This window comes from Cryptomeria japonica, chromosome 3 (genome assembly GCF_030272615.1).
Source record: "Cryptomeria japonica chromosome 3, Sugi_1.0, whole genome shotgun sequence".
NCBI classification, from domain to species: domain Eukaryota; kingdom Viridiplantae; phylum Streptophyta; class Pinopsida; order Cupressales; family Cupressaceae; genus Cryptomeria; species Cryptomeria japonica.
In genome coordinates this window covers 470,201,868-470,273,956 of record NC_081407.1, presented here as the reverse complement: position 1 = coordinate 470,273,956, position 72,089 = coordinate 470,201,868, and the positions used below count along the sequence as shown (strand labels likewise).

Genomic DNA, 72,089 nt, shown 5'->3' with positions numbered 1-72,089 from the left:
GCTTTTATCACCAGTCATATGCTACGAGCATCCACTATCTATAATCCATTCATCCTTTTCTTCAATTTTTGTTTCCAGTGTCTGCTCTACCGGTTTGACGATAGGTGTCGGTTGATCTTCTTTTATTACAACAAAAGCCCATCCATTATCTGATCTATCTTCGTCCAAATCATCTGTAACACCTGCATCTGCATAGTAACATGACTTATCTTTGTTTTTCTTAAATTTGTATCTCTAATATTCAGGGTTAGGCTTATATGTTGTTTTTTTGTCCTCCCTTAGTCTTGCATGTCTATCAGGACACCTAGAAGCCATATGACCAACTTTATTGCAATTAAAACATTTGAAAGGTTCTTTACCTTCATACTTACTTCCTGTTGGACCTTTAGGCATCTTCCTTGCAAATAGTGCTTCAAGTTCTTCATTTTCTCTTCTCATATCTTCAAGTTGTTTTGCATAAAGTGCTTTCCAATCAATTTTGTCTGATGATGATGATGTTGTTGATGATGATGATGCTTTGAAAGCTATATCAGTTTTGACTGTAGCAACATGAGCAAACTCTTCAAGCTCAAATGCAGAAAGTTTTCCAACCAAAGTATCTCTAGAAACTGATGTGTTAGGCATTGTTCTCAATTCATTGATAGTAGTCACTTTCATTTTGTAAGACGGTGGCAAAGCTCTTAAAACTTTAGACACAATTTCATCTTCACTTAAAGATCCTCCACAACATTGTATTCCTAAAATAATTTCATTAAATCTTTCCATAAATGCAGAAATTATTTCGTCTTCTTCCATTTTTAAATTTTCATACTTGACCCGGTAACATTCCAATTTTGCAATTTTGGCAGTGATATCTCCTTCATTCAATGTTTCCAATTTATCCCAAATAGCTTTAGCAGTAGATCGGTCTGATAATCCCATGATTTTCTAATCTAATAATACGCTCAGAAGTGCTTCTCTTGCTTTGCAATCATTCTCCAAGTCCTTAGCCAATGTCGGTGGATGAGGTTGATTCAGAGTAGGACCAACATATCCATTCTTAGTAACATCCCATATATCTCTTCCAGTGCAGTTCAGATGTGTTTCCATTTTGATCTTTCATATACCATAGTTAGTTTCATCAAGTTTCAGACTGTCCTTCCTAAAAATATTTGTTGCCATACGATCTACTCAAGCTCTTAGGCTTCTGCAAAAAGAGGACTCTTCTCTGATACCAATTGTTAGGAACCGGGAAGGACAACTAAGAGGGGCGGTGAATCAGTTGTGAACTAGTTGTCAATAAATTACAACTCAAAACCAATTAATCCAACTTGAACTTAGTGCTGGTAAAACAAACTTTAATGTTGGTAAAACAGTTGAATAGTTATAGCAGTATCGGTATAACTTAATGCATGAAACAGAAAGAGAAACAAAATCCACAACACATGACACAAAGATTTTGACGTGGAAACCCTGTAAGGGGAAAAACCACGGTGGGAAACCTTACCCACAATCAAATGATACTACTGCAGATAGTAAGTGTATGCAAATGGGGTCTGCACATGCAGAATGGCCAACCACCTAAAGCTCACTACTCAATCACAAAATAGGAGTCACACTGACTACAATTAGATGGTTAAATCCAATAACAATGTACAGCTTCATAATAGCATCTGCAATGCTGGATTCAGTATCGGTTTAAGCTCTAACCAAGAGTGTCAAACACCTTCATAACCTTTCTTTCAACCTTCAGCTAATGTCTACGTGATTCACACAAGGATCTACTTATTTTCGCTCTTCAATATTCGCACACACTCATAATAATCAATCTGCAATAAGATCTTACAATCATTTATACAAAACCTAAGACCTTATGTTAAGGTCGGCTCACTAAAGATATAACAATTAAATCAATTACAAATAAGTCTTGATGTGATACAATATGTCGGCTCAATACATTTACACATTATCCAATCAATAAATTATTTCCAAAACGTGTCATGTTTATATGGAATAGATATCATGTACCGGTCCATAACCTAGACTTATCTGTCGGTAAAGGCAAATCTGTCAACTCGATTAGACCAATAAGGAAAACACCAAGTCCAAACATCCAATCCATATCTTCAACATAACCAAATGATCTCCAAATGATACTAAGTTATCATCACTGTCGGTGAACAATATAACCTGTTGGTGAAGCATATATCGGTGACTGTGCATAAGCCACTAACCATGCAATGTGTCAGTTCAACAGTAAACCAATATAACCATAGTGCCAAATCAACAATGTGGAACTCTAAAAGATAAGTGTTGACATCAATGACAAAACCAATGCAACACATGATGAAGTCATCCATAATACCAACAGATTTCAATAAATTTTTCAGAAAATGACCTAGAGTAGACAAAATGATTTTAAACTTAAAATTTAATAGAATCTTAACAAATGACATAGATAATTTTGTAGTCCTTAAAATACCTTTCCAACACCTATAAAAAGTCTGATAACGAATATTATGAACAGTAAAAAAAATAAACAAATTTGACTTTCAAACTAAATTACAAACATCTATAGAAATTCTATAAAAAATGCATTTACCATTAAAAAGTGCTTACAACTAGCTTGTGGATACCTATAAGAATGCAAAACAATGATAACCTAGCCAAAAGTTGTCTCTCAAAAAAATTAGCTCCCTAAGTAGAAACATAGACCACCTACACTATTTGGGCATTGAGAGGAGGACATTTTGGTGGTAAAATCAAGGAATTCAAAGTAGCATTAAAGAATGGATTGGGTAGCCCACGAGAGGCACCATCATAGTTGAGGTTGAGTCAATGCACTAGCACTATCGGCATAAAATTGTTGTGTTGGTAGAACTAGGTGAAGAACTTGGCTCTTATAACTAAGCCCATCAAACCTACCAAATTGTACCAACACAACATTGTTATGTCGATATTCCTAGAAGAGCTTAAATTGAAGATGTTTGATTTCTTTCAAAAAGCTTATAATAGGAAGTGAAGATGTTTTGAGAATACATATTATCTAAATGATCTCTTTCATACCACTAAAGGAATGAGAAGTTAAATATGTTATTTAAATTTTTAAAGGAAATAAGATAGAGAAGAATTTCAGTTGTAAATTACAAAAGATTATAGAAGTCATTTATTAACATCTCTAATATAGTAAGTAATTAAATTTGAAAATAATTGAAAGATGTGATTATTTTCAAAAAGGATTTTTTCTAAAGATTTTATTTAGTAATATATTAAGAGACAGACAAAGATATTATAGAATAAATATGAAATTTATTTTTAATTTTTAAGGTATTTTTTAATAAAATTTATAATTACAAAAGTGAAAAATATTATTTGTATGAACATTGTAGAGTTTGTAAACTCTTATTTATCCACTTAAAGTTTCAATGGTAATTTTTATCACTTGGTGCATATTTTATAGTTTAATTTGAAGTGTCTTGTGTGTTAAATGATGAGAACTATTTTGTTCAATGTGATTTTATGTGTTTCAAAGCATGTTTTAACATTTTTTTAGTAAACCTTGTAAATTGAATGTGCCTAATAATAAAAGTAGTGTTTGTACTACGATTATGAATTTTAAAAAAATTGGATTTATAACTTGTTATTCAAGTAATTGAATTGTGGAGTTATATGAACATTGTATGTAATATTCAAATGTATATTATTTGAAACTTATTTTTTCAGATTTTGAAATCTTCCTAGAAGTACATGTACATGCAATGCCCATTTCTCCCTATAGATCACAAAGAAAAATCTATGCATGTGACTATAAAGAATGTATTGTCTTGTGTCCATACCATAGAACCAAAAATATTCATTTGCATGTAATTTTGCATAAAATCTCGCATCAAAAGTTATACATGTGAATTTTGTTTATAGTTTGATGATCCCTTGTTTTTTATTAGGGGAAAAACGGGTTTTGAAGGGACTTGAAACCCTTTACAACCAGAAAAAGATAGGATCTAGAAACCTCAACCAGAAAGTTGTCTGAATAAAAGGAACAGGAAAGCACCAGACAACCATGGGTAAAAAGGACACCCATCACCAAAAACAACAAATCTGCAGAAAGAACAACCTACAGCCAACCAAAAACCATCCCCTACCCAAGAACCATCAAGGTTTACATTTAGAATTTCTCTAATGGGATCAGAGAGTCATATCAAAAGAAGACTTAAAGGACTTAGCTTTTTTGCCTTTAATAGAAATCCATCCCTCTTCCACATGTGTTGCCTTAACAGGCCAATCTTGCGCACCAAAATCTTGAGAGAGAGAGCCAACAGTCGTTGTCTCAGCCTCACCAGAACCAACGGACAACAAAGAAGAAACCCTAGTATCACTAGTCTGCCACAGTCCCACAGACACAGCCTCACCAAAACCAACAGACGACAAAACCCCAACATCAGCAGGCAAGTCGGCAGATTTGGTATAAACCAGAGTAATAGCCAAATCATTATCACCAGAAGAAGCCTCTTGAGTCTCCTTCACAAAGGAGACATCAGGAGACACATTCACAGTTTCAGCAGCCCCACCAAGAGAGACAACCAGAGGGGATGCCTCAAGATCTTGTGGTTCCAAAGCAACCACCTTAGAAAAACTCCTAGGTTGATTGGGTAACTTTGACACCGTATAATGTTGTGTCGATGCACCTTTCCACCATGTAGTCTTAGTTGCCATTTTCTCAAACCCACAATGCTCAGCAACATGCCCAATTTTAAAACATCTTCTGCAGCAAAAGGGAATCCCTTCATAGTCCAAAGATTGGACCCAAGAACCCTTTGAAAAATTAAGTAAAATTTCAGCAAGCAACCCATTTGAGATATCTAGGTCAACAAGTATGTGGGAAAATGTGGAGTGGAAAATATCAGAGGATTCAACATCCACCATCAGAAAATCACCAAGGGCATCTCCCACTTCCTCTAAAAGAGAATCATTTCATAAATGAAGTGGGAGATTAGGAAGTCGAACCTAGGTCGGAATCTTATTAAACATTTCAGTAGAAGGGTTAAAATCATAGTGCCAAGGCTTAATCATCAACAAAAATTTATCCTCTCAGCTAAAAAAGTGATTACATAAAATTTTGTCTTTGTCCTGGGCATTATCAAACTTTGCAATGAAAAACCTCTTAGCCATGGGGAAAATATGAACTTTACCTGTGATAAGAGGCTCCTAGTGTTCAGATATCCAAGCGTGCAATTGAGGAAGAGAAGGCCAAAACCCCCTAAAGCAGCATATTGCGCCATGTAAAGAGAGGATATAAGCATTATAAACATTTTCCTCTATCGTATCATCTTTCAGATTGACAAATATGACCTCAGTAACCGGAACAACCCACCAAATGGTCTAGGTCGTGGCTTTCAAGTCACACCAGGCCGCACACCAGCAACACTGGGATGGGAGGACACGGGGGAAGAGCCCATCACACCCAAAACCCCAACAGGAGAATCCAAGGGCCAAGAGGCATCAGACTCCCCATGGACATGAGGATCCACACTAGGTGTTGTCTAAGCATCGCCCTGCACAACCAACACAACAGTAGAGGAAGAGGAGTTTGAAATTTTTTGGGCGGGAGACATCGCAAACCTTCTCTTCAAAAAATGGTTTGAGGATCCCTTTTTAAGAAGGAGCTTCCCCTTCTGATTTGAATAAGGATTTTACCTTAACGATGTTTTTTCACTGATGCCTCAAGCTTTTGCCCTAGATAATAATTCAAATAAGATGAACATTTTTTTTGCAATACAAAAGTGGCATCGAGTAAAACACATTAAACATCTTCATACCCAAGGTGTCATAACATCATTTATTGACACGGTTGACATAAAAACCAATGCACAACGCAAGGTGACACAAGAAGGTCTAAAAACATGACACAATCAAAATAAACTCAACACCCAAGAAGTCATACAACCACCAAAATTAAGAAAAAAGTTGGCAATAACCTCACATTCAAATAAGAATCTCAAGGACATGTTGAACACCAAAAACCAAAAAAAATAGGAAGAGGACTACTAAGCATTAGACATAGAATGCCATCGAATCTTACACAATTACATATAGATATTCAACAAATGATATTACTACTAACTTACACAATTCTACGTTGATTTTTTATTCAAGCTATGATCATAGAAATCTTACATGATTCAATATCGATTTTCAATTCAAGCAAAGTTTACAGGTTTATAATTTAGTTGGTTTTAAATTTTTAAACTTCAAAAATTCATTTTATCTCATTAGATTTCTCATATGGCACATTGTATCAAGGCATCCCCTATTCTATGAGTACATGGTTCTATTTTACTCCAAACCTTAATATCCAATCCTAGGTCCAAATGTTGACCTTAGCCCAAAAATTTAAGGCATAGGACCATCCCATGCATTTATCCTTATCCCAAAATGTTGACCTTAGTGCAAAAATTCTTTTAGATTTATTAAATATATTTTAAACTATCACAATATTAAATGCATAGGACCATCCCAAGATAACAATTAATAACTTTCATATTTACACATATAAGAAAAGACAAACACCAATTAAAAATAATATAAGCTAGGAGAGCAAATAAACACAAGTAATAAGAACACGCATTACTAGTTTATTCAAACATATGAATCCAAAATCAACCTTGATTTAAATCTTGGTTTCATAGAAATCACAAGAAACGCCCACAACTCAATTGAGTGAGACTATGGAAATATGCAATGTATTTTCTCAAATTGAACCATCTCCAATAACCACTATTAGGGCTAAACATGTGCTTGCACACTCAACAAAACATGAGGCATGCCTACTCCATACAAGATAGTTAAAAACACAATATAAACACCCAATATGATATAAAAGACATGTAGCAATCTATAAAGACATGTAGCAATAAACTCTTGATAATTGTTCTAAGCCATATGATCCAAAACATTAATTAAAATATGGATAATCAATTATACACACATTATGTTGAACTAGATAACATAATCGAATCATATATATTTGATACGGTGAAAACAATCAAACAAAAGCATTAGAATGGTCCATACACACAGTCACAATATATGATTTGTAAGTACATTATTAAACAACAAATTATACCAAAATAGCCTTTTAATGGGCTGAAAAGGGTTCATCCTTCAAGTCAAGAGACTAGCCAGGTATCATGGTTGCCACCAGAACAAGGTTGGATCAAGGTAAATTTTGACGATGCTACAAGCGGAAATCCTGGCCCATCAAGTGTTGGATGTATGGCAAGAGATCATCAAGACCAATTTATTGCTACATGTAGTCAATGTTTAGGTGTGGGCACTAATAATGAAGTTGATTTTAATGCTACTCTATTAGCAGTTCAATTGGCGAGCAGGTTGGGGGTGGTGAATCTACACCTTGAGGGAGATTCACAAATTATAGTGCATGCTATTCTAAGAGGGAAGGATGAGAATTGGAAACTTGACAAAGATATTCAAACTATTAAACGACTATTATACCTATTCTAGAGATATAAGGTATCACATATGAAGAGGGCTAGCAATAGTGAGGCTGATTTGGAAGCGAACTTGGCTTTCAACCTCCAAGAAGGAGAAACCAAATGGTTTGATATCCACCCAAACGGCCAGAATGCTAGAGAGGTTTGATGGACACGGTGGAGGGGACTCTATCATTTGGAGAGTGAGATGCATCATTGTAGGGTGATGAGGTGGCAGGATTCAAATGCAAGATAAATCGATGGAGTACAAGATATGTTGTCATGATGGCTATTAAATTGGAGGTGCCTGATTCGACATCAAATAAGACATATCTAAATAGGGTGATCTCTTCATACAGAATATATAAGAAGGAGAATTGGTTTGTTTGGGTTGGCGGCAGATAGTCCACATCTCGTACATGTCTCATTTTTTAAATTGACAAGGGAGTGGGTGAATTAATGGCTTATTTCCTTATACGTCAGTATAATTTAAGGGAAACATCTCAAAATTGGTGTTTTTGGCTACAAATTACCTGACAGTTGGTGCTCAAAGGCTTTTTATTGCTCCAATTTTTAAATTATCTAGCGTAATGAGGTTTGTGGTGTTTAGTTATTCAAAGAGTACTCGAATATACTGCTTTCTTGTCCTGGTAAAGAAAAAGCTTCAGAAATCCATTGCGGGGGAGCCACAAACGAGAAGGTAATGGAGGCAAATTTCTCCTTACAAGCTTCCAAGCCTATGGTTGCTTTTTGGGGGCGCATTTCAGATGAACGATTGTCACATGTATTCAAGTATGAGGATCAGGATTTCCTCACTAGAGTCAAGATAGTTTTGATGGATGAATATTTGAGTGCACAACTTTTCTACAGAACGAATGTGGGCATTGCCACGATGTTTTTGGCATGGTGCTTTGAATTGGAATCGAAGGATACGATGAACTGGCTAATGAACAATTGCCTAAGGATGGAGTGGTGTTGAGGTTTGGAGAGGTTTGTTGGGATGGTGAGGAATGGGGAAGGCTTTGTATGCCCTGGCAAAGATTGGCTCCACATGAGCGAGTTTTCTCCTATGTTGAGGCCTTTCCTCCTTAGGAGTGCTAATTGCAACAAGGAGGTGTGTCGGGCCTCTACACAAATTGAGATTGTCATCGACGATTGATGCTTCCCCTCCCAGGTGCAAACGTTGAAGGTCAATGGGCTAGAAGAAGACAAAACATGTTCACTCCCTGTAGATTGGAGAGTCTTTCTGTCGTAGAGATGCTCTATTGTAATGTCCCCTCTTCTTTAGTTGCCATTAAGTTGCCAGATTCACCTGTCATCTATCTCCTCAGGTGAAGTTCGATTGCGAGCGGACCTAGACTTAGTCATTTTATGACTTTGGTGGGAACAATAAAGTAACTTTATAACATAAAGTTACATAAATTACTTTTTCTTAAAATACAAAAATTTAATAAAGTAATTTATAAGTTACTATTTAAACTTAATAAATGACTATTAAAAATTCCTTTACACACTTCCCTAGGCGAACTTCACTAACTTAAAAGTGGTTCTTGATTCATGTGGAGAAACCCCCCCTCAAGTGGGCACCAAGTTTGAGGAAAAATATTCTCATGAAATCTTTATTTGATGCTTTTGGTGATACGTTTAGGGTGAAAGGAGATAAAGAAAGGAATCGTGGGTTTTGGAGATTCATTCTCTATTTTTATTTTTATGATTTATTGTTTGATTTGCACGACTTGTAGCAGAGGTTCTGATATTGGAGCAATTGAGGACGAAAACCATCCAAACTGCTGAAATGTGGACGACTTCTCACTTACCCAACTTCACCACGGCAACATCAATTGTTAGAAATTGACCACAAAGGGTTGTAGACAGCAGGAGATCAATTTCTCAGGGTATTGGCAGGTCTGATCCATCAAATCTAGGTTGTTACAGTTAGCTGCCAAAAGTCACAAGAATAATTAATGCAAGCCATATTATTTCCAGCTTAGTCGTACCATTCCCCATGCTTGGGTGAGCCAATAAAATAAATGTGGGGGTTTGGCATTGAAGTGTGTGCTCAGAATTCATTGGCAGGGATTAATAAAGGCAGATATATAGTTAACTTGGAGATTTTCCAGTGTATGTGAGCTGCACCAGCATTTATGTGAGGATTTGTCTGGCAACCATTGGAATTTCTATCTAGATCTTCATATTTCTGCTCAATTTATTTTTGATAATTCATTTCAGGGTCAAATAAGTGGTGTGGAGCTACTATTCCAGTAGGCCAATTCTAGCTTTGAACGTTATTAATAATGATTTCTTTTGATTTGTTAATTGTTGCTAATAAAACATAGATGTTGATTGTTTATTTCAATCGATTACTATATTTGTTTGAATTAGTTTTCTCGTGTCTTAGTATAAATCTCAAGCAAAAACCATATTAAACACCACAAACTGCAAACAACTCATCCAAACTTAAACTACAATCGTTGGCCAAAGAAATTAGACTCGGAAAAAGAAAAAAAAGTCAGATTGTGGGGAAAATTTGGTCGGCATCTTACATCTAGAAACAATTGAACCCATGGATGCTCGAGCAAAGATAGTGGATATCAAAGGCAAAGCTGTGAGGGAGGCAAGTTAATATGATTATCAGATTTTAGTAGTTGTAATTTTTTTCTATAGGGGCAAATCCATTTTGTAACTTGTAATGTCGATGAGTTGGGCAATGGAAGGGTAGACTGTTTTTGGTTGTTGGTATAGCAAGGTTGGGGGTGGTTCCGGTATGGTTTTATGATAATTTGAAAACATTGTACTATTTTTCCCAAATTCAATATAAAGCTCTATTTATCGATAAAAAAAATTCCAATATTAAATATCATTAATAAAATTTTGATGGCAACACAAAATATCATTGATAAGCATAATATCAAAATAATGTGTGTGCAGTCCTATAAGACATATACACATGAGGTACTATAGTTTAGCTTGACCCTTAAAACGACAAATTTAAGCACCAAAACTTTTATATTTTCCTTAAATTTCAATCTCTTAACAATTATTCTCACACTTACATTTTTAAATCTTATTTAATGTTATTTTATTGTTGAAATTAATTAATATGAATATACTATTTTTATTCTGATTGTTCACCTTAATTATATTTCTCTTAAAGTTGTAGTTTCTACCTTTATTATGCTTATTCCTAACCATTTCCAATCTGAAAAAATTAACATTTCTATAATGTTTAACTTCTTAAATTTCATATGTTAATTGAATTACATTACTAATTTCTCATTATTTTTTCCCTATAGTTTATTGTGTGATTCAATATTAAGGCAAACAAAAAACCAATTTTCCTATAAACATCTCAATCATTACTATTGACTATGAAAACCTCATTTTTATCAATAATATAACTATTAAGAAAAAAGACATTGTGTGAAATATAAAAGTATGTTCATAATTAATAAAAAAGAATGAATTAAATTCTCCAACATTTGATATACCAATCTATCAACTGTCCATAAAAAAATTAGTAACAATGATATTTTAGAGATTAGGAGGAGATTTGTGAATCATGGTATCTCAAATAAATTTTATTAGATTAAAGTATACTATCCAAAACCACTTACTAATAAATAGGAAAATTAAACATTGACATCTTAGAAGATCAAGTCTTGATATGAGAGTTTGGCTTCTTACCTACACTTAAAATTGAGATATTGGAAAGAGATGCAGATGATGATATCTCATATATATTCTAGGAAGGGGTCATTGAAGTATACAAAAGCTTCATTTAAGTAGGTTTTTAAGAATAGTGTTATTGAAGAATAGTGTTACGAGAAAGAAGTCTGTAGTGGACATAGCTAACTTTGTGCATCTTAAGCTCCTAAACGATTCATCCGATTTCGACGATTTTTTTTTGTTCTCTCTGTATGCGACTTAACTGCTTAAAGCTATTGTTTTGGCTTGTGAGTAGTAACGATGCATGTTGTGGAATTTGTTGTGTGCACAAAGGTCAAAAAATACAAATTTAAAAGTGTGGTCCAATACATAATCACCTTTGCGCCAATAGTAGATAACTCAAAATAGCCAGTCGTAGTGGACAAATGCCCTAGTAGTTAAGCACAAATGACCCAGTAGTGGTGCACAAATGTTCCAGTAATGGGCTAATTATGGTCAAAAAAGATAAAAGTTTATCCACTATTGGTATATGTGATATTTATTAATGGACCTTTCATTACCATTTTTTTTTGGCTCCTACTATGTCTACTAACGGGGGGTGAGGTTGACACAAAGATGACGGTTATTGGTCCTATGTCCACTACTTGCTCCTTTCCCCTATATATTCATTTTTATAATGTGGTCCTTTGAATTGAATGTATACGATATTATTAAGAGAATCAATCATGCTTTTGTCTCATGTTTATGTTGGGATTTTATAAAAGATGAATGGAAATAATATTAAATTTAATTATATTTAGCTTTCAATATTTTTTCTTACAGTCGCGATATTGTTCAATATTTTTTGAAAATTCACCATGTTGATGCAAAGATAGAGTGGGTTGATAAGGAAACCATAAGGTTTCAAAGGCACAAATTTTATTGATCTAGTGGATAGTATTTTGGTGTTTGAAACTCGTATGGAACATGGTAGACGTATTGTGAACATATTGTCATTTGAGCTTAGTAACCTTGCTTTTTGTGTACGATGCAACATACACAAAGGAATTCATAAATGGATATCAAGGAAATCCCCTTGAAATGAAAATGTTGTTACAGTCATGGAAGTTTAAGGTAATGTAAAGGGTAGAAGCTACATAGTGATGGGGTCCCCAAGTTGAGAAAGAATTGCTTGCACTAGTAAAAGTGGAATCACCAATATAAAATTTCTAGTGACACTCAAAATTCTTGTAGACTGTAATAGTTTTAAGAGTGATTTTTTTTGTGTAGTGTGGAAAATTAATAGAGTGAATGTAGTTTGACTTTGGTTCTTGTCTACTTGAAAGAGTGAGGTTGGTCATAAGGTAATGAGGATTTGTATGTGAAAGATTTTGATTCAATGGAATTAAGGTAATCTTTATGACATTGACATCATAAAACTTGGTGTGTTTCCAAAACTTATGGAAATAATATGTATGGATTCTTCTTTTTTATTCCAACCAATAAAGAGGCTCTCTATGAATTATATCCATGTGGTAAGGTATTAAGGATGAAGTACAATTAGGTTCACCATCATTGATGATGGTCCCATGTTATTGAGAGACACTTCTATATATTTGTGACCAACTAGAGTATTTAAGTTTCATGGGATGAAAGGAAAGTGTGTTTAGGTAATAAGTAATAAAGAGGTAAATGGAAGGTTATTGTGAAATAAAATATTTCTTGGAGGAGGTGGACTCGGTGCTCATTATATAGAATATTGATTTCTTGAAAAACAGTTAGTGGCTTACTTATCTTTATCAAGTCTGCTGTTTTTTAAATAAATGACTAGACTGTAGAATTTTATGGATGATGAGTTTGGATGAAATTATTTGATCTTTTTTCCTTACTAATGATCATGAAAAATTAGGTGGATTTAGGGAAACCTGCAATGGAATTTTAATCCTCTACCTGGTAGTCATCTCGACGTATTCATCCATCAAATAATTTGATATAAAAAATAGGAAAAACATGGAAATCAGTGCAAATAAATGTATTTATCATGAACCTAATAAAAAAATTTGCATTTAATTTTTTTATAATAACAAGTATTAGTTTAGAACTTTTCTAATTGAGGAATATAACTCAAAAATTTATGATAATAAATGAAATAACAATTATTATAAGCTGAAACCCTGTAGTATTTTTTTTTAAATGATCACATACTGACAAAAATATGAAGTTAGGGAGCCCCTTTTTTATAATTAAAAAATAAAAATTATTTCAAAGCAAACTATGTAATTCTATATTCAAAATAGAGGACATGGAAAATCAGAAACCACAAGTTGCATAAAATAAACAAGAGATGCAATGCGTCAAGTCCTTGCCAATGGTGTGGTTAGTTTATTGTAGAAAACAAAAAAGCAAGCTTCAAATCAACTATGCATTCACATATATGGGTCCAAGCATGATTGCAATAAAACCTCTAAATTAGGAAGCTAACTAGACTCGACTACCAATAGGCTATGTTTCTAATAAGGAGGGAGGGATAGAGAGGGAGGGATAAAGATAGAGGGAGAGATAAAGGGGGGGGAGAGAGGGGGGGGGGGAGAGAGAGTTTCATATAGGGGATATACAGATAGTGAAGAAGATGGAGATGGAGATGGAGATGGAGATGGAGAGAAGGAGATGGAGAGATAAAGAGAGAGCAAAGATAGAAGAGATAAATATATATAGAGAGAGAGAAGTGGGAGAGCATAAGAGAGGGAGAGATAGAAACATAAAGATAGATATAAGAAGTGATATATAGCGATAAGTAGAGAGAGGGATAGATAGAAACATAAAGATGGATATAGGAAGTGATAAATAGAGATGGAGAGAGGGATAGAGATATAGGGGAAGAGAGATAGAGAAGAAACATGGAGAGAGGAAGACAGGGGTAGAGATGAGGATATAGGGTGAGAGAAAGGAGGAGAAAATTAGATAGTGGTAGAAATAGAGGGAGAGATAAAGATACATAGATAGGGGGAGAAGAAGAGAGAGAAAAATAGAGATGGAGAGAGGGAGAGTTAGAAAGAGAGATAAATAGGGATAGATAGAAAGAGGGAGAGAAATAGGAGAGATAAAGATATATGGGAAAAGAGGGAGTGAGGGAGAGAGATATGTGGAGAGAGGGAGGGGGGGGATAATAAATTAATTTATTCTTATATTTAAAATCTGATCTTTATATTTATTATATAAATTAAAATTGTATGTATACGTTTCATATCATTTATTTTGTAGATATTGGTGTGATCTAATGGAAACATTGATATAAGACTTTGTTACTACCAATAGAGCATTTCTTCTGTCACATATAAGTTTGGGTGTAGATGAAATTTTCTTCATGTGCATCACCACTTGTTTCATTCCTTTCGTCAATACGTAGTTTACAATTACCCTAAAATTATTAATTATAATTGCTAGCCTAATGGAAAATTATTTAATTAAAACAATTGAAATAATTATTAATTAGGATTGCAATCATAATATAATTGATTAAAATATTTATAGACGTTTTATAACTATTTTAAATTTTAAAATAATAATTAATAACTTATAAAAATATATTATATATATTGAAACCCTTTGAATTAAATAATTATAAAATAAAAATAGTCTCTATAATATAAATGTTAATTCTAATATTAACTTAATTTTAACTCTTTTTTACAAAATAAAATTTTGCTTAGATTAATTAAACATATTCTAATTTAATTAAAAATATATATAATAATAACTTAATGTACATAATTAAAATTTTAGTAATAAATGGTTCGTTAATGGGCCTCTCTGGGTTAGTCGGGAAATTAGAGAGCCCGATATGGTTGTTTAGCAAGCTCCGAAGGCTGGGTGGATCAAAGTGAACTTTGATGGAGCCTTGAAGGGTAATCCAAGCCCTAGTGCACGATGGGTGTCTCATGATTAGAGGGGTTATCTAGTGGTGTTTGGGGCACAAACGTTAGTAGATGGTACCAATAACGAGGCAGAGGCTCAGACTGCTTTGGGGGTATCCAATAGGCTAGAAAATTGGTGGTGGATTGCTTGCACCTAGAAGGTGATTCGCGAGTTATTATTAATGCCATTTCCAAAGGTGAGGCCCCCCCTTGGAAATTAAATAAATTTATTCAGGCCATTCGAGGGGAGTTGACAAAATTTACAAAATTTTATATTTCCCATGTTAGTTATGAAGGAAACTCCACTACCAATATTGTTTCTAATGTGGAAATATCATTGGAAGGTGTCGGTGGCGAAGGGATGTACAAGGACTACCGGGAAATGAGTTGGATGTTAGGGGGCGGGTACAATATCATGCACGAGCAATTAAAGATGACATGACGGAGGAAGCGGTTGTGATTTTTAAGGCAAGATTTCTTGCCATTTTCTATGCTTACTCCAACGAAATTTTTAATGGTGTGCTGTGAGTAAGGTGAGAATTGAAAAATGGAAGTGAACTTTTCTCTGCAGTCCACAAAGCAGCAACTCGCCTTCTTTCGAAAGGTTACAGAAAAGCGTTTGGGCGGTGTAGTCAATTCAACGACCCAATGTTCATGCAAATTTTAGATGTCCTCCTTGGTGAAGAATATATGTTGTATGAATTTCGCTACCGAACAAACGTGGATTTTGTGTCAATGCTAGTAGTGTGGGGGCTGGAGTTGGGCTCGAAAGAGGACCTGTTGTGGTTTTTTATTTTTTATTTTATATTTAATTTCTTATATGATTAGAATTATAATTAATAAATTAGAATTTTTTGTATATAGATATACTACAAGCTATAATTATAGTGTTTTAAAATATTGCTCATATTTATATACTGTTTAAGCAATATTTTTAAAAACCTAATTAATACCTGTAAATATTGCACTGGGAGCATCGAAATTTGTACATGAATCGTCTTGGTTAAAGGAAAAACCAGTAGTGGGAAAACCCATATAAAAAATGTAAAAAATAGTGAAATGATGGAGGTAAATTGTATGACATGCATTTAATATGATTTGACATTCATGTAATATTGAAAAAGAGAATATTAAATTATACACCCACTGTTTACAATGTAGACCACTAAAAAGCATGGAAAATAATATTTGTATGGTTATTTAAAATAAAAAATAAATATAGACAAGAAATTTCCTTACAAATTTTTAATTTTGTGATGTGATTGGTTAATCTAATAGAAAAAATGAATTGATAAATATTCTGCCTTTTGGCAGGTAGTAACAATGCTTTAAATATTTAATCTTTAAAAGAATCTAATCTCTCATTTTAACATGAATTGATAAATATTCTGCCTTTTGGCAGGTAGTAACAATGCTTTAAATATTTAATCTTTAAAAGAATCTAATCTCTCATTTTAACATGAAATAAATCTTAAAGAATATGAAAAATTAAAATTGAATCTAAACATTAAAGATCAATGATCCTTCTTCTCATGGAAGGAAGGATGAATATCTGGTAGATTCAATCCATCGTATTGAATATGTTGTATTTCGTTTGATTTAAGGTAACTAAATTACTTTCTAGTTGTTGGGTATATGAAGCCCAACAGTCATATGGCTATTTGTCTTCCCCAGAAGACTCTTCATTTCATATTTGATATGTTTATATAAATGGCTGTGTGCAGCCCATACATGATGTACGGTGTAATTGGATATTAGTTAATAAGAATTCTCCCTGCGTTTCTGGTGGACATAGCCACTTAGTGGTGAACCACGTTAATCTTGTGTCTTGAATTCTTGGTGTGTCTATTATTTTTTCTGTTGTTTTCTGTTCATTATTATGTGTTTTCTCGTCATGGAAGGATGATCCTTCTCGTCATGAAAGGAAGGATGAATATCTGCTAGATTCAATCCATCGTATTGAATATGTTGTATTTCGCTTGATTTAAGGTAACTAAATTACTCTCTAGTTCCCTTCCGTGAAGACCACCCAATCTACTTACAAAATAGTAAGAGGGAAAGAAGTTTAATAAATTTTAAAAAGGTGTTAAATTGACTTAACGATGAAATCGCAATAAAGTTTAATAAGTATTAAAAAGGTCACATAAAAATGAGAGGTGTGAAATAGTGAGGAGGCCGATATCGGTGCATGTGCTAGTTTTTTAGAAGTACCAAACGTAAGCTAGAAGATGATGTACATCACAAATTAGTGCAAAGGGGAAAATGTCGCTCAACAAAGAAAGAAAAAGACAAGCAAAGGGCGGTACAAGGAAAAAAGGTACATCAGTTAATGTATGATCATAAATGCTCGTGGAAATTTTGATTCATCATCAAAAGTTTGCATGTCAACATGTAACATTTAAATGGTCCATTTCAAAGAGTAGAAAGCTTAGTGGATGGTGAAAATATTGTTTTGTTTGAAAATAATATTGTTTTGTGTTTGAAAATAATGTTGTTGTTTAGAGGTATCTAAATTGTTGTTTTATAAGGCCCAATGGTTTGTTTGGGGGTGAATTTTTCCATGATATGAGGATGTGTGCATGAGTGCCATAAAAGGAATTTTTCAATGAATGGTATTAATTTCTTCAAAAAAGTTCAAATGTGGAGATTTTTGTGGAAGGATAATTCTATTTTGGTTGACACGCGAAATTTTTGGTATTAGGTTTTGCGTTTGTGGTGTTTTTGAGTAGATTAAGGTCATAATTGGATGTTTAAAGAAAAAAGATACTTGGATATTTTGTGGCTTTCTTGAGGAGTTTTTCCTATGAAAAATGCTTTCTAGCGTGAGGAGGGTGATGGGGTCTTTATGAGATGTGAATTTTTCTAAAGTTTACCTAGGAAGAATTGACATATTGGTTATCCTTCAACTGCAGCGAAAACTTTGTTATATGTTGGACAAATATTGTTTTTTAGTGAAACGTACATTTCTAAATACATTAGACATTTTGGATAAGATATGATCATACATATTCTATTTAGCTTTGTTTGAAAGGGTTTTGATAAAAGTATGCCACACAGGCTTTTGGCTGGAGCCTAGGTGTTGCTAGAGACGAGCTTGTGAAAAAGCCAGATCAACATGGCCCTACGTCTAGACTAGAGGCAGTTGCTAGCCCATAAATTCTAGTGTGAACTAGATTTCTGCCAACATGTCCTCAATTTTGTGATTTTTTGTGAAGGAGGATTGTACTATTATACCATCCATATTTCTATTGCCGGATGCCTATTTTGATTAATTAATGGAAATCCAAAAGCTATTTAGTATCTTCCAAAAAGAAAAGCAAAAATACACCATCTTTTATATTCCTACATAAAAAAATATGAAGCCAACATAAGCTCATGTTCCAAAAGCTATTAAGTATTTTCCAATTGAAGAAGGAATAGAAATAAGAAACTATCTTTTAAAATCCTACATTAAAAATTATGAAGCTAATACAAGATCATGATGTACTGCCATATCTCAACAATCTCTATTACTGTTTATGCATGTTCCATTCTGGGCTTTATTCCACATAGGAGTTTCGCTTTTCACTTTCATTATCTTTCAAAAGGCCAAGAAATGCCAGAAAACCAAAGAAGAAGAAACCCCCAAACCATCCACCACCACCTCCACCCCCTCCACCTCCACCATCACCACCTGGCCCACCTCCATCCCCTCCATCATCCAGTTCAGGTGTCTTCTCTTTTTCTACCATATCAAAATAAATCAATATGTTAGTCCAGATATACATAAAGGAAACCTCGGAAGTAATTAATTAACAGAGCCTCAGACTTAAGTGAAAAATCAAGGAAATCCACAAGGAAGCATTTCAGCATCAAACAATTCATATTACATACCATGACTAATCAAGGTAATGTCATAAAATGTCAGAAATACTAAAGTCGTAGCAAACATCATGATGGAAAAAAAAGATAAATGTAAAAACTGAATAAATGCATTGATATCTTGATTAATTAAAAAGTTATCATATTGAATGAACCAGCATAGTTCTTAGCAAAAAATTGCAGGCCTTGTTTGGTATCTTATTTTGACACAACATACGAAATACATGTCCAAGAAAACCTTGTCTAAATTTAATCAGCTGCAACAACGGAAATATATTGATGGAATAAAAAATAACGTCAATCCACAAGACAGACACAAATGATGCGTGGAAAAATTTGTGCAGTGCAAAAATAATAAATCTAACACTAACAAAATATATTAATAACAGAACATTCTACAACAGAAATTACCAAAATATGTTCATTGTGTAGCCACCAACACTGTGATTCCCTTAGGATGGAAATATATTTGTATCTCAAACATTTGAACCCTCTCCATTGCACCAAAATATACATGTATTTCGATGTGATTCTTTTTCCCCCTTCCAAGGAGTACGGGACAGTAACACAAAGCTACCAGACAGTTTATTAGTTACCATGTCATGGAAACAAGCTTGAAATTGTTAAAAACAATGCTAAGACTCTACTTGCAACAACAGTTTGTGTTCTAGCAATGGTAACTTGGTCATTGAGATCTCATCTCATCACATGGTACTAGAGTGTTCCGACTAAATGAAAATGGCAAGAACCAAGATGGCAGAGTTCCCTACTGCTCCATGCTACTTTCCTTGTTGATTCACTATGCTATGCGCTTGACATGCCCCAATGGGGATGACAGCAGAGAAGAACCTACCAAAATTTACTGAGTTCCACTCTCTAGCATCAATTCTCCAATATTTCACTTGAGTGGCAACATTTAGCACATTGCATTAAATGGCTCATATTTCAGTCGAACAGGGGAGCATGCAAAGACCTCCTTACAGTTTCAACCAACATCACTGTTCAATGTGTTCATTACACTAGGTAATAAATCTCAAATTCTTAATGCATCAAAGAAAGGCAAGATCACTCATGAGCCTGAGTTTAGATACCAACCATTTACAACAAATCATATATTGGAGAAAGATATTATGAACCCTCCCATTCAATGTCTAAATGATAGATCCCAATCCCGAACACAGAGAAAAGAAAGTGAGGAGTATCCCTGATAAAGTAACGATTTGGAAATAGACTATTTATTGAAATATGGACGAGAAAATTGAACCAGAAGCTAATCTGATTCCTATGAGCTCAAATTTAGAAAATTTAGATGCTGGAGACAGCGCCTTTGGAGCAGACATCATAACCTTATTTTAACAAAGGACGAGTCTGTTCAACCACTAGTGTCAAAAATGATAAATCAAGTATCCAGATGCTTTTACGGACTTTTTGGAAGAAGGAACAAGAATCATTAGCAAAAGGCACTATAGAAATTATCTTATGATGTGACAAAAAACAATCATCAAAAAGAGTGTTTTCAAGATAAATTCTTCAGGCTCATGAATGTAGGTTCCATAGTTTAAAAAATAACCTTACAAGTCTCACCTGAAAACTCACCACCCAGTTCAAAGCATCACAGTTACTGGCAATAAAGGCCTTAAATTGGTTCATTTTCACACTTTCACTCTTCTAGCTCTCACTCGTTAATGTATTGACAACATTCCTTGCAATTTCTGGTGACGAACGAATTTTTAGTGATTTTGAACTGACTGGACAAGTTTTTTGGCATTGATTGAAAGGTATGTCCTAATATTTTAATTTTTCTTCAGAGTTTTGTTTTGTTTTTCCCTCACAATCTAGGGTTTTATTATTCAGTTTTCTGTTTCTGTTTTGTTTTTTGGTTTAGTTAGCTGCTAGGGTTTGCATTTGATTATCTTTGATTTTTTATTTTATTTTTTTTATGATAGCATTTGAAACTTTGTAATCCATTTTTTTGTTTGAGATACGGTAACAACAAGCAGAGTTTATGGCAAGGGTATGAACCCTACTTGAAAGCATGAAATCTCAAGGCAGAAAGTTGGACTGGTTATTTGTAATTATTGTAGACAAAATGCAATAACCACCCCTAGTTTTTAACTTTTTTGACAATAGAATATTAAAACATGAAACATACAAGATTGAGGCACTTTGCTGTTATACAGTTCTGATATTGAATTGTCAAGCATAAACACTGCTATTAAAAGCTTCTTGAAGGATACACATGCAAATTGATACTTCAACACACACAATAGAAAAATGCGTCAACCCAACAAGAAATACCTTAAAACAAAGATGAGATTATCTGCTGCAAGTATGACGGTAACCACGAAAAGGACTGCTATATGCAGTGGAGCAAGTATTTGTCACCAAGCACTCTTCTAACTCACAATCCACACTCACAATGGGCTAAACTGAAGTTACACCTTTGAAACAACACTTCCAGCACCCTGTAACTGATTCCTATAAATGTGAACAGATCCGCTATACAATTCTGAGCACAAATCAGATCTGGAACAGCAAGATGACACCCCAATGCACCCCCAAGGCTTCCACAAAAGACACAAGTCAATCCAGTATCAACTCAGCACTGCTGTATAACCACAAGTTGACAGAGAATTGCAAGTTTCAGGTCTGCTGTACATCTGCGGACATACCTAGCATGAAATAGCACTAGAAATCAGGGACATGCAGCAAGGAGTAAATCACCAAAACCCCAAACTCCTGAAGTTCACCTCCAAAAGGCTTGGAAAGGATGCTCAGACCCTAGATGCCTCCCACGAACTCTGAAATCACTCAGAAACAGCACCGCTTGGCCCTAGATACCTCACACCAAGCCCCAGGTAGCTCTGCAATTGTACCGCCCTCCCTAGGAATTATTAAACCTGCAGACAACTTCGATAACACACCCAAAACAGTCACCCAGCTGTACGAAATCCTTGCACACAAGATTCAATTGTTTTTCGACACCATTACCCAGCATATGAAGGTGGTACAGCCTCCCCTAGGCAACGAGTTAATCAACTACACCCCAAACTCCTGAAGTTCACTTCCAAAAGGCTTGGAAAGGATGCTCAGACCTAGACAACTCCCACCAATCACTCAGAAAGGGCAGTGCTTGGCCCTAGATACCTCACGCCAGGTCCCAGGTAGCTTGGCAATTATGCAGCCCCCCTCCCTAGGAGTTGTTAAACCTGCAAACAACTTCAATAACACACCCAAAACAGTCACCCAGCTGCCGGAAATCCTTGCCCACAAGATTCAATTGTTTTTTGACCCTTTCAACACCATCACCCAGCATACCAAGGTGCTACATCCTACACTAGGCAAACTGTACGGCCAGACTTGAATCCATTCTAAAGCTTAGCCAAACTCACCAAAAGTTCTAGAATCATTCACCAAAAATCAAACCCAAAACATGCAAAAACAAAATTGAAAATCTTCATTTGTTTTGAAACCCCAAAAGTGCAACAATATGAAAACAATGGTGACTCCTATGTAGAATCACTACAACCAGCTAGGAAACATCTCTCAAATCCAAAACCAATAACCAAAACAGGGTTTTCATCCTTAATCAATTCTTAAAATAAATCGCAGGTTCAATCCAACAGCATCCTTTTATGTGTACCCTTTTGCATAAACCAAATGAGAGCCCAAGACCTCCTTTTATAGCTTTGGAGGGAAATTTATCCAAATTTGAAATTTCAAATAATATATTTCCCAATCAAAACACTTTTCAAAACATTAAAATGTCTCGTGCTAATCCCATTCCCTAGGCATCCACTTTAGGGGGGCATAACGTAACTCCATAAAAATATAAAACCAAAGTAATATAATATAAAATTAACATTGGAACTTTAGTGTGAACATGTAAATACTACCCTACAAGTTGCAGAAAGTACTGTTGAGCTTTGGAAACCCAAACTGATCATGCCATGATAATACTAAGATAGTAGGACGATGATAGGTGTCAACTCGAAGACTTGCTAAAAATAGCATTCTCACCAAAAACTTTGGAAAATGTCTTGGGTGTCCAAAAATGCTTCTAAATGCATCACTGCAATCCAAAACACCAATTGTGCTCAATGTCATAAACAGATGCCAAATAAAGTATCCTCCAAGAAGTTTGGAGCTCTCCCAAGCACACCTAGAAGCTTACAGAAGAACTCAAACTGGCCAAAAGCTCACGAACAATATGGCGTAAAATTGGGACATTACAATTATCCCTCCCAAAAATTGCTTGCCCTCAAGCAATTGCCAGTCTCAATCACCCAATCAATCCTGCATCAACAATGAGATTCCTAGATCCCAAACCAACCTCCTGCTTGGAGCATTGTACAGCAATGCACCTACCAATAAAACCTCCTTAAGTCTTCTTGTAAAAAGAGCAACCAAACTTTTCAAGATTTCAGTCAACTCCTTGGAAGTTTGCTCTCCATCATGATGATTCCATGGCACCATTGGGGTAAATTTAAGAAAGCTAATGTTAACTTCCTCATTTTTAACTTCCTGCACTCCAACATAATGGTTGTAATTGTATAGTGATCTGTCCCAACCACATCTGCAAGCTGAAGGTAAAAAACAACAACAGTTTGGTGCATGAATTCCCATCCAACATAGAACCTGGTTAGCTGAAATAGTCATTCCCTTCATCTGAAACATAAACTACCCCTTACAAGTGACTGAATGATCTGAAAATGTGTGAACTTGCAGCTATTCAAGTCTGAAATCAACAACTTACAGTCTGATTTTTTTTAAATCAGCACAGTAAAAACGAAACAACTGCTGCAACACTGTAAATCCTCAACTAAAATGAGTAATCTGGTCACTACCTCAGCTGAAAACACCTTTCCAAGAGTCACCAACTTAGTAGAACTCCGAATCTCGCTCAAAACCTCCCTCCAATCCACTTGTACGAACACAAATGGACTCATAACATGGCTGTATGAAAAGGTAACAGCAGCATTATTTTTGCATTTTTGATCCATTATCTCTTATGGTATACTTCTCCCATCATTAATTGTTTCCAATTACCCATGTTGATTAACCTTGGCATAGATACTCACCCCAAAAGTAGCTCCAGCATGTCGATGCTGCGCTACAATGATCATCATATGAACTTTTTCTAGAGGGCATTTGGTGATGCTTGAGATCTCAACACTAAGGCTCTCCACCCATCATCCTCTAAATCACAGTAGTACTCATCTCCTTGTGGTGAACGCACAAGGTCAACCATCATGCCATCAATGATCTTCCGTGGTCCCTTAAAAAAATCATTTGGTAACACCTTATGACTGCACACCAACCTAGGTCCCATTTCTTATTATTGTCATCACTTGTGAAATCAAAATTAGTAAGTGCCCAATCATCCATCTCAAAGAGTGGATTACCAAAAGATGATTCTGCATCCATCTCAAACAATGAGTTATCAACAAGTTGAAGATTATTGTTATCCTCTCTCTCAAACCAATCCTCCTGCTGATCTAAATCTTTATTTTCTGATTTCTTTGAAAAATGTTCTAGATCAAAATCCTCCTAGAGGCTATCAAGATCTTCAATCACTTGTCTGATTTCTTCAACCCTTTCTATATTCTCTTGCTACTTGAATTGTTTGGCAACGTAAAGCTGATTTTTCACTTCTACAAGTGTCTTTTGGACACTTTCTAATGAGAGCTTTGTAGATTTAAGCTCAATGGAGAGCTCACTAACTTCCTTCACTTTTCTTCCCAATGCACCAAGACTCTCTTCTGCAAACTCGAATATATGATCCCTATCTAAAAGTGACAATAATCTGATTCCATTGTTTCCAAAGCCTTTTTAATTGTTCGCAGTTCTACAGGAGTGACTCCTCCTTCCATGCCTTCTTGTCTCTTCTTAACTTGCGCCAATGAGGTATTCGACAAATCTGCGTGTGCCATCAACTTTTGACAAAACCTGAACCACTTCCTCTTCTATGACCAATAATTAATTCTTCAATTCTTGCATTTCTTTAGGCCTTGGGTCTAAATCAGCAAATTCACTTGGCTCATCACACAATATGGGCTCATCAGTTTCATCTTCAATTTCAGAGTAGGCTTCACTTTCAAATTGTTTTGAATCAAACAAACTTGAGCTAAAGCCAAAATCATATCTCTCATCAAGAACAATCCTCTCCATTGATTGTGTTGGGAAGTCAACATGGTACTAATCTAGCATAGGTGTTGTTAGCAAGTAAGAGGGCCACAAACCAGAGGTGGAATCCTATCACAGGCTACCGCAAAGGATTTGCAGAACAGGGAGGAGTCACTAGGTGTCCTTAGGAGTCATGTCCCTTCATGGGAAAACATATATGTAATGGATGTAAATCATATGCGGAAGATATAGATAAGAGATAAGATAAGATGAGCAAGAACAGAGCACAGACTTGGACTCGCCTTTTATATGATAATATAATATAAGGAGATACAAGGATTTATATGCATGTGTTGTGGATGTTTTTCCTGTTGATAGAATAGTATGTGTTATATGTTCACTTAATCTATTTACCACAAATGTTCATTTCTCTTGTTGTATCCTCTAGGGTATAAATTGACTACATTGGAGATCTTGGGGTACAGATCTCCAAACTGTACAGCCCCATTTCTCTTGCCAACATTGGTTTTGAAGCTGGGACCCTAGAGAGAACAGCAAGAAATTATAAAGCATAATAAAAGAAAGATAGTGGCAGAAAATTGATAGCAGAAGACCTAAGTGCCACCTCTGTGAGAGATGGGTAGGCAATTAGGGGATGAAAAATGGAAAACAGGGACGGATCTAAAAGAATCCTTGAAAAGATGTAACTGTTCAAATTTTTAAACAACCATGGGCTATATAAGGACTGATGGAATTCCAGATCAAAAATGCCATGGGCAAAGGAGATAGCAAAAGTGCAAGAGAAACCACAGAATTATTAAAACAAAAATGGATAATAGTACCAGAGAAAGAAAAGCAAAATAAAATCAGGATAGAGAGGAAAGATACCGCAACAAGACAAAGGAGATAGAAAAGAAAGGGAACAAACTAGAAAGATGGTGGAAGAAAACCTGAAGAAGAGAGATAAGCATGCGAAAGAGGGTGCAACAAGGAAATAAAGGAGAGAATGAAGGAGTCAAAAGGCAAAGATGCCACAAAGGAGTAAAACAAAGAAGCACCAGAAAATTATCTTAATCCTGAGAAAATGCTAATTAAGTATGAACCAGTATCTTTTGCTAGTGAAAACCCACCTCTGGAATTGAAACGGTACCATGAATAGACATCACCCCTGGATTGAGTCACCCCTAAAGCCATTTATAACGGAAATGTTGTCTCAATTTTTGTATTTTCCAAAATAGATGACAACTACAAATTTTTACTAAAAATCTGTAGTTTTCTTCTCTAAGACACGTTTTACGAGGTTTAAAACTCATATTTGTTAATGTCAAATCATTAGTTGATGGTTTGTCGTCTTTGTCCAAGTTTTGGTTGGTTTTTGTTCTTGTTTCCTTTGCCTTTTGTACAAAATCGGGTTTTGAGTCAGTCATTGCAAGTAGGAACTTTTTACTCAAATTGCAAGTTAATTTTACTTGCAATCAGGTCTCAGAAACCCGATTACAAGTTACTTGCAAGGTCGAGTTTCTGAAACACCATTACAAGTTGTATTGCATTATTACTTGCAAGTCGGGTCTTAAGACCCAAAATGCAAGTTCGAACCTATAAAATTGCAATCGGGTCTTTAGGACCCGACTGCAACTAAAGCCCCTTTGGTTGAGCATTTTTGTCAAAGTAAAATCAGGTTTTAAGTCCAACATAGCAAGTGTCTTGGTATTCTATATGTAGTTCGGGCCTTAAGACCCTAATTACATGAGTTTTGTTGTTTGCTATTTGAGATCGGATCTCTAGACCTGCATTGCAAGTACCTATAATTGCAAGTTACATGCAGATCGGGTCTTAAGACCTGACCTGCATACCAAGTACCTATAATTGCAAGTTACATATAGGTCAGGTCTTGTTGTGACCATTTCACACATCGCCCCATTAGAATGGGGACCCCCTCTTTTTCTTGGGTTTTGCTTTCCCCTAGTTAGGTTTTCTCTGCTTGCTAGGTGTTTTGAGTGAGTGAGTGGTCGCCTAGGCTGGGTAGATTAGGGTTTCTCTCCAAGAGCTCGTCTTAGGGTTTCTTTCAAAGTTGAGTAAAGTCTGGATTTGGGAAGTCAGATGTTGTCTGTCTTGAACCCTAGGGTTGTTCTAGAGTTTCTACCTTTCAGGGGAATGAAGATGGATGGATTGTGCTACAGAGATGATAGGTCTCAAGTCAGGGTAGGTCTGGAATGTTGGTTTTCTTGTCAGAGTCTTGTTTTCCTCCAGGACAGAGCCATTTAAGCAGAGTCAGTGGCCAAGGGGAGATTCAGGAGGTGATTTCAGGAATTGATGAGCAAATGCACTTGATGATGATTGAAGGAGTTTTGGAAAGTTATATCCAAGGCAAGGAAAGGAGTTTTGAGGTATAAAATGAGCCAAAACCATGAAATTCGCTCCTGACCCTTCCAAAGGGTCCAGGGCGAAATTCATATTCCTCTGCCCTGCTCCTTGTCTTGACCAAGTTTGAAACTTCTACTGCATGGTGTCGAAGACTGGGATGCATATTTGCCTTAGGAAGAAGGTTTGAAGTGACAAAATGATGAAAGTTAGCCTGAAAGAGGAAATTCGCTCCTAACCCTTCCAAAGGGTCCAGAGCGAAATCCTCAATCTGACCCTCAATTTTGGTCCAAGGCATTGAAAATGAAGATTTTTTGACTCAAGTGGATGGCAAGTAGACATGATGGTGCTAGGGAGAGTGAATTTGATCAAGTCTGAAGTGAGTTGAGTAGGAAAGAGGTGTGAAATCAACCCAAAACATGAATTTCGCTCCTGACCCTTCCAGAGGGTCCAGAGCGAAATTCCAAGAAGACACCTTTTTGCTCCTAGTTTACACTAAAAGTCTTGTCCCTTAGACATGTGGTGAAGGTTTGGATATGTTCTTGCCTTAGGGAATGTTTGAAACCAACTAAACCACCTTTTTTTCCCAATTTTATGCCAAGGCAAGTATGGATCAAGATGAATTGAGATGGGAGAGGTCCCTAGGAATGACTTTAAGTTGCTAAGAAATCATTGAAATTGAGGGAATTGAGCTAAACCAAGATTTTCGCTCCTGACCCTTCCAAAGGGTCCAGAGCAAAATTTCTAAAATCATCTATTTTCCTTACAAGTCAAGTCAAACTTTGGGTTTTTATAGCTTGGATGGGTGTGAAGAAGTGTTTTCTTGCCTTTTGGACTAGATTTAGGTTGAAAGGATGGAGAAAGAAGCCTAAAACAATATTTTTGCTCCTCACCCTTCCAAAGGGTCCAAAGCGAAAAACCCTAAAACCATCTTTTTCTCCAAATTTTGTGTTAAGTTAGGCCTAGACCTAGGTGAGATAAACCCTTTGGAATGCCTTTGAATGATTTTTGATCATCAAGAATACAAATTTTGAGCTAAAACATGAATTTCGCTCCTGACCCTTCCAAAGGGTCCAGAGTGAAATTCTGGATAGGTCCTGTCCCTGGCTAGATTTTTGAGCGAATTTTCCTTTTTAAGCCTTTTGAGGATCAAGCACATGCTGCCAAGTTGAGCAATGAATTCAAATGAGGAAGTTTAGAGGAAATAAAGTGAAAGGAATGGAGTTGAGTCAGGATAAACAAGCAAAAGATGAATTTCGTGCTTGACCCTTCCAAAGGGTCCAAAGCAAAATTCTTCAAATCCACTATTTCCTCCTTGTGTCAAGTTAGGATTTTGATTCCTAGGGTGTGGTTGAGATTGGAGTGAGGTTATTTAGCCTTGCAAGATGAGTTGAAGTGAAGGAGATGGAGAATTAAGCCTAAGACTTGAATTTCGCTTCTGACCCTTCCAAAGGGTCCAGAGCGAAATTCATAAAATGTCATGTCTCCTCCAAGATTGTGTTGAGCCAAGTCAGTGATCAAGCCTTAGAGATTGCCTTAAAAGAGATTGTGCATGAAAAAGGGGTGAATTTTGACCTAAAAGGTGAATTTTGCTGCTGACCCTTCCAAAGGGTCCAGAGCGAAATTCTCATCATCACCTAATCTGCCCATGTTAGAAGCTAAAGAATTGAATCCCTAGGCTTTGTTGAGCTAAAACTAGCATATGCTCACCTTTAAGAGGATTTTGGAGTGAAAAAATGAGGCAATTAAGACAAATTCAAGGAAATTGCTCCTGACCCTTCCAAAGGGTCTAGGGCGAAATCCTTGGAAAAGCCTATTCTTCACCTTGTTTGGGCTAGGCAAAGGCATGATGACAAGAGCATGATGTCATGACAAATCAAGGTTGTGAAGGTGTTGATAGATGGAGTAAATGAACCTAGGTTAGAAGTTCACGCAAGCCTCCTTGGGGTGTTTTAAGCCTTCCTCATACTTTGAGCATTCTAGTGCCTATGGAGAAAATGTGCCTTCATCAAACCTTGAACAAACTCTAGCATCCACTAGGCTTACCTATATCTTCTCACTAAATTGCTAATCAAACCTCATTTAGGGGATTAAGACAAATTCGCATGAGCTAAGGCACTTATAAAATTGATTAATTAATTTCTTCTAAGCCTTAAAATAAAAAATTTCATACTTTAGCGCTCAATATTTTTTTGTGTGTGTTTTATCACCAAGTCGGCCAGCTTGTAGAAGGTTTTATTTTATTTTATTCACACATTAACCAAGTTGGCCTATTAGACAAATGGTCAAAGCGCTCTATAAAGGAAAGGTGTATATTTGAATTTTTTAATCATTCATTCATTCTTTCTTATGCGAGTTGGAGAGCTAAACTAGAGGTGCGAATTCCAGCAGACTTAGGCGAATTTCTTGCTTGAAGGCTGATTGAAGGCTAAGTCACCAAGGGAAGAATCTGAAATTCAGATCAAAGACCTTTCATCCAGCAAATCTCCATTTTCCTTTATTCATTTTTTCAAGGTTGATAGCTAAAAATCAAGGAAAAGGTATGTACAATCAGATTTTTGAAAGCATGTTGAAGATTTGATTTAATTTCCTATATCAATCCTTTGTGAGGTTAAGTCTTTCATAATCTGATTTAATTCATAAATAATATCAATTTGAAAATTCACAATTCTAAGGGTTTATCACATTATTTTCAAATTGTAATCTATTTATTTCCTTGAAAGGTCTCAAATCTCCTACCTTAAGATATTATGCTCAAACCTAACTTAAGCCTTCTGTGTAGGTATCAAATGACGACCCCCAAGGCCAGTGGATCCACTACCCGGCAGGCTCTCATCAAAGAAGATTAGAAGAACGATGACTTGGAGACCAAGATCGTGTCCAAGTGGAGTAATATCGGAGACACCAATCTAGGAAACTTCAATGTGAAGAAGTTTCGAGAAGCACCCTACATCGGCAAGCCGTCACCTGTTGCCAGGAGGATAATTGAGAGCGGCATCATCAAGGCCGCAGGCTTTCCTCCTGCAGTCAAATGTCACGAGCTGATGATTGAATGTGCTCGGCACTATGATTCACATTCGAGAACGATCGTAGCCAAGGATGGAACTATCTTAGCCTATCTCTCGGAAGAAGCTATAAGTGAAGCTTTTCATCTCCCGGAGCCAAGAGATATGATCTACAAAAGCTTAGAAGGAGCTAGGTCTATCTACGAGGATGATCCTGATACCTGTCTGAACTTCATCAATAAGAATTGGTTACTAAAGAGTAGGCCTCGCTTGAACAAGATACCTAATACACCACACAGAATTGATTTCCAGGAAGAATTCAAGGACTTGATAACCATGCTCAATCGGGTTACTGGTGCCTCTCAAGCCTTCTTCTTCGACAAGTGGATGTTCTTCTTCATACAAGTGATCGTCCAAGGAAAAGGAATGCTCAATTGGGCTAGAATCATTAGTAATAACCTGGACGTGCAGTTGAGGAGGCTAGCCCCTACCAAGTCATTTCACATGAGTTCATATGTTATATATTCCTTAGTCAGAAGTTTTGAGTATGCAGGGCTACCACACCGAGGAGTTGTTGGGAGAGGACCCGGAGAAATAAGAGTTTGTGATTCTTATGTTCAACTACATCATCCACCTAAGAATTGCTACAAGCTAGTCAATGACACCTTCACGATGTATATCACCAGAACATTGTAAGGAGGGATTCACCATCGACTATCTCCGGAGGCACAAGAACTCGTGAAGAAGCATGGTGCATGGTTCATTCAGTTTCCAAAATTCACCTACATCAGGGTCCATGGATGTCCTTCACCCCCCTATATGTTGCCAAGGTATCCTAAGGACAGAATAATATTACTTGAGGTGACTAGACAGTTGGCAGCTTATGCTAGAGCATCAAGACATAAGCATGGAAATGGAATTCCCGTACCCATTCTACTAGGGAATTCAATTGAAGTGTGTCCTAATTCTCAAGCCGCGGAGGATGCAGAGGAGTTATCTCTATATTCATTCACATCCTTTGCCTCTAGGGAGAATTTCGACCCTCATGGTCACATGGAAGAGACAGTTGGGAAGAAATACAAGCATGAGTTTCAAGTAGAGGACTTCTAGATGAATATTCAAGATGATATAGAAGTGAAAAGAAAGATGCATTCTAGATTACCCTTGGATCTCATCAGGAAATGTAAGGTTTATAGAGTAGCCGATCAAGCCCAGGACAGTGGTAGATATCTCCAATCATCCTATGAGAAGGAAGATAAAGAAGTGAAGGTAGATTGGAATGAGCCAGAAGTTGCAGACCTAAGAGCATTGATGGATCCCGTTTTAGCTTGCACTCGCAGATGGGTGGACGTACAGCATCAAAAGTTGAAAGAGCAGAATGTATCCATGACATTCACCCTGGAAACAAGAACGGAAGAAGGAGAAGCAAGTGTGAGTGAGAATGCTTCTCATTCCAGAGGATCGAAGAGAAAGGAAGGACCTAAGAAGAGAGAACCTTCCAAGAAAAAGCAAAAAGTAAATCCTGATCGTCCACCGAGTACGTCTTCTAGAGGCATGAAAAAGAAACAAGTCAAAGAGAAGATCAAAGACAGATAGTGTATGAGATTGATGAGTCTATGGAATCCATGGTGCAGAATGATAAACAAGGTAAAGGACAAACACCTCAACATTCATCAAGTCAACCTCTCCAAGTTGGTGCTAATGAACAACAAGAAGGAAGGAATGATGATGAAGCAACATCTCCTTTCAGAGAAGATAGAGCCCTGCCTAAGGAAATACAAGAGAAAGAAAGTCTTCTATTCCCGATTGGCTAAAAGAAAGACTGACAAGGGTAGTTGTGGTCGAAGAAGAAGAACAAGTGTTCGACTTAGAAAGTCTCATAGGAAATTCCCATGAAGAGATAGAAAAGAAGAAGGCCACAAAGATGTCAAATGTAATTAGAGATGAAGCAAGATCCAGAAAGGTACAGATAGCTACACCAGTGGTGGACAAGTATGAAGATGAGATTCTAGCAAATGAATATGATCTAGAAACATTTGATCTTGGTCCACTTACCTCTGAGCAAGCCATGGAAGAAGCAACTAATTCAATGAGAGCACTTAATGACAAACTCAAAGAAGAAATAGAAAAGAATAAGAAGCTAGAAAGAGAGGTTAGTGCTTGGAGAAATTACTTTAGTCATCTTAGTCAGCCATTGAGACGACAAGATCCAGCAGTATCACCTTTGCATGCACTTCCTCCCAAATCAGTAAATGAGGCAGAAAAGATGAAGAACTTAGCCCAACTCATGAGTTCTTGGATTGATGAATCTTACAAGGTAGCCATTGAATTTGCAACAAGAATGATGAAGACAGTCCATCGGGCTATCCAGGTCCTTGAGATCATTCATAATCTATTGATAACTGTAGATCCATTCACTCACACTAGAGATGTTATCATCCGGGTCTTGAAAGTGATAAGGACACCGAGACAGATTTTAGCACAAGAGAAGATAATGGATGGAGAAGCCCATAGCCTTCTGCAGTGGTCAACTTTGCTCCAGATGAAGGAAGTTCTTTTCCAAGACATCAATACCAGATGCAGCCGAGTTGAAGACACCATCCACCCTATTCAAGACAAGGTATTTGATATATTGTGTACGATCCTTGACAGAAGGATTGAAATCGAGACAGATGTAGATGTCCAAGAGTTGGAAGACAGGATCAAGATCATTTTTTGCAAGGAAGAGAACATGGTCACAGAGGAGCAGCGAGGTCAGATGTATGCTACTATGTTCCTGATCGAGAAAAGGAAAGAGCTAGAGCTTGGATGGGAGACGACCCTTCTCATAGCTTTTGATCAAGTCCTCCACTTGGAAGAACGAATGAAGAATCTTCATGAGATTCCCATTGCTGAAATTGAGGGAATTATGTCCAGATTCATTGAATATGCTAGAAAAGAGCATAGGAAAGGGAACAAAATTCTAGATGAAAAGTTGTTATAAAATGATGTGACAACTTTATTCCCATTGGGCTATGTTTGCTCGTTATTGTGCCAATTCTTATTGGCTATGGATTGATAATGTTTATCTAAATGGGGACTTTTTTGTAACAAACCCTAATTAGGGTTTAGGTGTCAAAATCTCAGCCATTGATCTTCTTTTGATCCAGGCCATTCATTGTATTTGAGAGTGCTATATAAGCCCTCACTCATTTCATTTTAAAGAGTTAGAGAGTTAGAATCAAAAAAGAGAAATAAGTTTAATATTGTCAGAAGAGGAGAAATAAGTAGTGAAGATAGAAAGTTGAACAATTGTTGTTTTATTTGGCTATGAGATCAATGAAATATTGAAGTTATGGTGTTTTATTGCAATCCTTGTAGCTATTTTCATGGTTGTTTATCTTCTTGAATCACTCATAGTAGAGATAGCATTTAAGTTTTAAGATTGAAGGACAAATGTTGTGCTTGATCTTTGGTAAAACTCAGAATCCAAACCACCAGCTCCTTACTGATTGTAAGTATGCCCTGTGTGGTCAACTAGAAACATTAAGATTGTTTAAGAGTTCAATCATTGTTGGAGGTATTGATATGTATCCTACTGATAGTATCTATCCCATTGATGACTTGAAAACCATTGAATCCCCTTAGAAGATCACACCAATTCCGACACAGTTGTAATCTTTTGACAATACTGAAATTGGTAGAGTTCTATCAAGACCAATCATCACTAAGTCATTCTTAGGATTAGTTTAGTCTCATCTCCTTAAAACCTTTATCTTTTGATCTTTTTGAAACATCAGTTAGTATTAAGAGAATCTTGTTTCCTCATTTGAAAAGTAGTTGCGCGAACAAGCTTTCCTTGAAAGTACGTAAGGCCCCTTGTAAAACAGCAAACACGACCACTGGTGCTTATCCACAAGTAGAGATCCTACATAACAGAACCTTGAAGTTCCTCCGATTGATCCTTTTGCGATATCTTCAGCATTCAGGAACTTTACTCAAGAGAGGATAAGATACCTCTGGGTATTTTATTCTGTGTTTGGTCGTGTACAAAAGACACATCAACAGGTCTTAAGACCCGACCTGCATTCTCTTATTCCCGCATTGTTCCTTTGCAAGATCGATACTTGTCGTCAGGTATCTAGGACCCGACTACAAGGAGACACACTTTGTTCACTTGCAATCGAATCCTAGAGACCCAATTGCAAGGGGTCTCAATGCATGTAAGGACATTGACAAAAGCAAAGCTATGGTAAAAAGTAGTGACTTTCACTGTCACAGTGACCAACAAAGAATGCTAATTATCTTCAAGTTTAGTGGTTGATCTTCATGAGGTCACTGTCATTACCATTCATGGTCAAATGAGCAAGAAGATGAAGTTGGAGTTCATTGGCAAAGGACATAAGAACAAAGATACAAGTTGATGTTCCTGGACAAGTACCCTCACCGGTCTTGAATACTTCAAGTGCCAGCAGCACGAAGACCTCTTAGACAGAGGATGATGTAAATAGAGTCATGTCTCAAACACTTAGATTAGTTTCAATTATGCATTTGTAATTTCCCTTTGACAAATTACATGCAATGTCAAAAATTGTAAATTGAAAATAATCACATTACTTGTATTCTTGTAACTTGTAATTACATGTAAACAAATTACAAGTCAAAAGACAATAGGACTGTAATTTGGAATAAGTCATAGTTAGTTTTGGAATAAGTCTCAGTTAGTTGGACTTATCCCACTAACTGCTCTTAGCCCCTCTCCTATATATATTGGAGGGTGCTCTATGTATGTAATATCTATCTTTTTGGCAAGCAAGAAAACTCTACAGAAATTTACAGCGATAAAAACTTTGTGTTTTATAGTTGTAAATTGGACTCTCAAGCAATACAAGTGATATATTGGAGGACATTTGAGTTTCAAAATTTGTGTTGAGACTTTGTTCATATATCTATTGTATTCTTATGTTGCAGTGATATATTTTTCTGTGTATACTTGAGATTCTAGTAAGGTTGTTGGAAAAGAGCTTTAATCTAATTTCTTGCAGACTTTGTGCTGCAAATATTGAGGGTTAAACTAGCATAGTTGAGTGTCAAGATAGGAGGAAATTACAAGACTTTGTGCTTGTAATTGTTCTTATTCAATAGCAGTCTAGAGGTGCATCGTATTGACAGACTTTGAGCTGTTGTATGTTGTATATTGTTATTATACTAATCATTTCGGGAGGTTGATAGGACAGTAGAAGAGTGAAGACTTTGAGAATTTGTTTCTACATTCCCGTCTCGGGGAAGCGACGGAAGACTTTCCGCTTTCATGGAAACTTTGCTTCCTTTTGTATAAGCATCTTTGTAATTGTTGGGATCTCTTGAAATTTTTTGTATTTGTTACTATAAGTCATATGTTTCTTTTCTGAAATAAGAGAAAAGAATATTGTCTTTTTGAAAAGAAGAAAAGGATGTTGTTCCACCCTATATTAAATTAGTGTTTATAATTTATAATTAGTTTGTACAACTTTGTAGTAGTTAAAAGAAGTAGAAAAGGGGGAGCCTTCCCTTAGAATTAGAAGAGTTTTAAACTCACATGCTGTGGCTGAAACTATAATTATGCACGCCTTCCCAGGTGTCCAAAATTTTCAACCAACAGGGAATAAGTTCAACAAGTGAGAAAGAATATGAAAAGGAAATTACTAAACCAGAATTGTGGACAACCTATACTTTTGATTGGCGAAAACAAGGAAGCAATAACACATACCACAAAACAAGACAAGATGAGCAACATGAGGAAGATGCCCATATTTAAGAAAGATACAAATGATGCACCTGAACACAGATTTTTGTTGGAATCAATTTGGCAAAGTAAGAACAAAACGTGTGACAATACCAAACTGTATGACTTTATTGGTTACCTAAGAGGAGAACCCCTTAAGTGGTACCGCAAAGCATATCCATCAAATGACAAAGAGTGGGATGAGATGAACAAGTAATTTCTAGAAAATTTTGACTCTCTAGAACTCCCCACCGCGAGTGTAAGTAAATTAAGAGGATTGACCCAACATGAAGATGAGTCCATCACAAAATTTAACAAGCCATTTAGAGAAGTAACACGGAGTCTAGAAGAGCCTCTAAGTGATAAAAAAAAGATGGAATGGTTTATCTCTGCACTAACACCAGAGATAAGGATGGTTGTGGAAAACATACTTCAAGACATACTCAAAATTGGTGACGCTGACCTATCACATAGAAAACCAATCATGGCACCAAATGGAAAAAGAGAAGGAAAATAAAAATGTAGAACGGCTAGAACTCAAAATTGAACAATTGCGACTAAGACAAAATATTATGAAGTAAGAGTTGGGACCACAGAATCCCAAAATATGGTGTCTCTACTACTCCAAGGAAGGACACATGCGAAATAAATGCCCAAAGGAGATTGGGGAAAAGAAGGCTAACACACTATGAGTAGACCTCGGAGCAGTTAAGAAACCAATAAACTCACTATACTATGGAACTTTCAGAGAGTGGGGCAACCATGAAACAAAAGACTGCCCATCTCAATTGTTCCAAGTAAAAGAAGAGAAAAATTATGAAAGAGATATGGCATACATCAAGGGGCTAGCGGAAAGACCCCTATATGCTCAAGACCATGAGTATACAGTATTGCAATGACGAAACCAAAGGAATGCAATCTTCATACAAAATCCTTGGGAATCAAAGCCATACAATGACAAAGGCCAGCCCAGAGGAGGAAGCGATTGAGGCAGAGGGCGAAGGACAAAAGTTGCTTGCTTCAATTGTGGTAAGTCAGGGCATTTCGCAACTAAGTGTTGGGGTGACAAAAAGAAACAATGTGAATTCTATTGTAGTAAGGATCACGATGTATATAGTTGTGATAAGGCACAACAATATTATAAAAATGCAGCACCATAGTCTAAGAGTGATGAATTACAAAACTTGAACTTGAACTAGGGAAGCAAGACTCCTCACAAAGGAATTCCACCCTAACAAAAAGAAACGTGACCAAATCTTAGTACAAACTAAGAAAGTGATTAACTATGAACAAGGAAAAGAAAAAGAACAAAGCATCTATTTCTCAAAATAAGAGGTAAGCATATTAAACAATTGGTGCAAATGGTAGACAAGCATGACCTGTTAACCAAATTAAAGCAAATTGGTAAGTACTAGAATAATAAAAACCTTCCACAAGTCAATACATTAGGAAAAAGTGGCAAACATCAGAAGACTAAGCCAATTACAATTGACCTTAGAATTGATCACAGAGAAATCACCAAAGTCATGGTGAATCTAGGAGCGGATATCAATATAATCGCCAAAAGAATATGGAAAATAGTTAGGAAGACCAAAACTTGAACCTACCCCATATAATATCAGTTTGACGGATGGGACCAGTATGAAAACTTTAACAACTTGGAGACATGTAGAGGTCAGTGTAAAAGGAGTGAAGCAAATTGTTCACTTTGAAGTGGTAACAATCAAGGAGACGTTTGCTTCTTTAATGCACTGCAATGTCCCCTTTTGGAATTGCTCTAAATCTTTCCCTAAGGCTAAAATCACAAGTTCCATTAAAATAAGAAATATAAAATAGTTAGTGTTGTAACTTTACCAATTAAAATGCTTTAAGCAATATAAACCCCAGTTTAGTTCCTGCAATCATATTGGACAAGATTGCACATATAATTCATAAGATCAATTATTTCTACAAGGTTTAGGGATCAAACATATATAAACATATATAGAGAGAGAGGGGTGGGGGAAGAGAGGTAGAAAGAGAAAGATTGGTAGAGAGAGACGATAAAGCTAAGTAGAGAGATAGAGAGAGGGGGATAGGGTAGATGGATAATGGAGAGTGAAGGGTGAGAGAAAGGTCTAGAGTTTGGGGAGAGATGAGAGAGTGAAACAGAGAGAGGTAGAGAGGGGGAGAGGCGAGTGATGAGGAGATATAGGGAGAGATCTTCAAGGAGACAAAAAGAGTGAGATAGAGAAAGAATGATGATAGAACATATATATATATATATATATATGATAGAATATACATACTGTTAAGTCCCGGAGACAACTGAGAAGGGGGGGGGGTGAATCAGTTGTCCAATAAATTCAACCAAAATCAACTTAACCAAAACTTAATGCTTAATATCGATAAACCAAACTTTATGCTGGTAGACAGTTTTAACAGTTAATTGCAGTACCGGTAAAGATTAATGCATGAAACAAAAAGACAATAACATCCACAACACAAATATTTGTACGTGGAAACCCTGTAAGGGGAAAAAACACGGTGGGAAGCCTTACCCACAATCAAATGATACTACTACAGATAGTATGTGTTTACAATATGGATTTTGCACATGCAGAAAGGCCAGTTGCCTAGAGCTCACTGCTCAATCACAAAATGAGAGTCACACTAACTACAATTGGATGGTTAAATCCAATGATAATGTACTGCACCAAATAGCATCTTCATATGCTGGATTCAATACTGGTTTAGTTCTGATTGCCTTCACAAAAACCTTCCTTCAACCTTCAAATGATGTCTGTGTGTATAGCTCTGCTTATTTTCACATATACCTTATTGCAATCCTTTTCGCATTCATCTTGTCTCATAAATGAGATCTTACATTTATACCATAACCTAAGACTAATTTGAATAGGTCGGCTCACTAAAAGATATTACAATAAAATCAATATCTGATGCATGATGTCGGCTCAATGTATTTACAATAATAATAAACCATCTCCATGACGTGTCGTGCTGATCTGGAAAAGATATACCTGCCGGTGCATATCCTTGGACCAATTTGCCGATAACAGCAAATATGCAAACCCGAATAACCAGTTAACCAAATTGCCAAAACCAAGTGATCGAATAATGTCTTCGACATAACCAAGTAGTTTCCAAGTCATTCCAAGTGTCGGTGAACAATATAATCTGTCGGTGAACCAAATACTGATGACTGTGCATAAGTCTGTAACTTGCCAGTGAACATAACCAAAATCTCCAAGTGCTGATAAGTGTTGACAAGTGATGACAGGTGTTGACATCAATGACAAAACCATATCAACATATCCAAAATACCAACAATCTCCCCCTTTGGCATTGATGGCAACACAAGATGGAAAAACCAACAAAGTGCCAAAACAGAAATGCCAAAAAACAAAAACCAACAATCTCAGAAATGAAAATATAGATACAGAGAGTAATCAATCTCTCCAACAATCTCCCCAAAGTAACAATCTCTCCCCCTAGGAATAAGATGTGTTTTCCATGTGTTTTTCCATATCAATCTCTCCCCCTTTGACATCAAATGCCAAAGCAATACAAAACCAAATACTTCAAGGAGACAAAAAGAGTGAGATAGAGAAAGAATGATGATAGAACATATATATATATATATATATGATAGAATATACATACATACACACACACACATATATATATATGCACATATATATAGACATGCATACATATATATACATGTATACATATGTGTGTGTGTGTATATATATCATAATCCATTAGATAAATCATGTACTATCTATGTCCATTTTTAGTATTCAACCATAATAGGGATTGAATGAGGGAACACAATAGGGTGACCAAAGCAACCCTCACACTAAGCCCAAGAGCAGATCTAATAACCCCTTGGTCCACAGGTGGTAGACACATCAGCCATCCACCAAAGGGGTAGCCTACCTAGTATGGGTACTCATCTCTACCCTCCCTATTCATGTCACCTTGTTCACCTATATATGATTGTGACTTCAACAATCAACCATAGTAGAGGTTGGAGAAGAAACCACAATAGGGCGCACAAAAATACTCCTATCTACGCCCAAGAGCGGACTTTATACCCCCTTGGACCACATGGGGCAGACACATCAGCCATCCATCATGGGGTGGCCTACTTAGAAGGGGATCTCATATCTGGTCTCCCTCCTTGTATTTCCTTCTCCTCTACATGATTGCTTGTTAGGGAAACAGGTAATCTAATGATTAAGGAAAAACATTTAATATTATGTCCTCTACAAAATATAAGAAATTATATATACAATATAATATCATATTGCATACCAAAACACTTTGTAAACATACATGTTATTGCAGATTCCCTTAAGTGTGCTGAGTGCAGATTAGATGTCGTTTTTCTGATCTTCCTTTTCCTGCTTCAATCTTCCTTGATGCCTGTATATTCTCTTTTTTTCAAATCTGCTCAATAATATGTTCATTTATCTGTTGTAATAATACCAATAATATGTTCACATGTATGATGTAATAATATATTTATGTCTGCTTTGGATCTGCTCTTATATGGATACATATCTTCCTTCTCATTTTATTCCATCTTTATATTTCTATCTCCAAACGAAGGGATGAATCTCTTTGAATAGAGATATCCTTTCATAGAGACATGTGCCTTGTTATAAAATGATTACTGCCTTGTACTGAAATGATTACTGCCTCCATATTTTTCCCATTACATTACCTGAATGATTGAAGCCCCAATGACAAAACCACCACCATAGATGTATAAATGCCATGCTAATGAATCTCACAGTTTGTCTTGGCAAAACTGATCTTCGTTTTCTGTTTTTTTCTTAATGAAGTGTAATTAATTTGATAAAGTGAACTTGTTTTTGGATCTTTATGGATCAGAACCAGCCAACAACTATTCCATAGTGCCTCATGATAGCAGTACTAAAGAGCCATAAGATATTAATATAACATTACTTTTGCAACAAGCATTCAAAAACAACATACGACCAGTCTACTCTCAAATGAGGTAAAAAATACTCTGCAAATCCTAACCCATTCCATGTTGCTTGAATTGCTATCTAGAGTGGTAAATAAAATAGCTTTGCAGTTGTAATGTTTTAATCAGAAAAGTAGGGGTCTTTTGCATCCTGTACAAGATAATTAGTAAGCAAAAATGTGAATGAAATTTAGCATGCACGTCTTTCTATGTCAAAGTCTACCAGTACCAAGCTAATGGCATCCCTTATTCTGCTGCATTTGTAACAAAAACAAACTCTATTTGGAAGACAAACTGGACCCAAAAACTAAGAGACAATCGTGTTTGGACACACATTTTCCATGCACTGTGCCATGATGTTGGGCACGGAATTTTCTGAGAGCTAATCTGAGCAGGAAGGAAGATAAGCTCTGGGAAAGAGTTCCAAACCATTGATCACATATACTGTTTGAGCTGTCATTGAGAAGGCTTAAAATTGGTCTTCTAAAGTGTTTTGTGCCTTGAAGACCTTTCAAAGACATTCAAAACTGCACTCAAATACTTGTTTCACAAAATATGTGATATTGACATCTTATGGCTCTTCAGTACAGTTATCATGAGGTTCTATGAAATAGTTGTGTATGATCTCAGTAACCTTGATTTCAATGGTGCCGGTACTGCATTTGTTTCCCATGTTCTTGATCTTAGGTGTGTATGATCTCAGTTATATGGACTCCTGTATATAATACTGCTGGTACTGCATTTTTTGGATCTTAGGCATGTAGATCTCGGTTATGTTAACTAATACTGTATAAAATCCTCACATTTGAGCTATTCTAAGCAAGACCAACCTTCACAAGTCATTGTTGTAGCTAGTACATGCCCCAAAAGATGTATTTATACTAGAGGATGAGTAGGTGAATCTACCAAGAGGCAATGGCACATCTCCCGCATGGAGAAACAGAACACGAACCCTTCTAGTCCCCGAATAACCTTTTACTCTATTATTATGCCCATTCAATAAGTTCGACTGCAAACAAATTCCTCATATACAATGCCACATAAATGACAATATAAACCATGGCCATACCAATTACTAATACTTGGTCCCACAACTTACTAATGTCATAACTTTGTATACAGACACAAAATGAGGTGCATTTTTTATTAAATACGTAACTTTTTGAGAGGAATCCATATATGTAAAAACATCACATCTTAAATAGCTCCCTTATGATGTTTTCTGAAGTTAAAAAAATTATACATTTTCATGTCAACAATCCAACTGTATCTGAATGTTCATTCAATAATTTTTAGATCATGCAAATATGCGAACTGTTAATTTTGTAGGACCAAAACTGTCATGTCCATTTTTTTGAATTAGAATTATCGATAATAATATTTGAGTTGTTCCTGGTAATTTCTAATTTTAAGGGCAGCTTAATAATATTATTATAATTAAAATAAAAATTAAAAGTATTTTTAAATACTTGGAGGTAAATTTAGGACCCAAGGGCCCAATTTGAAAAGGTATATCAAGGAGGCACATATCTTCATTTGGAGATCATTCAAGTCATCCTTCGCATATTTTCAGATTTGAGCAATTTGTTCAATCTAAGGCATCCAATGACAAAATCCCTTGGTTTGTTCAACGCTTGAGAGGACGAGAACCCTCTTGAATTCCACATTTAGGAATAAGGACAAAAACCCTTGTTTCCAATCTTGGGTGATTTCATTTAGGAGGATCACAACTGTGTTGATTTGTAAGGGAATTGGAGTTTGCTATAGTGTCACTACAATGTCACTATAATGTTTACTGCTGTTTTTCAGAGATTTTACGTGAGGTGATGGGCAATTTAGATTTGCAAGCAAATATTTGGAGAATCATTGCTGATTGATGTTCTCACAGCTATTCATTTTAAGAACCATTAATGGCTGATGGTGGATTTGTCACACCAATCTGTTGTTCCATTACAATCTTATTATCCACAACACAACATTGGAGGAGGGGTCTTTGAGAATACAAGGAGATTGCAGTAATTGTAAAATAACAAATCTACTATTGTTTGATATTAGGGTTTGTTGTAATTATAATCTATCCACTCATCAAACAAAAACATCCTTCTACATCATCACCGCCAGTTATTAAAGACTTCTATGAGTATTATTAATTAATTTGAATTGAAAGATGTCTGAGTGGGTATTATAATTGATTTGAAGAATAGATGTATTGATTGTAGTTTTCTGCAGATTACAACAACAAAGCAATAAGGGTTTTAGATGGATAATTCATCTGATTTGGAATTCTAAAATTCAACCCTTTTTTAACAGTAAATTGAGTTTGGATTTCTCCTGAAAAATAATGTAATCAAAGTAATGAATTCTATATGTTTTTGGCAGTTCATGAAATCTCAATTTGTACCATTCATAACTGGCATTATTGTTAGACTCAGTTGTTAGTTTGTTTGCACAGATTTTGGGTTCAATTACTCAGAAATTACTAAAAAAAATCTTAAAATCCAAAAAGTTAATAAGTGGGACATTACAAAAACAGAGACTGGAAGATTATGTTGTCTAATACCATTGTGGAACTTTAATTGCTGAGAAAAAGGGTGTTTAGCTGCAAAATAGGCAATAGCATTTGTAATACATAAACTGAACCTCATGGAAACCCTTTATGTGTAACTTAATGAGAGTCACAAAACTAAGGTCTTGTAGATGTGAGGCCAACAAATTTGAACAGTGTATTGATAAATTCTGTTCAATGATGACAGTTGTAGCTGACCTCTGCTCTCTATGAGCAAGTTTCAAATGTAACCATGTTTTTGATAGTGCCAATACTGTGTTCTAACCTTTTTCTTGATCTTAGGCATGTAGGATCTCGGATCTATAAATTACCATATAACAACACACTTGTACTGCATTTTTCACCCTGTTCTTGATCTTAGGCTTCTGATCTCGGTTCTCTGAAATACCATATGAATCAACAAAAATAGAATATTAAGGATAGGAATGTGCAATATCCTACACTTTAAACTCGGCCATGATTATGCAAGTTGAAATTACAGGCTTCTATTAAATTTTCTTTTTTAAATAATAGCTTTTAATTCTGCCTTTGTAATATTATGAAAGTATTGAAAGGATAAGAAGTAGCGTTGTTCTGCAAAGAATTACACTGTCGGGAATGATCCTACCAATCAATCACTAGTTCCAACAAAATTGGCAATGGGGATGCTATTCACATAATAGTCTCCATCCATCCATGTTTCATTTTATGTTCTGTACTGACCAATGGTATAGTGGGTTGACAGGCAGGCTCCCAGTATTGGATTCCTTAATAGAACATATACAGCATATCGCATCTATCTGTGTCTTTCTTTGAGTTGTAGTTGCTAATGGTGTTTCATGCTAGGTTTGAAGAGGAAACGGCTGAACAGGCCTGCTCAGTAGGCAGGCATGGACACAACCAATTGAATAGTCCATAATAGATGTTTCAACGCATCACTGCAAAATGCAGAGTATGCACTAAATGCGATACAGCAGTAACTGGATCAGTAGATCCCATGGTAGTGCTCAGAAACCTTAAGTTTTTCATTAAACTGGAATAGCAATCCAATAACTCGTACTCTTGTTCAATTGCATCAGTACCTCATACCATGTGTACCATGAATCACTATGAATGAAAAGTAGCATGACCTATGAAGGTCCTGTGGCATTCAAGGACTAAATTTGGACTTGGTAGCAGAGGCTCTGCCCCTCAATCTGACCACACAAGGGTTGCTGCCCTCAGAGCCTGCTAGCTGCTGCCACCCCCATACCCCTACTCTTGCTTTACAAAACATAAAAGAAATTGTTTGTTGGCCTACACCAGATGGAAAAGCAGCATTTTTTCTGAGTTTTCCTGATAAAATCTCAAGTAATTGAAATCCATTCATACTTTTGGTTTGCCAAGTAAATCCCAGTTCCAAGTAATACCATTGTGATATAAACCATTTTGATTTATCTTTAAAATTTATGATTTGACATGTTGCATTGCATTATCAATCACCAATTGTATTCTCAGTTTTATACTCAATTTTGTACATTTTGTACGAATATGGTTATTCTTATATTTTTTTAATAGAAATATATCTAATATGGTCAAACCTAGGCATACCAAATCTGTATAAAGAGAGTTGGCAAGTTGCCAAACCCAACCATACCAAAGCTGTATAAAAAGAGTTGGCAAGTTGACAAATTCAACCATATCCAGCAACACAGATAGAGTTGTTCTATAGCAATTAATAGCAATTAAAAAATGAAAGGTAAACCACTGACTGCATGCTATACTAAGAATCATATTACAAGAATAATTTGTTAAATGACTACTCATATAGAAGCTCTTTTTGTTATTTAAAGCTAGATTTAGATCTATGAAAATCCTTATGGGTAAATTCTAGAGTACATAATAGAGGAATAATTCTAGATAATAATAAAGGAAAGGATTTTTTCCCTAATGATAATCATTTGTTGCATTACTTTACAGTTTTTGTTACTCTAGCATAGGAAATCATAGGAACCCTTGATAGGATGATCCAAATGAAAGTTCAACACAGTATCCTTTCCAGCATGTGCACAATCTCCAACTAAACAACATCCTATGCTTGTAACAAATTCAGTAGATTTAAGAGGCCACAGACTCCCAGGAGATGTGAGATGGCATCTCACAGACAGAAAACCCAACCACACATTGAGAAATGTGCAGTTAACAGTTTTGTTGCTTTCTGACACCTCACAACAGTTACAAATTATCTCAGAAGACCCTTTTCCAAGGCTTATCAAGTTGTTGAGACAAACCAATTTTTCAATAATGTCTCACAAAGCTACATATACAGTTTATTAATCTATTCCTTCTCACAGAGCTACATGTACAGTTTCACATAGCATATTTCAGGAACCATTTGGTGTTCAATGTAACCAAAATGCATGCTTTTGGCAATGATTTTGGTTGTCATACCTAGAGCATAACTAATGTTTCTGGTGCATCTTAGAGTTTCAGATTTCAAGCAACAGTACAAAAACAACCCTGGCGAGGTCATCTACTAATCCTATGCATTGTTTTAAAAAAATCTCCCAAACTGCCACTTGGATTGGTTAAGTTATTGCTCAACAATTTTCTACAGCCAAAAAGCATGTGATTGATTGCATGATTAATGTTTGCATGACATGCATGTTTCTTGTTACAATTTGCGTGAATTAGAATTTTGATACCAAATGAACCTTTGGGATGTCCTTCTGGTCTGAATTTTAAATTGTTCTATTGCTGCTAGACACTCTCACATCTAATATTGACTACTCAGAACTCAAAGAAGTCACCTAATTGAGAATAGGCAAAAGAGAAACATCAGCCATGAAATGGGTAGTGAGGAGCATCCACAAATGATCATCTCTGATCAGTCAGCAAGAAACTTTGGCAAACTCTCTAATACTTTTTTCAATTGTTTCTTTATTTCTTTCTAAGTACTAATTTATGCAGTAACTGTCATTGAACAGAAGTGCTTGCACATATGATAATGGAAACACCAAACTCAACAGAACATAATACAAGCAGCAATGCTGCTAGAGCTATAGCTAAAACAGACTACATAGAGCAAACCAAAAGTTTCAATTCCTTGTATATACTAGGTAGAGGTTTTCTTACCCTGAGATGGTGCATTGGATATCTCTGATGATTGGCGCTGAATTGTTTGTGTTGTTGATGACTGTGATTGTGATTGCTGTTCTGCAGAACATCTAACATTCTGAAATAGAAAAGGCAAGTTATAAATAACATACTCCTATGTTGCCAGGTTCAGTAATAACTGCCATTTCCAGAGCTCAAGAAAAGACAGGCATATGGCATTAAGATTTCAGAATCAAAATTTGAGTAGAGTAGCCAAAAAGAAACAAGTGAAAGTACCAGCATATGAGTTAAATTAAAAAGCTACTGACCACAACTGAACAGGTTACTTGAGTGGACGATGCTGAACAGCAAGCCTGACCAGCTGATTTATAATCCATCATCATAGGTTTCCATCTTTTTGATGATTTTTGATTGAATGCTAGATTATTTTTTGATATTGGACTGCTAAAACTTGTAGAAACCCCTTGCTTAAAAACAGTTTTCTCTGCACAAAACAGCATAAGCATGTAGCCAATTTTAAAAGAGAGCCTCTACTATATATATGACTCAGTGCTGGAATACTTTTCAACATTTGACAGCTAAAACTTGCAGAAACCTATTGATTAACTATAGTTTCCTTGCACAAAACAAGCAGCATAAGCATGAACACAATTTTAAAAAGGAAGTGCGTATACTTGTGTATTGACAAGCTGATTTAGTGTATGAGAGCCTCCTTGTACAAGCATTCCACAAGAGGATTGTTTTGATGAGGTGTACAACCTTATCCCCTTCTGGATTTGAACCTGTGACCATTTTAGACTACGCAGGCCTTTGCTATTGGACCAGCTTAAGTTGCTAGACTAAAGATGACACTTGGTAAAATTGTATGATTGAGTTTTGCACATATTCCAAATAACATTACAATCTGTGTTAGTTAAAACAGGAACACAAAACTTGAAGGAATCGGAGACGATGACATGATGGCCTACCTGATCCGAATTATGGATTCGGATGACAACACCTGAGTGAGAACCTGCGGTATTGTAAATTCTGTTTACAAGAACCAGAAAGCATAGAATTGAAGCAAGCCAAAAAGTAATCTATTCCATTCGAAAATCCAACATATAGAAGTTCATGAGATTCCAAGGGTCACAAAAACCTCTTGAGAATCGAAGTCCAACAGTCACATTTGTTCATTACATAATAAAATCTAAAAACTACGAAATTTTCAAAAAACTATATGAAATTTTATCCTAACTTCAACTAGGCATAACTTTCTGCTCGGGACTTAAAATTACGAGCCGTTTAACTCGTTGGAAAGGTCTTGCTAGGCCTAAAAATGGCCAGAAGGCCTTCAAAAATGCAAATTACTAACGTATAGACAAACTAAAAAAATATAATTCAAATTTTCTTCTGATCACTACCAAGAAAATCTTTGCAAAGAATTCTAGTGTAATTAAAGTCCTCGCCCTCAACTTTGTCCATCTTATTTTGAAACATCGTCCATCATTGTACTTAAAATCAATTCACCTGTTTTTATTATAACCATTTAATAAAAGGAGAGAATGTGAAATGCATATGTTTTCCAAGCGTAAGTTGATTGCGTTTACTGCTAAGCTTGGTCGCCAAGTCAAAACTCACAAATGAAAACTTTGAACACTGTGGGATTCCACAAGGGCGGTCTATCCACAAAATTATTGTCTGACTTGAAAGTGACCTAAAAAACATTATGTATATTGTTATTCAATTCTAATACATATTTTTCAAACCCTAATCTTTGCAAATCTCAATTGCAGGCAAATTTCAAAGTCAAGGGGAGCAAAGAAACAACCAGCTTCAATGTTTTTCATCAAATAACAAGCTATTTTATCCATTTATGTTGCGAATTCCCCCTTCCTCTTCCTATTGGATATTCTATACTGCTAAATGTTCAGACAAATATAAACTTAAGGGGAAAAAACAAGGTACGTAATTCATACTCTGTAATCCAGTGGCGAGGGGCGTCCCCGACATGAGAGCAGCCATTTTCGGCAACGAGTACCTGCATCGATATTAACATCAATTCTCAACTTTCTTTCTAAAATAAACTCCTCCCCGACAAATGCTTTATAATACTGAGAGAAGCGGAAATTAAAAAGAACGAGCACGGGGAATAGCGCTACCTGTCTGGTATAAACCCAAAATAGTTGCAGAATTACAAGGCTGTGAAGAAAGGGTGAGTCGGTTCAACAGGATAGGCGAGACAAAACTCTAGCGCCAAATAGGATTGTTAGATTGGCAAGTCTTTGACCATGCGTGGTGGCTTCTAGATTCCATGTATTTTTGCCTCTGTCGTGTAATATCTTTATTTTATTTTTCCAAAGATGTTTAAGAAGACAAATTTTATTTTATTTTATGATTTGCATAGTGACGAATATCTCAAAAGTAGGGGTACATAACATATCTATGGTGCTTGCCAAGACATATTGTCATATGACTAAACCCCATAAACTAAAGATTAAGTTTTCAATTAAACCAAAAAAATTACTAAAGATTATGAAAAAAAGGTTATGGATCACTCTCAAATTTAAGAATAATTGTTACAAAAAAAAAAAAAGTTATGGGTACTTTCAAATTTAAGAATTAGTGTTAGAATAAAATGTCAAAGTAAAGTTGTTTAATATATAAAACAAATGTTTCTTTCACTACTAGTGTTGTATCATTAGTTAAGTTGGGTTAATCTTTTCTTTCAGCTATGTGTTGGTAGTTCCTAATCTTTATAAATTGTTTTGATTTAATATTAAAGAAAATATAGAGTAAAAAAATCTTAAACTTTCTAGCAAAGGGTATTTATGAGGTTATAATAACAAAAAAAAAATTAATATAGATGAATACTAATTTAACAAAAGGGCATATGTGTTGTCATAAAATTGGTTGAAGGAGAGGGAGTGAGTGAACAAATAGATTTGAATGATAGGAGGAGAAATTAGATGTTGACACGTGTACTTTGAAAAGTTTGTCGAGACAAGCTTTTGTTATTTACAAACACCTTGGATATTATCTAGGGAGGTCTAAGTATAAGGTCATGTGTACTATGTGACTTATTATTGTGTCATTTGAACCAAAGTTGTAGATGTCATCTAGGATCATCATAGCTGACGATTACAAATGAGACTTAACATTTAAAATAAATTTGTGAGAAAAAGCATTGAGAATGCAATTAAAGGACACATGAATTGCAAAGTTAACTACTCCTATTCACCTTAGCTTGTTGATCTCTAGGTGATTGGACTCAATTATTGATAGTTGTAGAACTTTAGTGATTAATGTAAAAACAAAAGGTAAAGCACATGTATGCAATGTTAGAGTGTTTGGGACAATTATCTAATTATTTATTAATTACGTCATTTATTACTTTTTCACTTAAGCTAAACTTAGGTGCTTTTTTTATTATCCATAGTTTGCTTTTCTAGCATTAGTTCTAGCATGTAGTTGAGCTTAATTTAGCTAATACTTTGCATTGCTTTAGTTCTCCTAATTTTAGCATTAGGTTTTGCACCTAGGGTTTCATTCATCCTTTATAAGGATTCATTCATTCATTGCAATTGTGTCTCAATCATTCTTTGTGCAATAATACATAATTCTTTGGTTGTTACAGAGCATACAATCATTGTTTGATCTCTTTTGTGTGATAGGTATTTTTCTTGTAGATGAATCCTGGCTCCTATGGTTGATCATCAACTTCTACATTGTATCAAAGCTTTTCTATCAAGTTTCCTTCCAGTTTTAGCATAATGGGATGAGCACTTGCCAGATATTACGGGGTTGTTTGATACATCTCACACTTTATACATTGGGGACATGATTGAGGATATTTCATTCCTCTTTGATGGCAGCTTGAGTATTCTTATCATCTCATCTTCAGTGCCTTCAAAGGTTGTTCATCAAGTATCTCATAGTTGTTTGGGTTTGCTTCAATTGATCTAGCACATCATAATTCAAACAGTTGGACAGTTGAGTAGTCTTCAATGGCACATATCTTAAGACCTTTCCTTCCATGTCCTTTCATGGAGTTCCTTCTACCTTGGCCATTTGATTTGTTTATTCCTAAGGGCAGGAACGTGGTTTGTTTCTCTTGGTTCTTCATCAACATTCATCCTCAAGCCTTCATCTCTGGCATTAGAGATTCTCACTTATGGGGGGCGGATACATCATATCTTCTTCTCTAACTTATGGGGAGGGGGGGAGATACTCATTGTACTTCTATGAGTGATTTAGTCCTTGGGGGGACATCTTGAGTCCTTAATCTTAGTCACGTGTATCTTTTTCATTGCATCTCTCATTTTTGGAGAGGGTTTTTTTCCCATGTGGTTTTTCTCCTTTTCTCCATTTAGAGAAACGTCATTGGTTTGTGCGTGAGTACTTGATCAAACCTAGTTGTCAAGACTCATTCATGCTAACTTATTGCATTTTTTTTAGCTTCTCCCTAAGTTTATCTTAAGGGGGGGTGTTAGAGTAATTAGGACAATTATCTAGTTATTTGTTAATTAGGTCCTTTATTACTTTTCACTTAAGCTAAACTTAGGTGCTTTTTATTATCTAGAGTTTGTTTTTCTAGCATTAGTTCTAGCATCTTGTTGAGCTTAACTTAGCTCCTACTTTGCATTGCTTTAGTTCTCCTAATTTTAGCATTAGGGTTTGCACCTAGGGTTTCATTCGTCCTTTATAAGGATTCATTCATTCATTATAATTGTATCTCAATCATTCTTTGTGCAATAATACAAAATTCTCTAGTTGTTATAGAGCATACAATCTTTTCTTGATCTCTAGTGTGTAATAGGTCTTTTACTTGCAGATGAATATTGTCTCTTGTGGTTGATCATCAACTTCTACACACAAAGATCAAACACAATCAAATTTGAGGGTTACATCCTTAATAAATATATTCAAATAGCTAAAATATAATAGTTTATTTTCACTATAAATATTATTATTCATTAAAATGATGAAAATTTAAATGGATTAGATGCCTACAAAATCAAGAAACCTAGGTTCTTTCATCTACTCTAATGAGAAAGCCTTCATTTAAAATTGGTGGCATTGAGTTCATTGAGACCAACTTTCAAGTTGAATTTCTAAGTGTCGACTAGGAAAACGGTTAGAAGCAAAGCATGATAGTCAAAAGCCACAAAAAAAGCTAAAATAACATGCAAACTAATCCTAATCAAACCGATAAAGACATCAAAATGAAATACAAACAACATGAACACAAAATAATATCACCAAAACGCATTCCTTTGACGTTGTTTCATCATTCTTTCTTTCTCCTCTAATGGTGTGTAGCTCTCAATTAGGTGAGTGCAAATATGTCATAAGCAAGGTGATTTATGCGATGTGATCACTAGGATATTTGAAAAGCATGGTTTTGAGAATGAGCAATGAGAGCTCAATTTATAGCATTCGAGGACTAATGGACTAACAAGATCAAATACCATCAATAGAGAAGATCGAAGGATAGATTGAGTTAAGTGAAATGAAATAGGAAAGGTGTCATTTGCAAGTGGAGAGCGAAATAGAAGGTAAGTAGAGTTAAGTGGAGCGAATTGGGAAAGCAAAAGAGATAAGGGTAGTTAGAAGTGAACATAGAAATGGAGGTAAAATTAATAAATTATAATTTATTAATTCACTCGAAATTAGCAAATTAGACAATTAAATATTCATGTAATTGTGAAAAGGGGAAATTTAGGGATAGTAAAATAATGAATTTATTTATCTAAAAGGGATATGTTAGCATAAAGAGGGTTTAATTAATTAAATTATTAATAACCCTAGGAGGTAATTAGGTCAACTAACATCAAGGGATGGAGATTAGGCCAAATTGATGCCATAGGACAAAAATGGGATTGAATTGATGTCATAAGACAGAAATTGGGACAAATTTATGTCAACGAACATGAAATTGGGACAAATTGATAGCAGAGGACAGGAAATCAAGACAAATTGACATCAAAGGATACAAAATTGGGTAACAAATGGAATTGTTTAATCAAGTGGCCAAGAAGGGTAATTGTATACGATGAAAAATGATGATGATAAACTATTGCAAAACCATAAAAGATCCAACCATAAGAAAACCCTAGTTCTACAATAAAGCATTTACCATACACCTATGAAGGAACCTAAGAACATGTAAATCAACAAATAAGATAATAATACCATTCACATGCCAAGTAGGTTTGATCTCCATTGTTTCCTATCTCCATTGATCTTGTTTGATATATTTGCTCTCAGATTGTGTATGTGCGCAAGAGCTCAACAAAGAACGGATTGTGGTTGTAAAGTCCCTTGGTTGCAAGAAGGCTTGATTGCATAAAAGTGTTGGCGTTGTGAAAGGATGAGAGTATCCTCTTATATAGAGAACACCTTAGAAAATGGAGGGATAAGATCAAGAGGTAAAAGGAATAAATGGTTGGTTAAGATTAAAGGGTAAGTAGGAAAAATAATAAAATATGAAGGGGGTAGTTAGAGGAAAATTAAGAGATAAATGATATGTGTGTTGTCCTCATTTTTGCAAATTAAAAAATGTGACAACCCATACAAAATTTTGGTTTAAATATGTTGTTTTTGTCTCTAAGGCACGTTTTATGAGGTACAAAACTCACATTTGTTACTGTCAAATTGTTGGGGGGTGTCTTTGCGATCATTGTCCAAGTTTTGGTGAGTTTTGGTCTTCTTTTTCCTAGCTTTTTGTGCAATTTTGAGTTTTAGAGCAATCACTACATGTTGAGATTTTACTCTTGAGGCACATTTACCGAGGCAAAATAATTTTTTTTTGTTGAACTAGACTGATCTTCGATTCACGTTTAAAATTTCATCGCGTTTCGAGTTCGTTTGCTATGTTTTTTCTTCAATTTCAGGTTTTTTCTTCCTAACTGCAGATGGGAAATTTTCCTTTGATTGCAAGTTTTAATTTTCTCTTGTTTTAGTGTTGTAGGGAAATTTTAAAACAGTTACAAGTGCACTTTATTTAAAACTTTTCACTTGTGACTTACTTTTTATTTTCCCCTTACTTTTTATGTCTTTTAAGTCATTGTAGGAATTTTTTGGACAAATTACAAGTGAATTTAAAATTATAAGTTTAAAAAGAACTTGTAATTTCTTTTAAAACTTCCTACTTGAGTGATTTTTAGATGCAATAGGGATTTTATTTCCCTATTACATGTTTTATGTCCTTTAAGTCATTTTAAACTTGTAAAGGGGATTCTATTTCCCTATTACAAGTTATTTTGACATGTCTTTTTGTTCTTTCCTCACACAAACCAGAATTTGCCCAAGTGATGAAAAGTGAAAGATTTCAAACTTGTAGAAGGGTTTTTGAAACTCGATTACATGTCTTTTGCAAAGCATTTTAAACTTTTAGTTTCTTGCCAAGAACCCAACTTGCCTTTCCTTCCAACGAGTTCGATTTTGAAAGAGTTTGAATCCAATTTTTGTGGGAGAATCCATGAAATGAGGGAGGTGTGTCATCTTTGAAGTATTTTGCTGCATCTAGGGCCACGTTTTTTTCCAAATGGAAAGCGTTTTCTATTCATTTGCCACATTTTTGCCTCCTTTCAATATGTTTTTGCAACATGTATGGAGGTGTTTTTGGTCTCCTAACCTAAGCAATTCATCTCTTTGCTTCCATACGTAGGTTTGCTAGGCGTATTGACCCATTCTTTCTCCTCCTTGGATGTTGTTTTTGAAGGAGGAGGTTGAATCAAAATCCATTTTTGGCTATCAAGGGTTTTCAACATGTCTATTTATGGAGCATTTTAGTTCTTCCCAAGCTCGTTTGTTTTGGTCTAGGGCCTTTGACCAAGAAAGGATTCGGGTTTCTAAGTGATCTTCCCAAATGAATAAGTTCTTTCATTTCAATTTGTAAATTTGCATGATTTTCCCCTTTTTCAGATTTTTCCCATTCATTTGATTTCGAGTTTTACAAATCTGATTGCAAACAAGAGTTTTTCCCATTTTCCAAGTTTGTCATTACCATTTTCCCCTCATGTTGAAACCCCATTTCATCCATTCATTCCACTTTCATCCATTTTTCCCATTCAAAGTCTACTTGTAGTCGTAATTTTAAAACCCCATTACAGGTGTCTTCACTTGTAGTCAACCTAAACTAGAACCCGAAATTGGTCCAAAATGCACTCAAAAACACTTGAAAATGAGTCTTAAAGGTCCAAATACAAGTGCAAACTTGTAGTTACCCATTACACATATGAAGTTGCATGTTTGTTCTCCACAATTGCAAGTTAATGCTCTTATTTTTCCACACATGTAATGCGATTTCTAGAACCCGAAATTCAATTGTGAGCCCATTTTTGCTTCAATTTATCCCTTCCCTTGTCAGTCTTGTTTGCACACACAACCTACCAAATCAATGGATTAAGTCATCGGCCTTATTTTGCAAGCAGATTCCAAGATTGGAGGATGATACAAAGAAAGAACAACAACATGATGGAGCCACACAAGGAGATGGATAAGTGATATGAATGGTTGAGAGCATAGAATGCTTTCAAGACGAAGATACGCTTCTTACTTCAGCCTTGCAAAGAACTTCCCTCTTGAAAAGCCAGTACTACCCCAAGCAAGAAGATAAGATTGAAGTTCGTTGGCCAAGGACACAAAGATCATTAAGGATGTGAATTCCCATTTCGGTTCAAAATGTCTTAACCAATCCAAAATACTTCAAGCGGCATGAGATCATCACAGACAAAGGATGATGCAGTTAGATTCGTGTCTTTGGACACTTAGATTAATTATGCATTTGTAATTTTGTTTTGACAAATTACATGTAATGTCAAATTTGTAATTGCAAGTGTAATGCTCGCCAAAATACCCCAAAGAAACTTAACAAGAACATGCAAATGGACTTTTTTTTCTTAATTAACATCTAAAACAACTAATGCAACACATAACATCTCCATCTATTTACAAACATTAACCAATTAACCAATATGAATATAGATCATTTCTCATTTCATCAAATAACGCAAGCGGAATTAACATAACATCATTAACCTTTCCCTAGGGTACTTCAACATCATTACTTATTCCTCATGATATGCATAATATCCTCTCTACTAACGTGTCTATATGAATCACACATCCTCACTAGATCTAATTAACACCTTCCAACATATCCATTTATTAATCCATGAATATTCTTCTTTCAAGATTATTTTACATTCTAACTTGCCTCTAAACATTCCATGAGATAATACAACTGGACCATAATGCAAATCCATTTCTATTCCAACTACAATTCATCTTACGAATACAAGTACATTAAATACATCATGAGCATTAGCTCTTTCTACTACAAGAATTCATCCATTATATACAAGAATGTTACATTACATTCATTACATCTTATTCATTACATAAATTTGCTACAAGGTACATCTATAGTCCATCATGAAGAAGAAACCATATCCATGCAAGAAGAATCCAACTAAACATCCCAATGGCTAAAAAGCACCAACCTCCCGACCATGTGGAACCAAAGGAACCATCCCCCCGTGCTAGGAGATGACACAAGGTCCCAACACACACTCTAAACCTAAGTTGGCACTCTAACCAAAGAGACTAACCACACAAGGACTCTCAAGCAAGAACTCCCAAACCGTAAAAATCATACAAACATAAATGCATCCAATAAGCATGATCATAAATCATAAAGGGGAACACGCGTAGGAGTGGAGTGTCATCACATGCCATCCTCAAACATAATAACATAATAACATAATAACATAAGGCACTACCTGATGGACATGTGGAGCCATCTCGACCTATGAGAGACTAAGGGAGATTAGCTTACTGTCTTCACAACTTTCTCATGCTTATCCTAAAACATCCTCCCTAGGACTACGTCATGAGACTCAAATAAATTTATCATCTTATTAATTAATCTAGCTACCCAACACATCAATTATTAGGTTATCACTTATTTACAAATCATGGAAAACTCCATTGTGCCCTAGTGGTCTAGACTTCATGCATCCTTACAAGGAACCTCATGCAAGCCTATCTCTCATGACCTCGGTCATCACAAGGAAGCCCACTCCCCCTAACATGGCCCAAAAATAAATTACAAGAGGCTCTAACCAAAATAAACACATGAAAATAACACTCAATGTAGCCAACAACTTCCACACATACTCTCACAACATATGCAAGGCTACAACAACCTCAATATAGCAAAATGAGCCTCTTGGCCAGCAATAAGCAAAGGCATATGAAGCCATCAAATGTTGTCATCAAGTTAAAGATAACATCACAACAAGGCCAACTCACTTGCTGGTCCAAAATAGTATAATAATCATCTCAAACATCCATGGCTTATCAACATGGAAGAGAGCCTAAAATATCCACAAAGACATATAGAAATAAGAATACTTAAAACCATCAAATACATCAAACGGAGTAAACCCAAAATTGGAAAATATTAGCAGACGTCAAATAAAGCCTCTGGTACAAAAATCAACTCGGGACAATACCTAAAAATTACCAAAATTGAGAAAAAACAAAACACAGACAGTTTAGCGCTTTTATCCCTTAGAACAACGCTTTTGTCCAATAGAATAACGCTTTCATCCCGCGAGATAGCGCAAACATTTCCAAAATCGCGCAAACATATCCTAAGACAGCGCATGCATTCCTAGATTTGCGCTTGCGTTGTGCAGAACAACGCAAACACAATACATAATAACACTTTTACATATTTAAACAATGCTTTCACTGAAACATCGCATTTACATATTTCACACGAAAAACTCAGAAAACTTACGACAGAAAAATAAATTCCTTACTTAAACAAAGGGGCTCAAAAAACACATGAATAGAGACGCCCAGAAATAAGGAATACATAGATATAAACAAGGTAAACAAATTAAGACTATAACTCAAGATCCAAGCAAAATTTCTTCACGGAAAAATGCATACAGACCCTTTCAAACTCACAGACAAACCAATGAAACTAAATCCAACCACTTTCAAACCAAAAGACTCTCAAGGGGAAAAATATCCATTCAACTCCCATACAAACAGAAGATTCATCAACCAGAGATTTTCACAAGAATTTCACAGAGCCGAGAGACGACATGCACCAGAAAAACCAAATATATTTCTCCAGCAACTATATGAAAACTCTTATAACATGAAGTTTCTTCCCCAGATATTATATCTCCAACAGTATTAAAACTATATAATAACATAATATTTCAACCCAAGCCCAATACACTTGCAGACACGATGCATACACGGAGAAACACTTAAAATCAAAATACAAAAGTAAAGAACTCAAACCTTCAACGTAAAGTAATGGAATGAAGCTAAAGAAGAGCTCCCACGAAGCCAAACCAAAATCCAACCAAGCTCCAGCCAAAACCAAGAGTAAAAGAAATCCAAAACCAGGGAAGAATGCTTGCTAGAAAAATTTCCAGAGAATAGCCAACCCGAAAACCTTCACGGAAATGAAAATAAAAACCAACAATAACCAAAAACCCTAGCCTCAATCTCGGCCAATCAAAATATTCCATTTTGGAATATATTTTACCAACCCACCATATATTATAATTTATTCTCCCATTTTGAATTTAGCCAATGAGAGTAAAGGGTAGGTATAGTAAATATAAAATATACTTATCCAGCTAAGTGGGAATATTTTATTATTATTTAATTTAATGTGTTCTTACACCCCACTTAGGAAATAAAAGTCAAACTATTAAATAAATATAAGCTATAAATAAATAATTCAAACGGGGATTAAAATTAAATAAACCGAAAGCTAATAAAATAAAACAAAGAACCAAATAAATACTAGACCATAGAAAATCAAATAAATAATTAAACAGTCAAATACCATTAAAGATTAAATTGCAAATATAAAATAAATATTGAACAACAACAAGGCTTATCAAATATTTAATAATCATAAAATCAATAAACGTTAATTATCAAATAAATATAAATATCAAATAATCAAATATTCAAAACTAATAAATTAAAATAAACATTACTAAATATAAGACCACACATCAAGAGCCACATAATTACTCTAACATAATCAAGTAAATCAACTGACATAAATCGAACTCACAATACCAAGAAGACCAAGCTTACTAATTGGCATGGCGAATTATGCCAAGACGCTGACTACTCACGATGAACAACTTAGACCTAGAGTATGTGAAGGGAACTCATGCCATCTCTGAACCACATAAGCCATTGGAATTAAAGACACACTCAGACCTGTGAAGCCAGGTGGAGTTGATGTCTGGTACCTGCAAAGTCCTGCAACCACAAAACAACAATACAACATATATATATATATATATATATATATATATATATATATATATATATATATATATATATATATATATATATATATATATATATATATATATATAGAACAAGCAAGTGATAGATAATCACAACGACACATCCCGCTCGCAATGAGTGATGTGGAATCGTCTCTATCACAAAGACAGTCAAACAATAGTCAAACACATCTCATAAACATCTCATCAAATGTAATCATGAAGTAGGGTTAGCGTAATCGTAGTCATCATCAGAACCATGATAAATCTAATCTATCAATAATCCATCACATAGTGAGCATATAAAATCCATCGAGTGCATATATCATCAAATCACACGATCAATCATGATAGTACCAACATCCATATAGATCATCAAAACAACATATGTCCAATAGTGTCTAACATCAATAATAAGTAACTGAAGCACATGAGTAATCATCATCCAAAACATCAAATATAGTCTAGATAAGTCTATCAAGCATAATATAAAAGTCAACTCTAGTCAAAATAGGTCAAATCAAGGGTGGACACTACAACAAGTTTCACTTGCATTTTTATAAAATGTAATTACATGTAAAGCAACTACAAGTTGAGTTTAATTAGGACTGTAGTTGGAATAAGTCACGGTGGTTGAGATAATTTCTCAAGTTAGTTAGGATCCTCCCACCTTTTTCTCAAGGTTCCTCTCCTATAAATACTTGAGGGGATCTATTGTATTTTTTATTTTTTGGCAATGCAACAAAACTATGTCAATTTGTATGTACACTCTAATACTTTTAGTTTAGTTATAAATAAGATTGTAGTCAATTAAAAGAGGCAAATTTCTTTGAAACTTTGTGTTGACTCAAGGTGTTATGTGATGAGATTTTCTAGAGATTTATTATGAGTTTTGAGGTGTTATACAAGAGGGATTCAAGCTCAATCTTGCGGACTTTGAGTTGCTTATTGTGTTTGGAATTTAGATTGGTTTCAAGATTTGATACTGCAGACTTTGAGCTCCTTGTCATGTCTGAAACTCTTGTAGGACGCTCAAGCAAAGGGGTAACTTGCAGACTTGGTGTTGCTTTTATTTTCTATGTTTGTGCATAAGAGGTGCATCACGTAGTGAGACTTTGAGCTTCTATATATTGTGCTTGCTTACCAAAAAATCATCTAAAAAGGTTGATAGGAGAATAGATAGTTGAAGACTTTGAGCTTTCTTTTTATTTTCCCATCTCGGGGAAGTGATAGAGGTCTTTGTGCTTTCATGGAAACTTTGCTTCCCTTTACGTTCAAAAAATCCTATAAAAAAGTCTCATTTCTATAGTTGTTGTTATTTATTTCCAATTGATATTACTTTTTTGTGAAGAGAAAAGAGTATAGTTTTTTTTTAAAGAAGAAGAAAGACTATTGTCCCACCCATATTAGATTAGTTTAGTTTGTAGATAAGGGGAGCCTTCCCTAAATCAGGAAAGTATCATACTCACACATTGTGGCCGAAACCACAATTCTGCACATCCCCCTGGTGTACAAAGTTTTCAACCAATAGTTTTTGGCAACTCTGCTAGGGACACAAATGCATTTGAAAGCCTCACGCTTTCGTTTGAAGTCTAGTGTCTTGTTTTCAGAATAACTTTTCTTGGGTTTCTACTAAAAAAAGAGATTTGAAGTATTTTGTTAATTCTATCTTAGAATCTCTAATATAAACTTGTTGAATCATTACATAGCAGATTGACCCTTCCTTGTCACCATTGGTGACTCTGCTGGGGATACAATACACATCCAAAAACCTCATAATTTTGTTTGAAGTATACTAGTATCCTATTCATTATAATTGCAGTATTTCAAGCTTTCACCAAGGACATGTAAGATGGTTGCTCAAGGTCCTTGGGGGAATGCTTTTGGTTTGTTGAATCCGACTCCGCCATTACATGCTCTTCCTGATGGTTCGAGGAAGAACTTTCCCAAGTTCTTTGGAGATGGAAGACAACATCCAAATGAGAAGATTGTTGGCTTCTATATTGCATGTGGTGTGCTTGGTGTGGAACATGAATATTTTTCAGTAAGACTTTTCATTGAGACACTCCAAGGTGCTGCTATAGATTGGTTCTACCACCTTGGACCATAGACCATCACCAACTGGGTTGCACTTAGAACAAAGTTTGAAAAAAGGTTCAAGCTTGTAGAGGATGCGCATGCGTTGTTAGCTCAACTAATGTAATTGAAAAAGGAATCACGTGAACCCATGAGGGAGTTTGTGGATAAGTTCAACAAGCTATCTAACAGAATTCCAACTGTTGCTCAACCCACCGCTGCGAATTTAAAGTGCTTCTTCATCAATGCTCAGTTGCCTGAGGTTAGTTTCTTATTGAGAAGGGCATTTCCAAGAGACCTTGCAATTGCACAAGCCTTACCAATTGAGGTTGAAGATGATCTTATCCTTTTTATTAAGATAAAGATAGAGCCAAATGGGTTTAAAGAAATCTCTTCATTGGGATCATGGTCTACCAAGAGAACAAATCCCATGGTGCAGAAGTTGGCTAATGAGCTGGTTGCCCTCAAAAGGCAAATAGCTCAAGGTGTTTTCTCTTCCCCTTACAATGAAGACATTCCAAGGAGGCCATATCCAAATATTGCTCCTAGTTATGTAGCTGAAAATCAAGACAAGCTTCCTTCAACACCATAAGGGCTTGTTCTTAAAGCACCACCAATAAATGCAGCAGTGGAGGATTTTGAGTTTGAATAAAGTGATATTGTTGATCTCTTCCAAGAAGAGGAGGAAGCAGACATAGATGGCAACTCTCAAATCTGGTTTATGCAGTTCCAGAAAGCTAATGAACAAAAAGAAAAGACCATGCTGGATACCATGAACAATACACAACAAGAGGTTGAAGGCCACTCTTCCAAGGTTTTGGTAAAGGAGGACAATCATATCATGAGATGTGAAAAAATGAACATGCACGAAGGTCCCAGTCAAGTTGAAATGAATGCATTCATGTTCCAAGGTCATGAACTTGGACATATCATGCATAAGAGATCTACCCCAGAACTTGATGAGAATCATTTCATGAGTACTATAGAAGAGTTTTGTTCAAGTCTTGTTGACGATCCTCTCAAATTCGAAGTTTGTGAACATCATGATGAAGCAAGCTATGCAGCCATGTTTTCAATTGGCTCACATGAGGAAACTCATTCTTTTCAACATGAGGTTGTAATTGAAGAAGCATTTGTTAAAGGTGTAATCAGCAAGAAGATTTCTATTTTTGTCCCATCAAGAGGATGTCTAATAAGACATCTTGCTTGGTTGGAAGCCAATGGGAGGACAAAGGTTGCACTTGTACATGAGCTTGAAGATACATTTGAGGAAGAGGCCAAACATGCACTTTCAACTAAGCAAGAGCTATCTGATTTCAAAAATCTACTTTGGAGCAACAACTATGATTCATTTCAAGAGGAAGGTGAACTTGTTCATATTTTTCATGTAGTGTTGCATCAAGTTTTGGTACACTTGTTCGTGTCTCTATTAGTTGTGGATGCTCATGATCATGCAAGGTACCACAAGTTGTTGAAGAAAGCCAATTATTTTGTTGAGTCGGTGAATGGTTTCATTTTAAAGGTTTTCATTGTGGCTAGTTTAGGATATGAAGGTTTCCATTTCCAATGAGTGCAATTGCACAAGTTAGCGTCTTGTTTTAAGTACTTTCTTTGCATCAGTCATATCATCCTTCTTGTCATCTTTGTCTTTGTTGCTTGAATCTGTAACCCAATGGATACTAAGGCACTTAGAGTTTTGGATTCTACTCCCTTCAATCCTTCCAGCAATCAAAGGAAGTTCCCCAGTCAGAGCCAATTGTTGTCCTCATTTTTGAAAATTCAAAAATGTGACAACCTCTACAAAATTTTGGTTTAAATGTGTTGTTTTTGTCTCCAAGGTATGATTTATGTACAAAAATTTCATTTATTAGTTTTAAATAATTGGGGGTGTCTTTGCCATCAGTTTCCAAGTTTTGGTGAGTTTTGGTCTTCTTTTCCTAGCTTTTTGTGCAATTTCGGGTTTCAGAGAAGTCACTACAGGTTGAGATTTTACTCTTAAGGCATGCTTCTCGAGGCAAAAAAATTATTCCTTGTTCAACTGGGTTGATCTTTGATCCATCCTCAATTCACGTTTCAAATTTCATCGCGCTTCGAGTTCGTTTGCTATGTTTTTTCTTCAATTTCGATTTTTTCTTCCTGACTGTAGGTGGGAAATTTTCCTTTCATTGCAAGTTTTAATTTTCTCTTGTTTTAGTGTTGTAGGGAAATTTTAAAACAATTACAAGTGCACTTTATTTAAAACTTATCACTTGTAACTTACTTTTTATTTCCTCCTTGCTTTTTATGTCTTTTAAATCATTGTAGGAGGTTTTTGGAGGTTTCTTGCCAAGCACCCGACTTGCTTTTCCTTCCAAGGAGTTTGATTTTGGAAGAGTTTGAATCCGGTTTTTGTGGGAGAATCCATGAAATGAGGGAGGTGTGTCATCTTTGAAGTGTTTTTGCTACATCTTGGGCCATGTTTTTTGCCAAATGGAAGGCATTTTGTTGTTCATTTGTCACATTTTGGCCTCCTTTCAATCCATTTTTGCAGCATGTATGGAGGCGGTTTTGGTCTCCTAACCTAAGAAATTCATCTTTTTGCTAGGCGTATTGACCCATTCTTTCTCCTCCTTAGATGTCATTTTTGAAGGAGGAGGTTGAATCAAAATCTGTTTTTGGCTGCCAAGGGTTTTTAGCATGTCTATTTATGGAGCATTTTAGTTCTTGCCAATCTCATTTGTTTTGGTCTAAGACCTTTGACCAAGCAAGGATTCAAATTTCCAAGTGATCTTCCCAAATGAATAAGTTCTTTGAATGCAATTTGTAAATTTGCATGATTTTCCCCTCTTTTAGATTTTTCCCATTCATTTGATTTCGGGTTTTACAAATTTGATTGCAAACAAGAGTTTTTCCCATTTTCCAAGTTTTCCATTACCATTCTACCCCCATTTCATCCATTCATTCCACTTTCATCCATTTTTCCCATTCAAAGTCTACTTGCGGTCAGAATTTTTAAACCCGATTGCAGGTGTGTCTTCACTTGCAGTCAGCCTTTCGAAATGCAGTCAGTCTTTCGAAACCCAAAATTGGTCCAAAACACACTCAAAAACTCTTGAAAATGAGTCTTAAAGGTCCAAATATAAGTGCAAACTTGTACTTACCCATTAAACATATGAAGTTGCATGTTTGTTCTCCACAATTACAAGTTAATGCTCTTATTTTTCCACGCATGTAATGCAGTTTTTAGAACCCAAAATTCACTTGTGAGCCCATTTATGCATCAATTTATCCCTTCCCTTGTCAGTCTTGTTTGCACACATGACCTACCAAATCAATGGATTAAGGCATGGGCCTTATTTTGCAAGAAAAATCCAATATTGGAGGATGATACAAAGAAAGAACAACAACATGATGGAGCCACACAAGAAGATGGATAAGTGATATGAATGGTTGAGAGCATAGAATGCTTTCAAGATAGAGATAGGCTTCTTACTTCAACCTTGCAAAGAAATTCCCTCCTGAGAAGCTAGTACTACCCCAAGCAAGAAGATAAGATTGAAGTTCGTTGGCCAAGGACACAAAGATCATTAAGGATGCAAATTCTCGATCCGATTCAAGATGTCTTCACCAATCCAAAATACTTCAAGCGACATGAAAATCATCACAGACAAAGGATGATGTAGTTGGAGTCATTTTTTTGGACACTTATATTAATTATGCATTTGTATTTTCGTTTTGACAAATTACATGTGATGTCAAATTTGTAATTGCAAGTGTCACTTTACTTGCATTTTTGTAAAATGTAATAACATGTAAAGCAACTACAAGTTGACTTCAATTAGGACTGTGGTTGGAATAAGTCATGGTGGCTGAGAGAATTTCTCAAGTTAGTTAGGATCCTCCCACCTTTTTCTCAAGGTTCCTCTCATATAAATACTTGAAGGGATCTATTGTAAATTTTATCTTTTGGAAATGCAACAAAACTCTGCCAATTTGTATATACACTCTAAGACTTTGAGATTAGTTGTAAATCAGATTGCAGTCAATTAAAAGAGGCAAATTGCTTTCAAACTTTGTGTTGATTCAAGGTGTTATGTGACGATATTTTATAGAGATTGATTGTGAGTTTTGAGGTGTTATACAAGAGGGATTCACACTCAATCTTGCAGACTTTGTGCTCCTTATTGTGTTTGGAGTTTAGATTGGTTTTAAGATTTGATATTGCAGACTTTGAGATTCTTGTCACGCCATAAACTCTTGTAGGATGCTCAAGCAAAGGGGTAAATTGTAGACTTTGTGTTGCTTTTATTTTCGATGTTTGTGAATAAGATGTGCATCGTGTGGTGAGACTTTTAGTTGCTACATATTGTGCTTGGTTACCATAAAACCATCTAAAAAGGTTGATAGGAGAATAGATAGTTGAAGACTTTAAGCTTTCTTTTTGTTTTCCCGTCCCAGGGGAGTGACAGAGGTCTTTGTGCTTTCATGAAAACTTTGCTTCCCTTTATGTTTCAAAAATCCTACAAAAAAGTCTCATTTCTATATTTACTGTTATTTGTTTCCAACTGCTATTATTTTTTTGTGAAGACAAAAGAGTATAGTTTTTTTTTAAAGAATAAGAAATACTACTCTCCCACCCACATTAGATTAGTTTAGTTTGTAGATAGGGGGAGCCTTTCCTAAATTAGGAGAGTATCATACTCACACATTGTGGCTGAAACCACAATTTTGCACATCCCCTAGGTGTACAAAATTTTCAACCAACAATGTGTCATGGAAGGAAAAAACTAATGAATTAATTAAACAAATAAAGATTTATTTAATTAATAAAGAAAGTGGGACCAATTAAATAAATAAGTATTTATTTAATTTAGGGAGAAGATAATTTAAATAAATAAAAATATTTATTTAAATAGGGAAAGGCTAGAAGAGGATAAATGAATTAATTAAATAAATAAAAATCTATTTAATTAATAGAAGGATTAAGATAAAATAATTAAATAAATTAAAAAAATTATTTAATTAGGCTAGGACAATTTTAGGTGTCTATATTTTGCCCGTCTTTGAGGTAATGCAACTTATCACGTTGGCTTGAAGAAGATAAGATAAACTGATACAAAGTTGCCCCAAGATGGGAATGATATGCCCCCTCGAGGGATTGGATGAAAAATGTTGAAACAGATCATAGACAATCTCTCGATAAGAAAGAAAGGCTAATCATATAGTGACAAGGTCACTCAAGTGAAAAAATGACTCAAAAGATATTGACACGAAGCAGGAGACTGACACAATGGACTAGGGTTACACAACCTATATATACAGACCATAGAGACAAACATCCTTATTTGCACCCACAACCTTTAGAGAAAGCAGAGCACTCAGAGAGCTTAGAGAGAAGTCAACAATCAAGGAGAGATGACAGTCATATTGCATTGATTCGAGCGAGTCTGACGATTCAAGCGGCCAAAGGACATGGGTGAGTCAGTATGTAACTCAAACTTGCTCCTTAATTTTTCATTTATGATGCATTTAATGCACTTTGTAGGTAGATGAATACAAATGCGAAATCAGGTTTTTAGCTTAGGATTGCATCTGGGTAGGTTTAGGGTGCATTTGTGATGCGCAAGCGTGTATGTACCAAGTATGTACGCGTTTATGAATGTAATCCCGTTTGTGATGCGTATGTGCACATTTATGTTCTAGGGTCGTATTTAGGTTATAAGATCGCGTCTAGGAGGGGCACATTTAGGTAGTACAACGTCACGTCTATGTGTAAAAATGCATTTAGGTAGAATACAATTGCGTTTTTGCAGTAAAAACATGTTTAGGTAGTTGGAACGCGTCTGTGTTAAACAAAATTGCGTCTATGTCATAAAAGGCTAAAATTGACAGTTATGTGATGAACATACGTTGTCAATTGATAAGCTACTAAGAGGATTTACTCAACAGGTTCCATAGGTAAGACAAACTGAAAACTAGCCTAGAATCAACAACTATGTAAAAAACATACATCGCCAACTGGATAAGTTGTCGAGAGGATTCACTCAATAGGTGCCCTTAAGCAGATAGGTGTGTTGAGATGAATATAGGATAAGCCATCGAATTGATAAAATCCAGTGAGTGCTCTAGCAAGATAGGATCAAGTGCAATGTGATAAACATATACACTAGGATGCAAAGCCATGTGATATACATAAGCACTAGGATAAAGCTTGATGAGAAGCACCATGTGATAGACATAGGTATCACTAGGCTAGGCTGGGATAGGATAAGCAACACCATGTGATAAACATGAGTACGACTATGATTGACACAATTGGTTTGATTGGAGGTAGGAGTATCTACCCTAGATCGAGTCATGATAGAGATTCTCGATGACTTGGAGGCTACGAACATATCTGACTGTCGATGATCATGCAATGATCGAGGCTATGGGTTTGAGAGACATCATGTATATGCCTGATATTTGGGCAAACATGAGACTCTTGACTACACTAGCCGAGAGATGGTACTCAGAGACATGCACATTCCATTTGTTAATTAGTGAGATGTCAGTCACTTTAGAGGATGTATACCAAATACTACAAATACCAATCTATGGAGAGTTAGTTGTGTATGACAAAGAGGGAGATGTGGATGCCTTACGATGAGTCTTCGAGGATCCAAAGTTAGAGTTGAGGGGAGCACACTTGATTTGGGAGGTTATGTACACTAGCGGACATACATTGGCTGCAGTGGTGGGAGGGGTGATCAATGATTGACACAATTGGTTTGATTGGAGGTAGGAGTATCTACCCTAGATCGAGTCATGATAGAGATTCTCGATGACTTAGAGGCTACGAACATACCTGACTGTCGATGATCATGCAATGATCGAGGCTATGGGTTTGAGAGACATCATGTATATGCCTGATATTCAGGCGAACACGAGACTCTTGACTGCACTAGCCAAGAGATGGTACTCAGAGACATGCACATTCCATTTGTTAATTAGCGAGATGTCAGTCACTTTAGAGGATGTATACCAGATACTACAAATACCAATCTATGGAGAGTTAGTTGTGTATGACAAAGAGGGAGATGTGGATGCCTTACGATGAGTCTTCGGGGATCCAAAGTTAGAGTTGAGGGGAGAACACTTGATTTGGGAGGTTATGTATAGTAGCAGACATTCATTGGTTGCAATGGTGGGAGGGGTGATCAACAAGTTCTTATATCCTGACAGGGATACACGCAGACTGGCTGTAGGACGGAGTAGAGCACTGAAGATTCTAGTCATAGAGGGGACCGAATTTGCTTTGGGGCCATGTGTATTAGCATACTTGTACCATGAGCTCCATCAATTTGTATACCTTAGTGGCTGTGGATTAGGATGCAGGGTTACCTTACTGCGGGTTTGGGCCTATGAGCATATAGCAGTGACGAGGTTGATCCATTTAAGATTCAGAGGTCATGGATAGACCTATGTACATATGTATGGTATGATCACTTCCCAGCCACAAATTGGGAAGCTAGAGTACTAGCGGTGGTTGATAGATGATATAGATAGTGTGACATGGAGGTCATACTTAAATTGTGAGGCCAGGGAGGAGGACGACATGGAGCTACCATTTTATTTATGTAGCAAGTATCTCATTGGACATACTCCTTATATTTTGAACAGACATCAGGTGGACAGGGTTTTGAGACAGTTTAGTAAAGTACATCAAATGCCTCATGGTTTGAGTGAGTTCGTGCGAACAGTGAGAGAGCATGTCTTTGGGGGCCGATTTTGTCTTATGATGCAACCCTGACTTAGTTTCAAGAGATTGTTTCTTTGCCTTGGGATATGCTTAGGGATATAGAAGATGTGGGCATGTCAAATGAGTATGCAACATATTTTGTAGTACATCCTTTCTCTTGACTGATGGATCCAGGAGAGCCAACTCTAGGATTGGATGACAATGATGATGATGAGGATGGAGATAGATAATGGAGGATACATAGGAGAGGAGGAGCCATGAGGGTTGTCAATGGTAGAGGCAGAGGACAAAGGGATGGAGGATGAGGAGAGAGAGTATAGGGTAGAGATGGAGAGGGGAGACTACTGAGGCCAATTACATGGAGAGAGACAACCACTGCAGGTTGCTCCATATGTACAATTATAGGTACAGGGTGGATAGGGAAAGGGACAAGACAGACCTATGCAGGATGCCCAAGAGTAGGTTGGATGGGAAGAGGGAGGAGAAGGAAGATATGAGGATGAGGATGAGAATGAGCTACTCATGCTGAGAGAGATCACTCAGGGATAGATCTATAAGATCGACGATCTCGAGAGAGGTGATTAGATTGAGGCAATAGATCTAGGAGGTTACAGATGAGAAAGACAACCATTCAGCGGTACAGAGCTGCAAAGGATGCTCTTAGGACAACTTGGGCCACATTGCAGGGTGACACTGGGTCAGGTTATGCTTATTGTATCATAGTCGGGAGGAAATTACCTATTGGTCTCTATTATACCCAATTGTTTAGATCTCATATTTTGCCACTTTCAAATTGATGAAATTCGACCTAAATCTGATATGGACCAGGTCTACAAAATTACTTCTTAGGTTTGATGAAAAATACCCCCAATCTACTCTTCTTTGTTCAAATTAAGATTTTTTTTTTGTCTCAACCTTGAAATCCACACGCTTCACCTAATCTGGAAATGGAACCTACTGAGAAAATCAAGTTCTGGGTGTGATTTCACTTTTTCAATATTTGATTTTAGTTTTCAAGGTCCTTTTATGATCAAATTAAGCACAAAATTAGGCTTCAAATAGGTTGCTTTTGCTTCATCTGAAGTCTGACCTCGAATCAAGTCTAATTGTAATTGTTGTTTAGATAAAAATGGGATCGAATTGATGTCATAAGACATAAATCAGGACAAATTGATGCCAATAGACATGAAATTGGGACAAATTTATGCCAATAGATAGGAAATTAGGACTAATTGATATCAAAGGACAAGAAATTGGGACAAATTGACATCAAATGACAAGAAATTGGGTAACCAGCATAATTGTTTATTCAAGTGGCCAAGAAGAGTAGTTTAGGTCAAAATGACAAGAAATTGATCAAATTAGAGGAGAGAAGAATGACACAATATCGATGAATGATGAAGACCAAACGCGCGACAGGAAGATGTGTTAAAAAGGGAGACACATGCGTTGAACCATTTTTTAGTGTCTACATTCTGCCCCTCTTTGAGAGAATGTGATTTAGAGTATTGTATCAAAGAAAAAATCAAGAAAACCTGCATTAAAAGTTTCCCTAGCCATAACGGGTCACAAGGGCGTCCCTTTAAAAAATTGACCGAAAAATTAAAACAAGAGGTCATTTTGTTAAAAATAGTACTAGGATTCCAAAAATGCAAATGAAAATTAAGTCAAAGTTCAAACACAAGATAAAAGCCCTAAAAGGTGAAATAGATCATGACAAACACAAATTGGAGAGCATGCACATCCACCTAGGCATTTCAAAGGGCTATAAAAGGGCTTGGGTGGGGTAAAATAGCTCATTTGCACTCTCTCATTTGAAAAATTTGGAGCTCTGGAGCAACGAAGACTAGGTGACGATGGTGTGAATTCTAAGGAAAAATCATCATGGTGAGCATGCGTGCATCTACTAGTGATCGAAGGACGCAGGACCAGAGGTATGTACCTCGACGCCCACTTGTCAATTTATGATTTGAGCACGTAATTCTAGGCTTTGTTGTCATTTTTTGATGCATTTTCAAGGGGTTTGTTGAAGAGTTGCATAGTTGTAGGCTATTTTTGCGCATTTGAGAAGTGTTATGCGCAATGGAATGCTCTTTTTGCACAGTAAAAGGGTGTACCCATGCACTTGAAGGGTGTACATTCCCAGTTGTGAGGTAATATTGCACAGTTGACTAGGATTTGACTACACATCTGATTTGCTTCAAGTAAAAATCACCTAATATGGATGCTCAAGTGCCACATATGGATACTCATTTAGGGTTTTGCATTTACATACCTATCTTTTTGAAAGGATATATTTGATACTCTTTGTTTGTAAACAAAAGTCCTGACATAATTTTGCCCCATTATATTTAGGTTTAGCTCCCTCCATTACAGAGTCGAGAGAGTCGTCCTACATGCATGTCCTTGCACCATCAATCGAGGAGGCATGAGAGAGATTGCCTCTTAGCCCTAGGACGTCATTATATTACTTACATGCTCAAGATAAAGGATAATAGGGGACTCATCACCGCATTAGTTGTGCAGTGAAATTCAAAGACATTCTCATTTCATCTGCCGACAGGGGAGGCAATAATCATGCTAAAGGATGTGTGGTGCATTTTGAGGATCCTCATTAATGGTGAGCTAGCGATATATGAGCCTTCAACAGGGAGAGAATCTCTAAGCAAGATGTTTGAGTGCAACACTAATGAGCTATGCATTGTTGACTATGAGATCCAATGGAAGACGATGGTGGCATAATATTCAAGATTAGTGACTATCATTGCAGGTTTAGTGGAACTAGATAGATGAGGGAATGGGTTACGTATAGGATGAGATCAAGTATTAGAGCACATGGTGATGCATGAGACAATGTTCGCATGGGGATCATGCATGCTTGGTATGTTATATTTTCATCTACATTAAGTGGCATATAGACGTGGATTGACCATCAATTGCGGATTGACTCTACTAGAAGTCTAGGCATTTGAGCACATAGCAGTGTGTTGACTTATCCTAGACAGATAGATGCAGCCAGGTTTGCCTTATGTTTACTACTATGTTGGGGCATTGTCAGAGGGATTGCTAGGATATATATTATATTGGAGATGTGAGTTGGACCTACTCAGGGACTTCACTTTAAGATCTTACAAAGATTTCCCCAAGTGGGCAAATGATGATGAGCACCTCCCCTACTATAGACAAGAGAGATACCTCATTTG

At 35.9% G+C, this 72,089-nt stretch overlaps 1 protein-coding gene across 2 annotated transcripts; it reads right to left on the bottom strand.

Moving 5' to 3' along the window:
* Positions 1–18,339: 18,339 nt before the first annotated feature.
* LOC131041375 (protein FERTILITY RESTORER RF2, mitochondrial) lies at positions 18,340–49,063 on the bottom strand. Of its 2 annotated transcripts, XM_057974427.2 has the most exons (5): positions 48,906–49,063; positions 48,723–48,784; positions 47,073–47,248; positions 46,783–46,882; positions 18,340–18,752 (listed from the first exon to the last, which is right to left on the bottom strand). In XM_057974427.2, the coding sequence occupies exons 2-5, from the start codon at positions 48,766–48,768 to the stop codon at positions 18,568–18,570; spliced, it is 507 nt and encodes a 168-aa protein (XP_057830410.2). In that variant the 5' UTR covers positions 48,769–48,784; positions 48,906–49,063; the 3' UTR covers positions 18,340–18,567. The 2 variants fall into 2 exon arrangements, with proteins under 2 accessions (XP_057830410.2, XP_057830409.2); XM_057974426.2 differs by lacking the exons at positions 48,723–48,784; positions 48,906–49,063 and adding an exon at positions 47,439–47,985.
* Positions 49,064–72,089: the final 23,026 nt, after the last annotated feature.

Excerpts from the sequence above, each read along its gene's own strand:
- LOC131041375 (XM_057974426.2), bottom strand. The coding sequence starts at position 47,556 with ATGGTCACAGGTTCAAATCCAGAAGGGGATAAGGTTGTACACCTCATC. Across the intron at positions 46,883-47,072 it reads AAGTAACCTGTTCAGTTGTG|AATGTTAGATGTTCTGCAGA; the intron begins GTCAGTAGCTTT and ends TTTCTATTTCAG. Across the intron at positions 18,753-46,782 it reads ATCCAATGCACCATCTCAGG|AAAAAGAGAAGACACCTGAA; the intron begins GTAAGAAAACCT and ends TTGATATGGTAG.